The sequence below is a fragment of the Oryx dammah genome, unplaced genomic scaffold (assembly GCF_014754425.2).
Source record: "Oryx dammah isolate SB20612 unplaced genomic scaffold, SCBI_Odam_1.1 HiC_scaffold_13, whole genome shotgun sequence".
Taxonomy (NCBI): Eukaryota; Metazoa; Chordata; class Mammalia; order Artiodactyla; family Bovidae; genus Oryx; species Oryx dammah.
Genome location: NW_024070197.1, coordinates 19,152,823 through 19,218,332, shown reverse-complemented (window position 1 = coordinate 19,218,332; position 65,510 = coordinate 19,152,823). Strand labels below are relative to the sequence as shown.

The following is a 65,510-nucleotide window of genomic DNA, read 5'->3' as shown; positions in this document are numbered from 1 at the left end:
TATGCTTTAAGTAGGTGGATTGTATGGGCAATTAGAAAATGGGCAAAAGACCTAAAAAGATACTTCACCAAAGAGGATACACAAATGGCAAATAAGCCCATGAAAAGATGTTCAGCACCACTAGCCATTAGTGAAATGCAAATCAAGACTGTGCAAACCACGGCATACCAATGAAACAACTAAAATTAAAAATAATAATGATAGTAAATGCTGGTGAGGATGCAGTGAAACTGAATCATTCCTACATGGCTGGTGGGAATGTAAAATGGTACAGCCACTCTTGAAAAACTAATGAAATAATCCTACCATATGACTTGGCAATTGCACTTCTAGGCATTGATGCCCAATAAATAAAAATTCATATCTACACCAAAACCTGTACATGGTTGTTCAAAGCAGCCTTATTTGTAATAGCCCAAATTGGAAACAATCTACATGTGCCTCAATACTAAATGGTTCAACAATTGTGATACATCTATGTGCTACACAGTACAATGTACATAATACATTCCACTGCTACGTAGTACTCTGTGGATGTATCACAACTCCCTGGGATACAGCCAACAATTGTGATATATCCAGGAGTACTATGTAGCAAGTACTATGTAGCAATGGAATGAGATATGGGACAGACATCAACCTGGAAAATTCTGAAGGGCATTATACTGAGTTAAACAAACAAACAAACAAACAAAAAACAGTCGGTAAGACACTGTGCTCCCAATATAAGGAGCCCAGGTTCGGTCCCTGGTCAGGGAACTAGATCCCCACATGATGCAACTAAGAGTTGCCATGGTGCAACTAAAGATATCACATGCCCAAGCTAAGACCCAGTGCAGACAAAGAAATACATATTTAAAAAATCCTAACGGATCATGTACCATGTACTATGATCAAAATGACAAAATGGTAGAGATGGAGAACAGATTACTGGTTAGAGATAGTGGAGGAAAGGGAGGTGGATGTGACTACAAGGGTGATCTTGGCGATAACGGAATAATTCTGTATCTTGTCTACAATGGTTATGTACACCTAGGTTGTACTACACCTAATTATGTAAGAAGTAACCATAAGAAGAAACTCATCACAGGACACACCAGACTTTTCTATCTTTGTCACTTCCTTTGAGTCTATAATTATTTCAAAATAAAAAGTTCAAAAAAAAAAAAAAAAAAAAAACCCCAGTGATCTCATTGGGGGACTCCCAGGCCAGGGGACAAGATCCCAGTCTTCAATAGGGGACTGACTGGAGATGTATATTCTGGCTCACCAGCTAGGAGTGTCTGCTGGCATAGCTCCAGGCATTGCTGATGGTCACAGGAGGAAATCGGTCAGGGAGTTCAAGGGCATGCCTTGATTTCTGGAGGTCAAGGGCTGCACGGAGGAGGCAGGGCTAAGGAATCAGGACTCCTGAGAACGCAGCTCTGGTGCCTTCACATCTTTTCCTCCAAAGAGGTAGGTGGTCTCTGTTTTGGGGTGTCATCTGCCCTGAACAATGAGGACGACAGCACCTTTCTCACAGGGTTAAGTGAGGTCACACACACGCTGCACTCAGCTGCCTATGACATACGACATGTGATGAGCACCTGGTGAACAGACCTGGGTTCAAATCCCAGTCCTGCCACCTGTCAACTGTGAGCTGTCCCTCAGTTTCCCCTCTAAGGATGGTGCAGACATGGGTGGTTCTGACTTCCTGAGTGTGCTGTGAGCCATCAGGAGCATGCAAAGCACTTTGCACGGTGGTGGGCATGAAATGAGCATCACTGTAAAAGTGTGCTGTTGTTATTGCTGCTCTTCCCTTGCTCTGCCTGACAATCCATGGTGACATCACGTCACAGATACCTCTGGCTGCTCATCTCTAGCTTGATTTTGATAGAGAGGCTCTCTGAGACCAAATCGTGGTTCCCCGCCTGTGCCCCAGAGATGTTGTTCCAGGCAGACCAAGCTCTGGGGTAGGAGTGGGGTCTTTGGCTGTGTCCTGCCTGTGAGCTGGGGCTGTCACCTCACCTCCAGGGAGCACTGTTGACCAATTATGTTACAATGTATTAAGTGAGTAATAGTTACATAATCACAATAGTAAACGATGTTATCACTTTTCACAATCAGTAGCCAGACAAAAAAATAAAAGAAAATTACAATCTCAAGCCATAATGGGAACACGATTAACCTAACAGTATAAGATATACAAAGTGGAAGTGCATATGTGCATATCTTTTCATCTGCTCAGCCAGTCTTTGGACTAGTGCATTTAACCCATTTACATTCAAGGTAATTATCGACATGCATAATCCTATTACCATTTTCTTAATTGTTTTGGGCTTATATTCTGTAGGCAGGGCCTTTTATTCTCTTGTTTTCTACCTATCCTTTAGCATTTGTTGTAAAGTTGTTTGGTAGTGATGAATTCTTTTAACTTTCACTTGTCTGGAAAGCTTTCGATTTCTCCATCAAATCTGAAAGAGAGTCTTGCTGGGTAGAGTATTCTTGGCTGTAGGTTCTTCCCTTTCATCACTTTAAATGTGTCATGCCATTCCCTTTTGGTTTGTAGGGCTTCTGTTGAGAAATCAGCTGATAGCCTGATGGGAGTTCCCTTATATGTTGTTTGTCATTTTTCCCTTGTTGCTTTTAATCTTTTATCTCTGTCTTGAATTTTTCTCTCAGTTTGCTTACTGTATGCCTCAGCGTGTTCTCCTTTGGGTTTATCCTGCCTGGGACTCTGCACTTCCTCTACTTGGTGGATTATTTCCTTTCTCATGTTAGGGATGTTTTCTGTTATTATCTCTTCAAATATTTTCTCAGGTCCTTTCTCTCTCTCTTCTCCTTCTGGGACCCCTATAGTGCAAATGTTCATGCCTTTAATGTTGTCCCAGAGGTCCCTTAGGCTGTCTTCATTCCTTTTCAGTCTTTTCTCTATATTCCGTTCTGGGGCAGCGATTTCCACCCTCCTGTCCTCCAAGCCATTTATCCATGCTTCTGTCTCAGTTGTTCTGCTATGGATCCCTTCTAGTGTTTTATTCATCTGTTTGTTCTTTAGTTCTTCTAGGTCTTCGGTAAACAATTCTTACATCTTCTCAATCTTTGCCTCCATTCTTTTTCTTAGATCCTGAATCATATGCACTATCATTATTTTGAATTCTTTTTCTGGAATGTTGCCTGTCTCCACTTCATTTAGTTGTTTTTCTGGGGGTTAGCTTGTCCCTTCATCTGGGACATAAGTTTCTGCATTTTCATGCTGATTAATTTGTTGTAATGTGGTTTTGTTTTAGTTGCTGTGGGATTGTGGTTTTTCTTCCTCCTTCTGTCTACCCTCTCATGGAGGAGGCTAAGAGGCTTTTAAGAGGCAATGGCACCCCACTCCAGTACTCTTGCCTGGAAAATCCCATGGACGGAGGAGCCTGGTAGGCTGCAGTCCATGGGGTCGCTGAGAGTTGGACGCGACTCAGTGACTTCACTTTCACTTTTCATTTTCATGCGTTGGAGAAGGAAATGGCAACCCACTCCAGTGTTCTTGCCTGGAGAATCCCACGGACAGCGGAGACTGGTGGGCTGCCATCTATGGGATTGCACAGAGTCGGACACGACTGAAGCAACTTAACAAGAGGCTTTTATAAGCTTCCTGATGGGAGGGATTGGTGGTGGAGAAAACTGGGTCTTGCTCTGGTGAGCAGGGCCTTGCTCAGTAAAGCTTTAATCCAATTATCTGCTGATAATTGGATTAGGCCCCCTCCCTGGTAGTTTTCGGCCTAAGGTCATCCAGCCCTCCAACTTACCTTGGATCATCAATAAAGCAGTGCCAGAAAAACATATACTTCCGCTTTATTGATTACACCAAAGCCTTTGCCTGTGTAGATCACAACAATCTGTGCAAAATTCTCTGAGATGGGAATACCAGACCACCTGACCTGCCTCCTGAGAATCTGTATGCAGGTCAAGAGGCAACAGTTAGAACCAGACATGGAATAACAAAATGGTTCCAAACTGGGAAAGGAGTGCATCAAGGCTGTATACTGTCACCCTGCTTATTGAACTCATATTCAGAGTACATCATGTGAAATGCCAGGCTGGATGACGCACAAGCTAGAATCAAGATTGCCAGGACAAATATGAACAAACTCACATATGCAGGTGACATCACACTTATGCAGAAAGTGAAGAGGAACTCTTGAGTGAAGAGCCTCTTGATGAAAGTGAAAGAGGAGAGTGAAAAAGCTGGCTTAAAACTCAACATTCAAAAAACCAAGATCATGGCATCTGGTCCCATCACTTCATAACAAATAGATGGGGAGACAATCGAAACAGTGAGAGACTTTATTTTCTTGGGCTCCAAAATCACAGCAGATGGTGACTGCGGCCATGAAATTAAAAGATGCTTGCTCCTTGGAAGAAAAGCTTTGACCAATCTAGACAGCATACTAAAAAGCAGAGATGTTACTTTGCCAACAAAGGTCCATCTAGTCAAAGCTGTAGTTTTTCCAGTAGTCATGTATGGATGTGAGAGTTGGACTATAAAGAAAACTGAGTGCAGAAGAATTGATGCTTTTAAACATCAGTTTGGAGAAGACTCTTGAGAGTCCCTTGGACTGCAAGGAGATCCAACCAGTCCATAAGGGAAATCAATCCTGGGTGTTCATTGGAAGGACTGATGTTGAAGCTGAAACTCCAGTACTTTGGCCACTGATGTGAAAAGCTGCATCATTTGAAAAGACCCTGATGCTGGGAAAGATTGAGGGCAGGAGGAGAAGGGGATGACAGAGGATGAGATGGTTGGATAGCATCACTGACTCAATGGACATGAGTTTGGGTAAACTCCAGGAGTTGGTGATGGACAGGGAGGCCTGGCATGCTGCATTTCATGGGGTTGCAAAGAGTCAGACACTACTGAGTGACTGAACTGACCTGAACTGAACATCAAAGAATTGATGCTTTTGAACTGTGGTGTTGGAGAAGACTCTTGAGAGTCCCTTGGACTGCAAGGAAATCAAAACAGTCAACCCTAAAGGAAATCAGTCCTGAATATTTATTGGAAGGACTGATGCTGAAGCTGAAACTCCAATACTTTGGCCACCTGATGCAAAGAACTGACTCATTGAAAAAGACTCTGATGCTGGGAGGGATTGGGGGCAGGAGGAAAAGGGGATGACAGAGGATGAGATGGTTGGATGGCATCACCGACTCGATGGACATGAGTTTGAGCAAGCTGCGGGAGTTGGTGATGGACAGGGAAGCCTGGCATGCTGCAGTCCATGGGGTCACAAAGAGCTGGACACGACTGAGTGCCTAAACTGACCCAGCCCTGGGCTCTATGGTCTGATTAATGGCAAACTCCAAGAGACTTTACTTTAAAAGGGACCTTCCAAAACAGCTGCTGTCGGTCCCTCTGTCCCTGTGGTAAGCCCCTGCCAACCCAACCCAACCCACACCTCCACAGTAGACCTTCCAACACTTGCAGGCAGTTTTGGTTCAGTTTCCTGTGGAGTCACTGCTCCTTTCCTCTGAGTCTTTGTGTTTGCAAGGTTCTATTTGTGCCCTCCAAGACTGAAGTCTCTGTTTCCCCCAGTTCCATGGAAGTCTTGTAATCAAGTCCCACTGGCCTTTAAGGTCAGATCCCTGGAGGTTCCCAGTCCCTTTGTTAGGTCCCCAGGCTGGGAACCCTGACCTGGGGTTCTGAACCTTCAGAACAGTGGGGCAACTTCTTTGGTATTATTGTTCTCCAGTCTGTGGGTCACCCATCTAGGGGGTATGGGATTTGATTTAATCGTGATTGTGCCCCTCCTACTGTCTTGTGGTGTCTTGTCTTTGGACATGGGGTGTCCTTTTTCAGTAGGTTCAGCATCCTCCTGTTGACGGTTGTTCAACAGATAGTTGTGATTTTGGTGCTCTCGAAGAAGGAGATGAGCGTGTATTCTTCTCCATCCTCTGGAACTGGAAGCCCAAGAAATCTGGAATTGTACTTTAAATTTCAGTCTCTAAATATTCATTATTAATATAAAGAAATGTGATTAATTTTTGTGTTGATCTTGTATTCTGCAACCTTGCTGAATTCACTTATTAATTTTGGAATTTTTTTGTAGGTGCCTTGGGATTTTCTACACAGACCTTTATGTTATCTGTGAATAGATTTTATTGCTTCCTTTCAGATCTATATGCTTTTTATTGCCTTTCTTTATCTTCTTATGCTGTCTAGAACTTCCAGAACTATATTGAATAGGAGTAATTGAGAGTGAACATTCTTGCCTTGCTACCAAGCTTGAAGGAGAGAGTATTAACACTGTTAAGAATTAAGTATGTTTTGTAGGTTAGTTGTAGGTAATCAAGTTGAAATTTTTTTATTCTTAGTTTTCAGAGAGTTTTTATCATAAAAGGGTGATGAATTTTGCCAAATGCTTTTCCTTCAACAATTTATATGATCAGGTGAGTTTTCTTCTTTGTCCCATTAATGGGAGATTACATTGACTGATTTTCAAATATTGAACCAGACTTGCATCCCTGGAATAACCCCCACATGGTTATAGTTGAATAATTCTTTTGATATATTGCTGAATTCTATCTGCTAACATTTTGTTAAGGACTTTTGCATCCATTTTCATAAAGAATATTGGTCTGTAGTTTTCTTTTTCATACTATCTTTTCATACTATCAGTTCAGTTCAGTTGCTCAGTTGTGTCTGGCTCTTTGTGATCCCATGGACTGCAGCATACCAGTCTTCTTATCCATCACCAACTCCTGCAGCTTGTTCAAACTCATGTCCATTGAGTCAGTGATGCCATCCAACCATCTCATCTTCTGTCGTCCTCTTTTCCTTCTGCCTTCAATCTTTCCCAGCATCAGAGTCTTTTCCAATGAGTCAGTTCTTTGCATCAGGTGGCAAAAGTATTGGAGTTTCAGCTTCAGCATCAGTCCTCTCAATGAATATTCAGGACTGATTCCCTTTAGGGTTGACTGTTTTGATTTCCTTGCAGTCCAAGGGACTCTCAAGAGTCTTCTCCAACACCACAGCTCAAAAGCATCAATTCTTCAGTGCTCAGCTTTCTTTATCGTCCAACTCTCACATCCATACATGACTACTGGAAAAACCACAGCTTTGACTAGGTGGAAATTTGTTGGCAAAGTAATGTCTCTGCTTTTTAGTATGCTGTCTAGATTGGTCAAAGCTTTTTTTCCAAGGAACAAGCATCTTTTAATTTCATGGCCGCAGTCACCATCTGCAGTGATTTTGGAGCCCAAGAAAATAAAGTCTCTCACTGTTTCGATTGTTTCCCCATCTATTTGTCGTGAAGTGATGGGACCAGATGCCATGATCTTGGTTTTTTGAATGTTGAGTTTTAAGCCAGCTTTTTCACTCTCCTCTTTCACTTTCATCAAGAGGCTCTTCACTCAAGAGTTCCTCTTCACTTTCTGCCATAAGGGTGGTGTCATCTGCGTATCTGAGTTTGTTCATATTTGTCCTGGCAATCTTGATTCCAGCTTGTGCTTCATCCAGCCTGGCATCTCACATGATGTACTCTGAATATGAGTTCAATAAGCAGGGTGACAGTATACAGCCTTGATGCACTCCTTTCCCAGTTTGGAACCATTTTGTTATTCCATGTCCGATTCTAACTGTTGCTTCTTGACTTGCATACAGATTCTCAGGAGGCAGGTCAGGTGGTCTGGTATTCCCATCTCAGAGAATTTTGCACAGTTTGTTGTGATCTACATAGGCAAAGGCTTTTGTGTAATCAATAAAGCAGAAGTAGATGTTTTTCTGGAATTCTCTTGCTTTTTCTGTTATCCAGTGGATGTTGGCAATTTGATCTCTGGTTCCTCTGCCTTTTCTAAAACCAGCTTGAACATCTGGAAGTTCATGGTTCATGTATTATTGAAGCCTGACTTAGAGAATGTTGAGCATTGCTCTGCTAGCGTGTGAGATGAGTGCAATTGTGTGGTAGTTTGAACATTCTTTGTCATTGCCCTTCTCTGGGATTGGAATGAAAATTGACCTTTTCCAGGCCTGTGGAGTCCTCTGGGAGGGTCCCCGGAGTCTGTGAGGACCCCACAGAGTCCCGGGAGAGTCTCTGTGTTTTGTATTGTATTTGTCTTTTTTGTTTTTTGGTATCAGGGTAATATTGGCTTCATAAAATGAGTTGAAAAGCATTCTCTCTACCATTTTCTACAAAATAGATTATGTAGAATTGGTTTTAATTCTTCTTTAAATGATGGATAGAATTCTCCAGTAAAACCGTATTGACCTGAACGCTCATTTTGCACGTTTTAAATTACTTTAGTATTTATAGGGCTATTCAAATTATCTGATTAATATTGATTGAGTTGTGGTAACTTGTACTTTTTGAGGAATTGATCCATTTACTCTAAGTAGATAGAGTTTTTCATGATATTCTCTTATTATCTTTTTGACATCGGCAGGGTATGCAGAAATACTCTCTGTCTCACTTTCAATATTAATAATTTCTCTCTCTTTTTGTCAGTCTTGCTGGAGATCCGTCAATTTTCTTGATCTTTTCAGTGAACCAGGTATTTTATTTCCTCTATTATTTTTCTGTTTTCAATTTCATTGATTTCTGCTTTTATATTTATTATCTCTTTCCTTATGCCTGTTTTAGATTTGTTTTGCTCTTATTTGTCTAGTTTCTAGAGATGGAATCTTATGTTATTGATTTGAGGCTTACTTTTTTTTTTTTGGCTTGCAGGAACTTAATTCCCCAACCAGGAATTAAACCCTGGCTCTTTGCAGTGAAAGTACCAAGTCCTAACCACCAGACTACCAGGGAACTCTCAAGACTTACTTTTTTATTGAAAACATTCAGTGCCATAAATTTCTCCCTTGTGTTTTAGCTGTGTCCCACAAAGTTTGATAGGCTCTATTTTCATTTTCTTTCAGTTCAATGTATTATTAAATTTCCCCTGAGATATTCCCTTTGATCCATAGGTTATTTAGAAGTGTGCTGTTTGGTTTTCAGGTGTTTGGGGATGCTTCTGTTTTTTATTTCTAGTTTGATTCCATTGTGGTTAAAGCATATACTGAATGTGATTTCAATTATTTCAAATTTTTTGAGTCTTGTTTTATGGCCCTAAATTTGGTTGATCTTGGTATACATTCTATGCTCCCTTGAAAATAACATGTATTTTGTTGTTTTGGGGTGGAGTAGTAGTCTGTGAATGTCAGCTAGATACTGTTTGTTGATGATGTTGTTGGTTGCTGGCGTTGTCCTTTGCTGTTTTTTGTCTAGCTCTTCTATCAATTGTTGAGGATGAGTGTTGAAGTTTCCAACTATAATTGTGGATTGTCTATTCTTTCACTTCTATTGGATTTTGCTTCACACATTCTGCAGCTCTGCTGTTTGGTACTTACACATTTAGAGTGCTATGTTTTGGTGGATCAACCCTTTCCTAATTGCATAATATCCTTCTCTGTCTTGGATAATTTTCTTTGTTCTGAAATCTACTATGCTGTTGCTGCTTAGAAGGCTTCAGTTGTGTCCAACTCTGTGCGACCCTATGGACTACAACCCACCAGGTTCCTTGGTCCGTGGGATTCTCCAGGCAAGAATACTAGAGTGGGTAGTCATGCCCTCCTCCAGGGAATCTTCCTGACCCAGGCGTTGAACCTGGGCCTCCTGAACTGCAGGCAGATTCTTTACCACTGAGCCACCTATATTATAGCCACTCCTACTTGCTTTTTAAAATTGAGATATAATCAACATATAACATTATGTTAGTTTCAGGTGTAGAATGCAATGATTCAATATTTATATCTACTGCAAAACAATCACTACAATAAGTCTGGTTAACATTCATCAGCATAAATAGCTACAGTTTTTCTTCTTGTGATGAGAACTTTTAAGATTTACTCTCTTAGCAACTGTCAAATATACAATACAGCAAGAGTAAGTATAGTCACCACGCTATAACTTACATCCCTAGGATTTATTTATTTATTTTATAACCAGAAGTTTGTACCTTTAACCCACTTCTACCCCTTTTTCCCACCCCCTACTCCCTGCCTCTGGCAACCACCAAACTGTTCTTTGTATCTATGGGTTCATTTTCACTTTTTAAAGATTCCACCTGTAAGTGAGATCATACGGTATTTGTCTTTCTCTGACTTATTTCACTTAGCGTAATTCCCTCCAGTCCCATCCATGTGGTAGCAAATGGCAAGATACTCTTCTTTCATGGCTGAAAAATATTCCTTTGTGTACATATTCTTTATCCACACTTCCATTGATGGACACTTAGGTTGCTTCCATGTCTGCAGGGAACATTGAGGTGCCAATACCCTTTCGAGTTAGGGTTGTGTTTCCTTCAGAGAAATACCCAGAAGTGGCGTTGCTGTCACAGGGAGCCGGGGCCGGGGGCGTGGCCAAGAAGAGTGAAAATAGGTCACTGGCGACTCCGCTGTGCTTCCCCTTTCACTCTTAGATGCTGCCAGGGTCCCCGAAGAGGGAAGACACATGAGGAGGCAGGTAAAAACTATTTTGTTCTTCTTTGCATTAGACAAGCATGCATGGAGCAGCCGCTGAAAGCGGGCACAATTTCGGGGTCTGGGAGCACAGTGGGGACTCTCTTCCCTTCTGCCAGTGTGACAACAGGTAGTAGTCCCCTGTCTTTGAGCATCTTTCTGGCAAGTCATCTGAGTGCAGGAGGGTGCCCTGCCCTCACGGAGTGCCCAGGAGGGGACAGCGGACCCAGGGAGGCCAGCTCTGAGGTCCTGCGAGGCTCTACACCGGCTGGTGTTGAGCAGAGCACATGTCTGGAGCCTTTGCGCACAGGGCCGACTGTCCCCAGCCTCCCCGCACCATCCCACCTCAGCAGCCTTCCAATCGCACGCCTGGGGCCCACACCTTGTGCCCCAGAGACCGCCTGAAGCTCCATGGGGATAAGCATACAGCCCTGCTCTGAGAAGCGCCCCTCTCCCACTGGCCTGGTGTCCTCCAGCGGGTCCCCAATGAGGGTGTGACTGGTGGCTGCTGGCAGAGGGGCACCCTTGCCCAACCCCTGGAGGCTAGTCTTTGCCACGAGGAATGGACGCTGGCCCTGGCCATGGCCCTTGTGGAAACCCAAAGGGGGCCCAAAGTGCATCCCTTGGGATACTGACCCTGGGACTAACACGTGTAAAATAGCTCCCCTGGCTAAAGAAGTTGGGGTCTTGTGCTGTACTCTAAGCTCCATGCCGGGAAATGCACGAGGCATATACAGCTGGTTAGAGGGCCTGAAAAGGTCTATGCTAAAGAATCCCATTTCACATTTTTTAATCCAGCTTTTCTCAGATGGATATGACCTTAAAGACTTTTTTCTGTGTAATATGATTAACACCTGCAGAGCTGTATGGTCCCTGCATGGAGTGTCTACCCCATCCATGCCTGGGGCCAGACCAGCATGACTTCTGGGCCTGGGAACTGGCCTCCTTGTTACTTTCAGCCAGCAGCCTAGCTTTCCCCACGCTGGTTGTGGACACCCAACAGTCCTTAGCCTAAGCCACACAACCAGAGGAGATAAACAGCCGGAGCGGTCGGGGGCAGGGGTGCCGATGTGTGGGAACTGTTGCCTGGGCAGGGAGGGGGTGGGAAGGAGACGAAGGTCTGGGCTGAGACAGGAGACACACTCTGTTGGCCCGTCCTGATGACCCGCCCCCCCCAGGGACTGGCCTGAAGGGTGCAACCATGCAAATTGGGACTTAAATTTAACTCTATGTAAATGTAACTGTGTAAAAGTCTAGTGAGTTAGCTGTCCAGCTCATTGCATGTGTGCACACACAGACACACACAGGCAGTGGTTGCACATGGGTGGCCCTTGGACCACCTCTAGTCCACAGACAGCTTTTGTTTGACAAGCATGCTGTTTATTTGTTTTGTTTTGTTTTGTTTCAAAGCAAGACACGAAATTCTGGCTTCTTGCAGCTTTTAAAACAGTAGAAGATAGGGCAGTACTGGGCCCACATTCCCACCTGACTGGAACTGAGATAGGCATGGCCTTTACTCAAGGCCGGTGTCAACACCTGGTTGATTTGTTTCCTACCGAATCCAGGGTATGGGACAGGGGGGCGGTGCTCTGAATGGTCCCTTGGACCACATTCTCCTGAGTCCTCTCAGATCCATCTAAATGCTCTCCTGGCATCATGCTTAATGACTGGCTTTAGAGTTGTTGTTGTTGTTGTTGTTGTTGTTTCCTGGTCTTTAAAATCAGAGTTTGGCCCTGTCTCTTTCCTATGTGAAACCCTTCCCTGGTTGCCCCAAGGTAAGCTCCAATTCACCTAGGGCCTGACATTTGAGGTGCTCAGCAGTTTGGTGCCACTCAAAGCTTGAGAGCTAGCGAGCAAGTTTATAGAAGTTTGGATGGATGATTGATTGGATGGATGGATGGATGGTTGGAAGAAAGGAAGAAGTGCTAGTCCTACACGGTGTTGGGCTGATGGGAGAGGCATGGCATATCCCGAAAAGGCCCATGAGCTTCTGGAATTCCCTATCCTGCTGTGCAACCAGTCACTGTCCTCCGGGGATCAGGGAAAAGGGGTTGGCATATGTGTGGAAGAAGAGCTGTCTGGAAGATGTCAGCAACCAGGTGGCTCAAAGACAAACTCTTCCTGGCCCAGGCTCCTGCCTAGACACAGCACCATGCATCTCCTTGGTCCCTCGCTCCTGCTTCTCGGTAAGGATGGCAGTCTCGGTGGGTCCTTGGGTCTGGGCTGATGGTGGAAGCCGGAGGAGGAGGAAAGACAGGGGAAGAGAAGAGTAAATGTGGGGCAGGGTGGGGACAGGCAGTGTGTGTGTGTGTGTCTTATATATATATATATATATATCTGTGTGTGTGTGCTTGTGTTTGGGCTTCCAAGGTGGCGTTAGTGGTAAAGAACATGCTTGCCAAGGCAGGAGACATAAGAGTCGTGGGTTTGATCCCTGGGTTGGAATATCCCCTGGAGGAGGGCATGACAACTCACTCCAGTATTCTTGCCTGGAGGATCCCCATAGACAGCGGAGCCTGGCAGGCTACAGTCCATAGGGTCTCAAGGAGTCAGACACGACTGAAGCGACTTAGCACGCATGCACGTGCATATCCAGGGGATCTTCCCAACCTAGGGATTGAATCTGGGTCTCCCGCATCGCAGGCAGATTCTTTACCATCTGAGCCACCAGGGAAGCTCATATGTTTGTGTGTGTGTGTGTGTGTGTGTGTGTGTTTACACACACCTCTCCCTCTCCCTCCCTGTCTCTTCAGGGGAAATTCTTTATTCCTTTGAAAGTTCTCAGTGTCCCTCACTAATGTTTTCTGTTCACTTTGGTGGGTTCCAGAATACTTGGCTTTCTCTGACTCAACCTGGAAGTTTAAGCATCCTAAGACCCTTTATGCCTGGGATGGAGCCTGCATCTGGATCCCTTGCACATACAATTGGGTAAAAGGTGGTGGACACACCCTAGATAACCTGACTGTGTACCACAATTTTACGTATGACAAGGAGGCCAAGCACTACAAGGGGACCATCCTCTATAACAAGAACCTGAAGGCCAAGGAGCCTACCCCCAGTCAGGAAAGGGTACAGTTCCTGGGAAACAACAGAAACAACTGTACCCTCCTCATCAATCCTGTCAAAGTCAATGACAGCGGCCTTCTGGGGCTGAGGGTGACATCGGGGATTGACAAATGGATGGAGTCTCTAGACCTCAACATCTCTGGTAAGGCCCTGAGGATGGGTCCCTTTGTCTCAGCCAGGAGGAAGGTGGGGAAACATCTGACTCCTGGGGACGATCACAAACTGGCCTGCCTGCAGAGGCCAGACGAGGATGCCAGAGAGTGACCAGGGTGGCACAAGGACCCGTGTGGTAGGCATGGCAAACTGGAGCGTGGGCCTTCACCCCTCCTTGAGCAGACTGCCTGCCACTCAGCTCCTGTACATTCTAGAATCTGGCTTCTGGGTTGCCTGATTTTTCCAGAGAACATGGAGATCTGAATTTTCAAGGGAAACCTCCCAATGTGTTAATGTGAGGGATTAATTCTAATTAGCCCTATGCGGCTACCTGACACACGGATAGGGTATGAACAAAACACAGGTGTGGGGCCCCCACCCCAGGCGGCATGCTCACTCTGTTCCATAGCCTGTGGATTTGGTGGGTGGCTCTATGCAGCTCTATGTTTGGGGTGAGAGATGCCACAGTATGAGGGTGGCCCAGCCCCGGGGACAGCAGAGACTGGCTGCACAACAGGCCTCTCCACTAAAGGAGAGTCAACACTGTAGAAGGCAAACACCAGGGTGTGTGGCTGAAGCAAGCATAAACCATAAGACACAGTTCCTAAGGAGAGTCAGCTTTCATAAGGCCTTTCAGAGGGTATTTCGGCTGAGCAGAGAAAGGCAGGCCCAGAGAGAGAGGTGGACGGAGTGGCCGGGGATTCCTGATGGGTTACTTGGGGCAGGGTGTCTAAAGCGGGTCCATCTCTCAGGCTTCCAGCGTGGTCCCTGCTAGTTTTGTTTTCCTTTTTTTTTTAAAAAACAGTTTTATTGAGATAAGTCTAATACAACTCACCTACTAAAAGTGTTCAGTTCAATATTTGTTCATGTATTTATAGACATGTTCAACCATTACCACAGTCAATTCTGGAACATTTACATCAGCACAGAAAGAACTGCGGTGCCTTCACCCGTCACTCCTGTGACGGCTGATTTGTGTGTAGATATGGCTGGGGCCTCCCTGGTGGCTCAGACAGTAAAGCGTCTGCCTGTAATGAGGGAGACCCAGGTTCAGTCCCCGGGTTGGGAAGATTCCCTGGAGAAGGAAATGGCAACCCACTCCAGTATTCTTGCCTGGAGAATTCCGTGGATTGAGGAGCCTGGTGGGCTACAGTCCACGGGGTCGCAAAGAGTTGGACACGACTGAGCGTCTTCACTTCACAATGGCTGGGCTACAGTAGCCTGGAATGTGATCGAACGTTATTTTGGATTTTCTATGAAGATGTTTTTAGATAAGATTAATATTTATTTTATTTATTCTTTAAAATTTATTTGTTTAATTGGAGGATAACTACTTTACAATACTGTGATGGTTTTTGCCATACATCAGTATGAATCGGTCACAGGTATACAGGTGTCCCCTCCATCCTGAACCCCTCTCCCACCTGCCTCCCCACCCTATCCACCCAGGTTGTACAAAGAGCATTGCTGTGGGTGCCCTGCTTCACACACCAAACACACACTGGTTATCTATTTTACACATGGCAGTGTATATGTTTCAGCGCTACTCTCTCAAATCATCCCACCCTCTCTTTCTCCCACTGAGTCTCTGCTCTTTTGCAGAGAGGGCTCCTCAACCCCACATAGAGCTCCATCAGGAAATCTATGAGAACCAGGAAGTCACTGTCACCTGCTGGCTGAATTTCGCCTGCTATGATTACCAGATCCATTTGCAGTGGTCCCTGGAGGGGTCTGTGACCACCTCTACCATCCTCTCCCCTGACATGGTCGCCACCCAGAGCCGCCTCAGTTTCCAGTCCAAGTGGACTCATAATGGCAAGAACCTGACCTGCCAGCTCCGGGACCCCATGAAACAGCGGGTACTCTCGGAGAAAACGGTGTTGCTGGAAGTGAAGTGTGAGTCTCCCCGATGCTCCTATGGGAGGGACGAGGGTCCTGCCATCTCTTCACCCCCCCAGAGGGGCATGGGAGCTCAGAGAAGGAAGCGTGATGGGCCTGTGGGCACTCGCAGATGGGAATGGTCCAGGCAGAGCTTCGGCACCCGCTCGACCTTTCCCATCGTCAGCGCTGGTGTTTCAGGGCACGGATTCCTGTTAGCGTCTGCTTCCCAGGTGGCACTCATGGTGAAGCAGGAGACATAAGAGACGCAGGTTTGATCCCTGGGTCAGGAAGATCTCCTGCCGGAGGGCATGGCAGTCCACTCCAGAATTCTTACTTGAGAATCCCCCTGGACAGAGGAGCCTGACAGGCTGCAGTCCATGGGGTCACAAAGAGTTGTGCATGACGAAAGCTACTGAGCATGCACGCATGCCAGTCAAACAGAATAAAATAATTTAATCTATCCTCAAGCCATGACATGATTTGGGGAGCACCTGGCCAAGGGTTTTTTGTTCCCTTGGGGGGATGGGATGAAGAATTTTTTCACATCATTATTGGAGCCTCATTCATTCATTCAATAAATATTTATTGTGAACCTACTCGGCGCTAAGCCATATTATGGCTGCCAGGCATAGAGCAGTGAGCAAAGTTCTTGCCCACGTGGAACTAGCATTGCAGTGGGGGAAAGGAGAGCAAATAGATGATCAGGGGAATACAGAACATAATTTTAGGTGGTGCTAAGTGTAGTTAAGAAAAAATAGGGACTTCCTTGGTGATCCAGTGGTTAAGATTCTGCCTTGCAAAGCCGGGGGCACAGGTTCAGTTTCTAGTCAGGGAACTAAGATCCCACATGCTGGAGAGCAACTAAACTCATGTGCCAAAACTAGAAAGTCCATGTGCTGTAACTAGAGAGAGCCCGTGCTCCACAACTAGAGTCTGTGTGCTGCAACGGAAGATCCCACATGATGCAACGATGACCATGTCCTGCAGCTAAGTCCCAACTCAGCCAAACAAATAAATATTTAAAAAGAGAGAAAGTTAAAGGAAATCAGGGCTAGGACAGAGAGAGTGAGGGGTGGAGGCTTAACTCAAGCTGAGACTCAGTGAAGGGAGGGACTGAGGTGGGCACACAGTATCTCTGTGAGAAGAGCAATCCAGGGAGAGGGAAGAACAAGTCCAAGACCTTGAGGTAGGAACCTGGCATGTCTGCATCAGAGCAAGGGGCCCTTGACCTTGGCACTGTGTCCAAGGGGCCCAATGGTAGGAAAGGAAGGCTGAGAGGGACTGGGACACTAGACCTCAGGGGCTGCAGTGAGGGGTTTGGGTTTTTCTCTAAGTGTGAAATCCAGCGAACGGCTTCAAGCAGGGGAGTGGCAAGCTCTGATGGACCCTCCTGGGAATGCTGCTGGCTGCTGGCAGAGACCAGAGCTTCGGGGACTGGGCTTGGGGGGAGCAGAGAGATGAGTTGGGAGGCTGTGACAGTCCCCTGGTGCTTGGACCAGCCCACCTTTGTTGACAAGGGCAACAAGGAGTGGCTCCAGACTCTCGCCCCACTCTATGTAGGCTGCTACTTTATCAGAATTAAAGGGCTGCAAGTTCTCAGCACTTAACACCCTCGGAAAATTCCCTACCCCTTCTGCACTGTCCTCTGCTCCTCCAGACGCACCAAAGTTGGAGATCCAGGTCAGCCCCGAAGAAGCCACCGTCACAGAGGGAGAGTCTGTGACCATGAGGTGCCAGGTCACCAGCAACCCGCCACACGGGAGTGTGTCCTGGTTCAAGGACGGGACTCAACTGAAGGAGCAGGGGACAACACTCACTCTGCCGGAAGTGACCAGGAAGATGAGCGGGCAGTACACGTGCCAGGCCTCCAATGATGTGGGCTCAAGACAGTCGGATGCGGTGGATCTCCAGGTGCACTGTGAGCCTCCCGGGAGCTGCAAAAGGGGCAGGCTGGGAGTCAGCAGGGGCGCCACCCAGGCCTTCAGGAGGGGACCCACCCAGGCTCTCAGGAGGGGACCCACAGAGGCCTCTGCTCACCCCACCCCCCACCTCGGCCCCTTCTTCCAGATGCTCCAGAACCTTCCAGGGTTCAGCTCTCCCCCTCGTCAATTAAAGAAGGAGTTACAGTAGAGCTGACTTGTATATCAGCAGCCAATCCTCCTCCAGTGAATTACACCTGGTATTTCAATGAGCAAGAAATGCCTGGAAAGAACGGCAGGACCTTCCAGATCCCTCAAGTCCTCGTCAAGCATGCTGGGAGGTACTCCTGCTTGGCAGAAAATAGTCTTGGGCCTGGATCTGTTGGCCAGGAAGCTGACTTGGACGTCCAGTGTGAGTAGTCACAGAGGAAATAGAAGAGTCCGAGAAGGGACAGCAAGCAGAAACCAGGGGCTTCCGACAGATTAGCTTCCGGGAGGCGGGTGTTGTGCTATAGTTCACAGTCATGCCCTTAGCAACAAAACAGGGCCTGGCTCGTGGGAGGTGCTCAGTAGATGTTTGTTGACTGAATGAACAGCAAGCTACCAGGGTCCCATGAGGGACACAGAGACTTGGCATCGCTGTGCAGCGACTGAGTCCCTGGAGGGGTCCAAAGTTTTTGAGAACCGGGGCAAAATGCCTTGTTACCTCTCTGTAATCTGGCTCTGCTTAGCACCAGTGAGTCTTGTTACTGAGCAGAGCCCGGGACAAAGAGAGTCCCTATATTTGATCCTTGGACCCTGGGGTGTCACGTTAGTGTTAGTGTTAATCGCTCAGTCGTGCCCGACTCTTTGTGACCCCATGAACAACTGCAGCCCCCCAGGCTCCGCTGCAGCCCCCCAGGCTCCGCTGTACATGAGCTTTTCCAGGCCAAGGATACTGGAGTGGGTTGCCATTTCCTTCAAATACACTGGATACCCAAATCCTGGAATCTAGACAACGGATATGGTTTACACTAGTGGCAGTAATGTATTTACCACTTGCCATGGGGCTCTAATGGCCTCCTCTCACTCCGTCCTCACAATGGTTCCACAAGTTTAGCTACTCACAGGACCCCATTTGACAGATGAGTAAACTGAGGTCTGCAGCCTCCAAGTGGCAGGATCCAGCAGTCTGGCTCCAGAGCTATGCTTTTTCTTTTTTAAATGAACGCCCTTGCTGTATGACTAAGCCTTGACAGCCCCCAGACCCATGCAGAGATCCACAAACAGCAGCCCCTCCTTGCTCAGCTCCATACGTACGTACTCTGCCCAGAGCTGTTCTCTTAACCACTGCACCATCCTATCTCAAACCACAATCAGGCCAAATGGCCAGGGCAAGAGGGAAGCACAAGCCTTCCCTCAGCTAACTGACAAACTGTGTCAATGCAGGGCATGTGGAGAGCAGAGAGGAAGCCGGAAGGAACAGATACTGATATTAGAGGTAGCTATCTTTTTTTCATCCATCTCTCTGGTTTTCTCCCAGATCCCCCCAAGGGGGTCACCATGGTGATTCAAAACTCCACACCGATTCGAGAAGGAGACAGTGTGACCCTGACCTGCACCTTCAATTCCAGTAACCCCAGAGTTACTCGATATAACTGGAACAGCCCAGGCTCCCAGGACCAGACATCACAGAAGCTGACGATTCGAAAAGTCGCCTGGGACGCACAGCCAGTCAAATGCGAAGCCTGTAACCAGTGGTGTTCGTGGTCTCCCTCCATCAACCTGAACGTCCTCTGTGAGTGCCCCAGGCCCGCGGGAACTGGGGGGTGGCCCAGCCGGGATAATGGGGTTCCACGAGTGAGGAGCCCGAAGCCTGGACCACAGTCCTCACAGAGAACTGAGGGATGAGAGTCAGGCCTCGGGGCCAAGGAGAGAGGGAGTCTTGGGGACAGGAGGGAAAGGGACCTCAGAGATCAGCCTGAGGTCCTTGCTCTCCAGATGCCCCCAAGGACGTCAGAATCCAGATCAGCCCTCATACAGAGATTCAATCTGGAAAGCGGGTCCTCCTCCAGTGTGAGTTCTCAAGTAGCCGTCCCGCGGATGTCCACGTCTTCTGGAAGAAAGATGGAAGCCTTCTTCTGGAGGCAGAGAAGACACTTACCTTTGACACCATCTCTCCAGAAGATTCGGGAACCTACCACTGTTTGGTCAACAACTCCATAGGACAGACCTCATCTGAGGCCCGCGAGCTCCGAGTGCTGTGTGAGTGGCTGGAGCTGGAGGCAGACGGCAGAGATGGGCAGAGGACCAGTGACCTGAATCCTGACTTTGCTTGTCCTGCAGATGCTCCCAGGAGGCTGCGTGTGTCCATCAGCCCGAAAGACGGCGTGGTGGAGGGGAAGACGGCAGTCCTGACCTGCGAGAGTGACGCCAACCCTCCCACCTCCCACTACAACTGGTTTGATGGGAATAACCAAGACCTCCACCATTACGGCCAGATGCTGAGGTTGGAGCCGGTGAAGCTGCAGCATGCAGGCAGCTACTGGTGCCGGGGGACCAACCATCTGGGCCAGAGCCAGTCGCCCCCCACCACCCTCACTGTCTACTGTAAGGCCCCCTCCTTCTCTGGCCCTGGCCACTCCTGGGGCTTCCTCTTTGGCTGTGCTGCTGTGTGTTCAGATCACATCCCTGATCCTGCCCTGCGCACCCTCCTTCTCCTGCAGGGGGCGGACGGGGGCGTGGGGAACCCTGCGCTCAGAGGCCCCTGCTCCACACACAGCTCTTCTGTCTTCCTTTTCCCACTCAGTCTCTCCAGACTCAAGGAGGACTCCCTCTCTGCCTGCCTCCCTCCTTCCAGACACCCTGAGCTCCTCTTGGCTCCCTCTCTCTGCCTCTCCCTCTTTGTCTAACACTTGAAAGGCTGTTTGTTTCTATCTTTTGATTTTTTTTTAGCAGTTTTTTTTTTTTAAGACAATGTAAGTACATGGTAAAAAAAAAAACAAAAGAAAGAAAAGAAACAGCATGGAAGGATACATTGGGGAAGGACAGTCACTTCTTTCTTGCTCCCTGAGAACTCTGCCTCCTCTCCTCCCTCAAGGCTTTCACTGTTGGCTGGGTATGTCTCCTTGCAGAAATATTCGGTTCGTGCACAATAGGCCTCTAGAGACCTGGGTCCATATACCCTTTTTTGTTACTTAGACTTTGGAAGAGCTTACACATTGCCTTGAATTTTCCTTTCTTCACATAATGGGGGCTTCCCTAGTGGCTCAGATGGTAAAGAATCTGCCTACAATGCTGGAGACCAGGGTTTGATCCCTGGGTCGGGAAGACCCCTAGGAGAAGGGACTGGCAACCCACTCTAGTACTCCTGCCTGGAGGATTCCATGGACAGAGGAGCCTGGTAGGCTACAGTCTGTGGGGTTACAAAAAGTCAGACACGACTGAGCGGCTAACACTTTCACTTTCCATGTAATAACAGCACTTGGAGATTGTTCTAGATTTGTGCATAAACAGGTGTCTGAAGAGTCTGGAAACATAGGGGGGAATATTTACTTATTGTGTTTTTCTCAGATTAGTGATTGGAACCAGGACTTTAAACTTAGAGGATCATCACCATGAAACCTGGTGCTAAAGGGAGCCAACCTAAGTGTGTCATTCGGAAAAGTAACTTAACACCACGTTCCCTAGGTCTCCCCTCCACAGACACCCTGAGACCTGCCTCCTTTCCTCAGGGTGCAATGTTGCTAAACTATGTGCCCAGTGCCCTCCTCAAGGCTGGGCACAGTCTCCTGCTCCGGGCACACCCACAAGGACAATTGTAGGCTAGGTTCCTGCCTGGACTTGCTGGGTTGAAGGACAAGTGATTTTAAGTAAAGCCAAGTGGCCCTTGGGGCTCCCAGGTGGCGCTAGTGGTAAAGAACCCACCTGCCAATGCAGGGTCAGGAATATCCCCTGGGGGAGGGCATGGCAGCCCACTCCCGTGTTCTTGCCTGGAGAATCCCATGGACAGAGGAGCCTGGAGGGCTACAGTCCATGGGGTCGCAAAGAGTCAGACATAACTGAAGCGACTTAGCACACACTCACACTCAAGAGGCCTTCTGATGAGACAGTACCACTTATGAGGGTTGGGTGCTCTTTGTGTGCCTGAGTCTGTCACAAAGCAGGCACTCCTCTTGAAAACCGATTGCACTTCCCTCCTAATGAGATGTCCAGAGGGCAGGGCTGGCGTCTCCCTCTTATTGTGAGTCACATGCCTGGGGCATGGAGGAGTTTTGCAGGCTAGAAGGACAGTGGCCTCGCAGAGAGAAGCCGAGGATACCTCCCAGGCAAAGCGTGGAGCAGGCCTGCTCCCCAACTGAGGCTGTGTCATCAACTGACGTACCTCCCTTCTCCATCAGACAGTGCTGCCACCATCAGCAGGCGTGCGGCCTTGGGAGTGGGGTTCTGCCTGGCCATCTTCCTTCTGGCCATCTGGGGAGTCAAGCTTCAGCGGAAGTGAGTGCCTCCTACCACCTGCCTCCTTTGCTTTGCCTCCCCCACCCCAGTGAGTGGGTCTCTGGTCACACAGCCTTGCAGCCCCCAGCCTGCTGGGTCCTTAGGGCGCTCTCCCCAGGCCCTTCATCCTCCCTGATCACGTCTTTATTTCTCAGTTGGAAGAGGATTCAGAGACAGCAGGGCCTTCAGGAAAGTTCCAGTGGACAGAGCTTCTTTGTGAGGAATATAAAGGTAGGAGGGCAGAAAGAGGGAATGCAGGGCAGGTCTTGAAGTCAAGAAAGAAGCAAAGTGGAAAATCAACTATGTGTCAATTAAACAATAAAAAAGAACTTTCCTGACGGTCCAGTGGTTAAGACTTCGCCTTCCAATGCAGGGCATGTTGGGTTCCATCCTTGGTCGGGTAGCTAGGATTCCACGTGCCACAGGACCAACAAACCGAAACAGAAGACAAAAGCAATATTGTAACAAATTCAATAAAGGCTTAAAAAAAAATGGTCCACATAAAAAAAAAATCTTTAAAAAGAAACACAGTGGACATGGGTGATAGAGTACTGTGGGGGTGGGTGGGGGAGCTAGGATGGGGAGAGGAGTGATAAGAGCTGAAATTTTGTCTTTCTCTCAGGCTAGAAGGACCCCCCAAGCCGAACGCCCCCACTCCCTGGGGTGCTACAACCCGGTGATGGAAGATGCAGTCAGCTATGCTACCTTGAGCTTTCCTCTCGGCGAGACTGACACGCAGAGACTTAGGTACCAGGGGGTGACACCTGCGCCCTGGGAGGGACATGGGGGTAGGGCTCCCTTCCTGCCTTCCTCTTTGCTTCATCTTCTCATTCCAGCTCTGTAACGACCCCCTGGAGAATGGTCTAGGGAACTGGATCTATGCCTTTAAGCAAGGGCCAGTCTCCCTCACCAAGGTTGAGGCTTCATGAAACAGACACACATACGTTCACTCGGTGGACACCTGAGCTCCTGCTATGAACACTGGGCATCACACACAGGGGCTGAGAGCCTGGGGGTACACTTAGGGGCTGGGGGAATTGGAAAAAGGAGCAAATTGCATGCAAAAGTCTTCACCTGTGGTTATCTATCTGCCTTCCCTCTCAGAGATGCAGGGAGCTCAGAGATGCGGGAAATTCCCCCAAGCAGGGACGACAGGGTCACCTATGCTGTGGTGCAGAACAGTCAAGTGGTAAGAGGGCAGGGCTGTGGGAGGCGGGGGGAGGGGGAACCTGGCCTCGCCCCTGCGTCCCAGACGGGAAGGACCCGGTGGGCTCCGTGGTGGCAGAGGCTGGGCAGGGGGAGGGCTGCCCAGCCCCGGCATGGTCAGAGCCTGGGCAGGCGCCTCCTAGTTAGAGAGGTCAACTGCATCCAGTTTCCAGACAAGAGGGCTTCGTCCTGGGCCCTGGGGACCCTGGGGTGGGGGTAGGGGGAGCCAGGAGGGAAGGGACAGTGGGAGTGGATAGTGGGAAGCTGCTCACCACACTGTGGCTTCCTCAGGCCGACTATGAGAACGTGGCTCCGGAGGTCCTAGACGATGAGGGCATTCATTACTCGGAGCTGGTCCATTTTGGGAATGGGAAGCGGGCCCTGGCCCAGGAAGGAGTGGAATACGTGACCCTCAAGCACTGATGGGCCAAAACCTTCTCAGCCCCTGCTGCTCTGCTGGGGCGTTACACACGTGCACGCACGCATGCGCGGTTACTGCAGCCCAGCTGGTGCAGAGAACTTCGTACGCGGCCCAGACACAGTCTCCCTTCTTAGCACTGGTAACCTGCCGAAGGGTTCGTTCCTGGTCCTTTCCTCTCAGCGGCTCATCTACATACCTACCCTGAACTGTACAAATCTTCCCCCTGGCCCTCCCAGCCATCTGTCACCACCTGTGTGTGTGTGGTCTGTTAGTCGCTCAGTCGAGTCCAACCCTTTGTGACCCCGTGGACTGTAGCCTGCCAGACTCCTCTGTCCATGGGATTCTCCGGGCAACAGTACTGGAGTGGGTTGCCATGCCCTGCTCCAGGGGATCTTCCCGAACCAGGGATTGAACCTGGGTCTGCTGCATTGCAGGCCAAACCTTTACCGTCTGAGCCACCATCTGCCCCCTCCCAAACCCCGTCCCCTAGATGGCTGTGTCCCCGCTGGGATCAGCTGGTCATTATTTTTATTTCTCTCTCATCCCATTCCTTTGACAAGCAACCCCTGCTCTGATAACTTCACTCACTAATATAATGCCTAATTTTTGCCTCCGGGACAAAGCCCAGGAAATGAGGAACATAAACGAGGTAGAGAGAGGCACTGCCCTGGGCCAGTTCCTCCTCTAGGAGGCATTCCACAGAGAGGATTATGCTGCTGCGGCCCCTGTCCTTGGAGGTCTCGGGGTCTGAGACGTACACCGATGTGGATACACGTGTAACAGACACAGAGCTGCACAATAAACCTGACTCAGATATGGCATCAAGCAGCCAGTGAGTGATTTCCAGTCTGCAGAGTGTGAGTGGGGACAGGGAGATGGGGCAGGCATCCTGGGGCTTGGGAAGAAGGGAAAGGTCATGATCAAATCACCAGACTGGAGAGCCCATCTTCTGGTTGCTGAGAGTCCACTGGCATCACAAGACAGAGTCTGGGTCTCGACTCTTCCACTTGACCAGCCAAGTGAGCTTGGGCAGAGTTCACCAGCTTCTCTAAGCCTCAGTTTCTTCATTTGTTAAAAAGAAGATGCAGGTGGTTCGAGATAGGAAATGAGCTATACTCTTATGTCATATTATAAGAAGGCTAACACAGCAGCCAAAAGTCCCTAAGAATCAAATTTCTATCTGATTTGCATCTCTTGAAGACTGTGAAAAGGGGAAGCCAACTCATTGCTCACAGCACTTCTCAAAAAGTGGCCCTGCTGAGTTCTTTCACAACCCACAGCTGCATGGCTTTTCGAAGACCTGGAGGGACCTCTCACCCTTTCTACCTTCGTTTACCCCCACTCGTTTTCTAGTATGTTTCCTGGCTGACTTGCCCTCTGCTTCTCCATCTGTTCTCTCTCTACCGGTTCCACTTCTCCCAAGGGGCCAAAGCCCATTCTCCTTTGGGGCAGGAAGGCGTGGTTCATCAATCAGCAAGATGCCCAGCAAATTCCTGGCCTGTGATGGGTGTTTTGAAGATATCACCTTCCTTTCCTGCCCCCAACATTCCCCACTGCCCAACACCAGATACTCTCTGCAAGGTTGTCCTTGGGATACCCGAGGAGTGGGGCGCTGATTTCCCCATCAAACTTCTTATCCCTAATTTGACTTCTTCCTCTTTTTTCTTTCTTTTTTGGGCACACCATGTGGCTTGGGCCATCTCAGTTCTGGGGCCCTCACAGTGAAAGTGCTGAGTCTTAACCACTGGATTTCCAGGGAACTTCCTGTTAACTTCTTGTGAGCACCATATGCTTTTTTAGAGAAGGCTTTGAGGACTGTTGAAATGAGAGGAGAAGGGCTTGGGAACCAGAATCACTGAACCCATTCAACCATTTACCACAGAACCAGTTATTGGGATACCAAAAAAAAGATAGAGCACAGTCCTAACTTAGGGGTCTCTGGTCTAGCTGCCCAGAGGGTTTTAGAGGCCCAAGGGGCTGGAGGCAGCCTGAGGAGGCCTGGCACGGGGTTCCCTGGCAACCGGCAGGTGACTTCCATCCTGTCCCCATGCCTGGCTGCTGATATCAACCTACTTCATGACCAGTTGCCCAAGAGATGTCGCTGTCATCAGGCCCCACTGAGATGTGCACAGCAGAGAATGGGCAGCCCTGGGGCCAAAACACATGCAGCCCCACATCCAGCCCCAGACCTCACCATCTTCCCGGAGCCCAGACAATAGACCATTCATCCGACTCAGTGAGTCCCTGCTGTGTATGCAACAAGCAGTGGACAGAGCAGACAGCTAGCTTCGCTCTCACTGGCCAACATTCTAGCAGTTGTGGCTGTTTAGTCGCTAAGCCATGTCTGACTCTTTTGGGACCCCATGAACTATAGCTCGCCAGGCTCCTCTGTCCATGGGATTCTCCAGGCAAGAATACTAGAGTGGGTTGCCATTTCCTTCTCCAGGAGATCTTCCTGACCCAGGGATGGAACCAGCATCTCCTGCATTGGCAGGAAGATTCTTTGCCACTGAGCCACCAGGGAAGCTGTACATTTTAGCAGAGGAGTTGGCAAATCTGATGTCGCAGAGTTTCAGGTGCTCAGAATAAACAACACAAAATGACAGCAGAAGGGCTGGAGCAGAGGCGGAGCCCATAGGATGCAGGGACCAAGGGATTCTCTGTGATGCTTGGCAGACACCTGAACTGCAAGGTGGGAGAGCCAGCGGAGAAGAGCTTGAAAACCCGCTGTCTCCCTTGGCACCCAGCTTTGTTCATCTCCCAAACACTCATCACGACAGGTAAAATGGCACTTTCATCGAGTTTTTTTTCCCCAGCCCTGTCCATTTCTGAGTGTTTCCAAAAGACAAAACCCTAAAGAGCAGGTGGGGAGTTCTTCTGTATCCCAGGGGAGGTGCTGGATGACACATGCGGGACTTGGAAGGGAGGTGACGGAGAACCTGAGATTCAAAGGGAGATACGACCATTTCTTTGGAGGGAGCTGTGGATCCGCTGAGACTCTCATGCTGCCCGCACTTGAAGCCTGATGGGAAGCACTTCCAGGGAGCCACTCGGAGAAGCTTATTCTGGGTGACGTGAAATTCGGGGAGGACATAGTGGCCTGGTGACTGACACACACGCCCAAGAAAGCTGAAGTCCAGAGAGGCCGTACTGTCAGTCTCACGCAGGAGAGAGACAGATGGATAGACAGACACCTGTTTAGTCAGAGACAGAGAGACAGGACCACAGAGACAGCCTGGGGCCATTTAAATCTCACTTAGGGAGGATGGGGCTTCCCAGGTGGCTCAGTGGGTAAAAGAGCCCATCTGCAAAGCAGGAGATGCAGTGAGATGCGAGTCTGATCCCCAGGTCAGGAAGTTCCCCACTCCAGTATTCTTGCCTGGAGAATCCATAGACAGAGGAACCTGGCGGGCTACAGTCCATGGGGTTGTGAAGAGTCGGACACGACTGAAATGACTAAGCAGGCACGTAGGGAGGATGACAACAACAAGGAGGTGAACGACCGAGTTCCCAGAGGCTGAGACGAAAGGTAAGCAGCCAGATGGAGGCATGCGCCACCCAGCATCCCTACAAGTGCCCCCAGGAGGGGTCCCCTCTGCCATCAGTGCAGCTCAGAGAGGGGCAGGGCAGACCACCGCCTGGGTACTTCAGTGCCGTCCATCTCAACTGTGCCTGTTCCTGTTCTCTCCTCCTCCTATTCCTGCTGACACGGGGAGGGTCAGTAACCACTGTCGGGGAATTCCCTGGTGGTCCAGTGGCTAAGACTCCATGCTCCCAATGCAGGGGACCCAGGTTCAAACCCTGGTCAGGGAACTAGATCCCGCATGCTGCAACTAAACTCTAGCACAGCCAAATAAATTTAGAAAAAATAAATATAAATATGAAAAAAACCAATCACAGTCATCAGGCCAGAGGGGAGAGGAGAAGGAGGATGGGGGAGCCCAAGGCCTGTTATCAGGTACGGGGAGAGCGGAAGCTCCAACTAGGCATGATAATCTCATTACCCCACATTGCCCCACCTTCTGCATGCCAAGTGGAGGTACTATGGTGACCAGAAGGACTTTTTTAGTCTCTGAGAGTGAGCCTGGCCCTGCCCACGAGCCCGTGCAAGAGTAGGGAAGACTTAGCCCCCAGGGCAGGTTTGAACAGACTGTTGGGGGTGGGGCGGAATAAAACTGTGTTCTGGTTGTACCCCACCCACCTTGCTCTTTAAAGGTGCTGGCCAGGCACACCTCCCTCCACCCAACGAAAGCCCACACCTCAAACCTCTCCCCTTCCTGTGTTTGCATCACCTTGGACCCTCACCTCCTTCAGAGATGGTCCATTAGCTGCTCATCCAGGCTGTGAGTGCTTCAGGCTAATGGCCCTGCCACCCCACCCTTCCCTCCCTTCCGGCTCACTGCCCATCCTGGCCACCCTCCCTCGGGGGACTCCTGAGCCTCAGACATCTGGCAGCACCAGGAGGTGAGTCCCTCTTTCTATGGCTTCTCTCCCCATAAGAATGATTCCCCAGATCCCTGCAAGAATGACTGTCCAGAACCCCAGATGTCCCCGCTCAGGGGGAACCCCTGAAGTTGGCCAAAGTCATTCCCCTACACCGAGGGGACTCGGCTTACCGCTGGACTCTCCTCAGGCGACCCTCTTCTCCTGCCCATGGCCACAGTCTTCACCTTCCCCATACCCCGACTTCTCCTTCCCTCAGCTGGGAGTTGCCACCTGACCCACACTGCCTGCTAGAGGGGAGCAGGGCCCTCTCTTTCCAGGGAATTGGGAAAGGGGCATGAACACAGGAGTCTAGATTCCTCTCTTGAGAAAAACATCCTCTCGGGCTTAACTCTGGTTCTGAACTCTCTCCACCCTTTGTTTTCCCAGAGGCTCAGGAATCAGGAGGTCTTGCCTCTCCTGGGACCTGCTCACCTGTGTTCCATCTCCCCCCTGTTACCAGCGATCGCTCGCTCCATTTTAAGGGGGCACATGGTGGAGAGAAAGCAGAGGGCTGACAGCGAGTGGTCCCTGCTCGAATCCAGGCTAGACTGCTAAAGAGCTGCCACCTCCCTCTACGGGGCGTCCATCTCTCCACCAATCTCACTAGACGGCTTCTAGTGCCCTGAGCAGTGCTGAGACCAGTCTGTGACTCCAGGAGCCCCCATTCCCTGGTCCTGGGAGATCTGAGATCAGGGAGTGAGTGGGGCGCACAAGGGGTCCCATGGACCTGCCCCCACAGCTCTCCTTTGCCCTCTATGTGGCTGCCTTCGTGCTGGGCTTTCCACTCAACACCCTGGCCATCGCGGGCGCCGTGTCGCATGCCCGGCTGCGCCTCACCCCCAGCCTGGTCTATGCCCTCCACCTGGGCTGCTCTGATCTCCTGCTGGCGACCTCTCTGCCCCTGAAGGCAGTAGAGGCCCTGGCTGGGGGCGCCTGGCCCCTGCCAGCCCCCCTCTGTCCTGCCTTTGCCCTGGTCCACTTTGCTCCGCTCTATGCGGGTGGGGGCTTCCTGGCTGCCCTGAGTGTCGGCCGCTACCTCGGAGCTGCCTTCCCCTTGGGCTACCAAGCTACCCGGAGGCCGCTCTACTCCTGGGGTGTGTGTGTGGCCATATGGGCCATCGTCCTCTGTCACCTGGGGCTGGTCTTTGGGCTGGAGGCCCCGGGGGGCTGGCTGGACAATTCCACCAGCTCCCTGGGCATCAGCACGCCAGTCAACGGCTCTCCGATCTGCCTGGAGGCCTGGGACCCGGCCTCGGCAGGCCCTGCTCGCTTCAGCCTCTCGCTTCTGCTCTTCTTTCTGCCACTGGTGATCACGGCCTTCTGCTACGTGGGCTGCCTCCGGGCACTGGCCGGCTCGGGCCTGAGCCACAGACGGAAGCTAAAGGCGGCCTGGGTGGCTGGCGGGGCCCTGCTCACGCTGCTGCTCTGCTTAGGACCCTACAACGCCTCCAACGTGGCTGGCTTCCTGCACCCCAATATTGGAGGCCAGTGGCGGCAGCTGGGGCTCATCACAGGTGCTTGGAGCGTGGTGCTCAACCCTTTGGTGACCGGCTACTTGGGAGGGCGCCCTGGCCGGGGGACAGTCTGTGTGGCAAAAACAAAAACAGGGGCATCCCAGAAATAGCAGCTGCTGCTGGGGAAAAGGGGCAGAGAGCAGGAGAGCCTGGCTGCTTCTCCAGGCTCCTGGCGGGGCCACTTTCAAGGAACGGCGGGACGGCCTCACCTGCGAGCATCCCTGGAGCCATTTGTGGGGAGAACTGAGCCTAGAAGAAGAGAGTATTGCAGTCAGAGAGAAGGATGGAGGCCTGGAGCCGGATGGCAAGAGGAAGGTAAGCTGCCCTGGGCACATAGGACTGCCCACCTCCCCTGTCTCTCGTCTCCTCGAATCCTGACTGCCCCGACTGCCAGCATGCCATGTGGAGGAGGAGGAAGGACGTTTGCTTCTAAGCCAGAGGCACTGCCACTCTGATGGTACGCTTGGGGAGATGTTACTCCAAAATCATTTCCTAGGAATGTACATTTAAATTTCTCAAGAAGAAGCAGGAGGCAAGACCATGACACTGTGATGCCTTATAGGGTTCACAAGGGGGCAGCATTAGAACTGTGAACAGGAAGCTGGTAGGCAACAGATGCTTGGGCAGGGGGAAGGGAAAATACCAGCAGCACCAGAAATAGTCGCAAACAAATATACATGACAGTCACCATGTCAAGAGTTTTGCAAGCGCTGTCTCATTTCATCCTCCCACAGTCCTTTGATTTAGCTGTGCTGCTGCTGTACAGATGAGCAGGCAGCTCACTGCACAAGAGAGTCAGGCAAAGGGGCAAACGCTGACTGAGTTCTAGACTGCGCTTTGCTCACCAAGCCATGTGCCTGGTGTGGGGATGCTCCCACCCAGGAGAAGGAGTGACTTACTCTAATTTGAACAAAGACACTACCCACTTTGTCGGGCAGTGCACGCTCTCTGGTGCAGGGCTGTGCTCTGCAGGGAGTGCCTTTTCCTAATTTGCACTAAGGCGCTGCAGGAGTTTGCTCTGGTCCTGGAACCAGGTATGATCATCATCTTCATTTCTTGGGATTAAGAAATTTGCCCAAGGCCTTACAGCAATGGAGCGGTGGACATAAAAAGTGATGTTTTGAGGAGGACCCCAAAAGGTCAGGGTGCATCTGGAAAACTTAGGGGTATCAGGGTATGCCTCTTTTTGTGGTCCCTTTTGTGAAGGTGAGTGGTAACACCCTGAACCCAAGAGAGAGTGGGCAGAGGACAGCGGCAGAGAGAGACACACTCGTGGGTGTCTGCTCTGAGACGAGGTGTAGGGAGCAGACTTATTCCTCTAATGATGACAAAGATGTGAACACATAGAAGCAAAAAAGCTGGTAGCTACGTTCCTGACTTGCATTTGTGGTTTACACAAGTTATCTTTTCATGCTTAAATGTCTACAAGGGGGAACTTCCCTAATGGTCCAGAGGTTAAGGTTCTGTGCTTCCACTACAAGAGGAATGCGTTGGATTCCCTGGTCAGGGAACTAAGATCTTGTATGCTTCATGGTGTCACCAAGAAAAACAAATGTCTACAAGGGCAAGAATTCTTGTTTCATTTGCTGATATAACCCCAGCAATCAGAAGAGAGCCAAGCACATAGTAGGCTTGCAGTAAATATTTGCTGAGTGAGTGAATGCTTGTAACAGCCCTCCAAAGACAGTTTTATTACCCCTGTTTATAAAGATGGAGGGCTTTCCTGGTGGCCCCGTGGTAAAGAATCTGCATGCCAAAGCAGGAGACACAGGTACAATCCCTGGGTCGGGAAAACCCCATGGAGGAGGCAATGGCAGCCCACTCCCGTATTCCTGCCTGGACAATCCCATGGACAGAGCAGCCTAGTGGGCTACAGACCATGAGGTTGCAAAGAGTTCAGCATGACTTAGCGACTAAACAACAGCAATAACAAACAAATACGGAAACAGGCCAGAGAAGGGAAGTCACTGGCCAGAGGCTCCACTGAGGCCAGAGACAAGTTTGCTCTCTGTGCAGTGGGGACACCAGAGAATCTTGGTCAAAGCCTGAACTCCAGCACAGGTGACCCCTCCCATAAAGTGACAGCTACGCTCCCTCCCACTGCACCAGAGCACCTGCTGTGCGGGGCCACCTCTTCCGCTTACTTGTACCTCTTCCACTTAGGGGAGATTTCAGCTCCTCCCTGCAGCCCCGCAGAGCCCGCCCCCAGCATCCTCTGGTTACCCTCGCCCCTTGTGCCGTGAACCTGCTACCAGTGGCCCCGGAAGGCCCACCTGTGCACCCCTATTCCCTGTGCTTGCACTGTTTCCTCTGGGGGCTCTCGGCCTCTGTATTATTTGTGTCTTTATTATTGTCCCCCGACTCAGTCCCTCTCAAGGACACCCCCTCCCACCAAATGTAAGCCCTACAACAGCAAAAACTTTGTTCGGTTCTCTGCCTGATTTCTAACAGCCTATTTGAGATAAAATTTACATATCATAAAATGCACCCATTTTAAGTGTACCATCCTGTGATTTTTAGTACATTTACCAAGGGGTGAAACTATCACTATCAAGCAATCTAGGACATTTTTTGATAAAGATGGAATAACTCTCATGCTCACTTACAGTTAACCCACTTCCACTCTCAGTCTCCAGGCAACCAGTCATCTACTTTCTGTCTCTACAGATCTGCCTCCTCTGGGCATTTCATAAAAATGGAAACATACATGGTCTTCTATGTCTGGCTTGTTTCACCAAGCACAACGTTTTTAGGTGCATCCATGCTACAGCAAGCATGGATATTTCACTCCTTTTTGTTGCCAAATAGTATTCCACTGTCTGGCTATGCCACATGGTTTATCCATTCACTAGCTGATGGACACCAGGTAATGTTTCCACTTTTTGGTTATTATGACTAATATTCTTATGAACATTTATGAGCAAGTCTCTGTGTGGATATATGCTTTCATTTCTCTTAAGTCAATAGTTAGTGTCAGTCACTCAGCTGTGTCCGACTATTGGCGACCCCATGCACTGTGGCCCACCAGGCTCCTCTGTCCATGGGGATTCTCCAGGCAAGAATACTGGAGTGGGCCGCCATTCCCTTCTCCAGGGGATCTTCCCCGCTCAGGGATCAAACCTGCATCTCCTGCTTGGCAGGCGGATTCTTCACCACTGAGCCACCAGGGAAGCCCCTGCTATGGATTATATGGCCCCTAAAAGGTAGTTGTTTCCATCATAGCCACCAACATTAATATTACTATCAGCCCAGAGACAAGCCCACTGCAGGAAGTGGGGTGAGGGCGACTGACATCTGTTCAGTGCTCACCACACTTAACTTAGCCTTTGACAGGTTATCAACTAACACTTTACACAATAAGCCTGTGAGACTGGTATTCTGATGATCCTGTTCTATATGGATGAGAAAGCAGAGGCACAGAGGGCTTAAGTCACTGGCGCCAAATCATGAAGCTAGCAAGTGACAGGGCTAGCATTGAACCCCAGCCTGGATCCAGAGCCCAGGCTCTGCATGACTGTGTCACACTTCCTGCCCTTACAAGGCAAACTGGAGGAGTGTCATTCTAGAGGAGCAGATAAAATTCAAGTGGAGGATCAGGGAGAAGACAAAGTCTGCACATCCCCTGTGAGGCCACGGAGGAGCAAGGCATGCAGGCAGTCGTGGAATTTGCTCCTCATTTTGCATACTGGCCCGGCGGCGCTGCTAACGGAGCTAAAGGCATCTTTTGTGCCGTTGCTCTCCAGCGAGTGACGTCATGGGCACTGCCAGGTTTTTATCACTTCTGCCAGATAATAGCTCACCGGACTTGATCTGGAGGAGCCGGCAAGGTGTTGAGCGGCAGAGCCCTCGGGGTCTCAAAGCAGCAGGTGAGCATGGGGTCCTTAGGGGCTCTGTGGAGGGCACCTTGGTGCTCAGGGAGAGGGAACAGGAGACAGGAGGCGACCAGGAAGAGAGGGACAGGGAAGGGGCAGGAGACCGGGTGTGACCAGGAAGAGAGGCAGGCGGCCCCTGCTGCGGAAAGCGTGAGGGATTGGGGGTGGGGGTGTTCCCGGCGACAGCTGGGAAGCAGATGGTGCTAGACCCCCACCTGGGCTGCCATCTCTGTCTCTGTCTCTCTCTCTCTCTCGCTAGTGGCCATGACCAGCCCAGACCGCTCCTTCTTCCTCGGCAATCACTGGCTCTTCTTCTCCGTGTACCTCTTCACCTTCCTCGTGGGGCTCCCCCTCAACCTGATGGCCCTGGCGATCTTCGTGGGCAAGCTGCGGCGCCGCCCGGTGGCCGTGGACGTGCTCTTGCTAAACCTCACCCTCTCGGACCTGGTCCTGTTGCTCTTCCTGCCGTTCCGCATGGTGGAGGCGGCCAGTGCCATGCACTGGTCCCTGCCCTTCGTCTTCTGCCCCTTCTCCAGGTTCCTCTTCTTCACCACCATCTATCTCACGTCCCTCTTCCTGGCCGCCGTGAGCACAGAGCGCTTCCTGAGCGTGGCCTACCCGCTTTGGTACAAGACTCGGCCGAGGCCGGGGCAGGCTGGCCTGGTCAGCGGGGCCTGCTGGCTCCTGGCCGCTGCTCACTGCAGCGTGGTCTACGTCATCGAATTCTCAGGGGACTCCACCCCCAGCCAGGGTATCAACGGGACCTGCTACCTGGAGTTCCGGGAGGATCAGCTGGCCCTTCTCCTGCCTGTCCGGCTAGAGATGGCAGTGGTCCTCTTTGGGGTGCCCCTGTTTATCAGCAGCTACTGCTACAGCCGCCTGGTCTGCATACTCGGGAGGGGAGCGAGCCATCGCCGTCGGAAGAGGGTGGCAGGGCTGGCGGCCGCCACGTTGCTCAACTTCCTCGTCTGCTTTGGGCCCTACAACGTGTCCCACATCGTGGGCTACATCCAGGGTGAAAGCCCCACGTGGAGAAGTTACGTGCTGCTCCTCAGCACCCTGAATTCCTGCTTCGACCCCCTCGTCTACTATTTCTCATCATCTGGGTTCCAAGCCGACTTCCAGGGATTGCTGGGGCGGCTGACTGGGTCCTGGGGCCCTTGGCGGCAGGAGAATGGTGTGACCTCGAAGAAGAGCGAGGGAGAGGGGCCACCGCAGGAGCTGTTCAATATAGAGGCCAGCTAGTGGACTCTAGGCGGGCGCTCTGGAGCTGGTGGCAGATGGACTGGGCTGCAAGGGGGATCATCCCCGGGGCAGTTCCAAGCTCAAGTCAGGCAGGACCCTGGAGAGGCAGACCGGGGACTGGCACCGTCTGAGGCAGAGCAGGCACCCCCCTTCCTCAGGATGTGCCCAAGCCCAACTCTTGATCTCACCACACACTGCCCTCCCTTCCCATCCCCTGACGTGCCCAGGAAGTGGTCAAGGTGAGGAAGAGCTATGGAGAAAAAAGGAGCTTCCCATGGCAGCAGGCCAGCTCCCGAACTTTGCTGAAGGTAAGAAGAGGAGCTGAGAGCAGTGTTCAGGGGCCCAGGGAGCTGCCCAGTCACTTGGGACAGAAGACACAAAGAATATGTCCTTCAGAACTGCTGACGAAGCTGGTGGGGGTAGGGACACAGGACTCCAGGTGGGAGGGAGCACCCTGCTGCCACACGTGGATTTCCCAGAAAGTGTCCACTGTTCAATAATTTCAGAACTTCAGGGACATTTATGAAAAATGGCAAAGGAACATTACCTTAATAAATTTGGCGGCAAGCAAAAGAGAATTTTTTTTTTCTTAACCTGTTTTTTTTTTTTTTTAATGGTCCATGTGATTGGTATATGTGAGTGTATCTTAGGTGGAATTGATGGATGGAACGATAAAACACCTAGACTCTGAAAGAAAAAGGATGGACAAGAAGATGCTTAGATGCTGAGAGAGGACTGGAGCTGGAAGAATAAGAACAATAACTAACCTATCTTAAGAGCTTGGCCTGACACTGTCTTCTTCAATCTTCTCCGTCGCTGTGAGGCAGGTACTATTACTCTTCCCATTTTACAGGTGAGAGACTGGGCCCAGAGAGGTGAAGTCTCTTACCCGAGACCCCATAGCCCACAAGCGGTTGAAGCAGGACTGGAAGCTGAAATTAGCTGACTCCGAAACCCAGGTCCCTGAGCCACTCTGCCACTAGCTGTGTGTCATTGGTAAGCAGGCCCAGTCAGACTTCCAGAGTCAGCCAAGGCAGACTGACTGGGACAAATGTAAACAGATCATGAGGAGAAACAGAACTGGATGCAAAGCAGATGGCTATCTGTGAGCATACATCCTCTTCCCAGTAAAGAAACCTCCTTGAAAAAAATAAGAGGATTAGTCAGCACGTTGGCTTCAGGTTACCGAAAAGACAAATGTGTGTTCTTAAGAGCTACTTTTATCAAACTGTGATCAGGTAGTAAATTTTTGTTTTCCACAGAGGGGAGGGTGATACCTGAGAAAGAGCTGATCAGGGCCTCCCCCACTGCCCTGCAAAGCAACCAGAGAAATGCTGGCACTGTTGACACTCAGTCAGATTGAGCTCAAAATTATTTATTGTGCCCGTATTGCGTGTAAATGGGTGGGCTCAGAACTTTAGGGATTTCAGTACTACTGTCTTTGTTGTTGTTTAGCTGCTAAATCGTGTCCCACTCTTTTGAGACCCCATGGACTGTAGCCTGCCAGGCTCCTCTGTCCATGGGATTTCCCAGCAGGAATACTGGAGTGGGTTGCCATTTCCTTTTCCAGGGGATCTTCTGGACCCAGGGATCGAACCCACGCCTCTTGCATTGGCAGGCAGGTTCTTTACTACTGAGCCACCTGAGAAGCCCTTTACTAATGTCTTTAGCATCTACTTTCTTCCAAGGTCACTGGGGAATGAGGACTGGCTGTGGGTGGGGATTGAGTCTCGGGTGAAAGGAGACATCATCTCTGTGCAGAGATGAAGGCATGAGCTGTCCTTCTGTCCCATGGTTCATCTGTCTGTCCCAAGGCACTCAGACCTTCATGGAAACATGGGTATACATGCTTCGGAAAGGGCACAAAGGTGCCGTGGAATCCCTCAACTCCAGGGGTGGTAGCGACGACCCAAGTCTGAGGACAAAGAGGAGTTGGAAACCCAGCATTCCAGAGAGAACCGTGGAGAACAGGAATCTGACTCCTCCCTCAGAGTTTACACTGAGGAAGAAGAGGCAGCTTAGCTGGCCGAGCATCACCCAGCACCACCCCCACTCCAGTCTGTATAAACCAAAGACTGAGGGGCGGGGAGGACGAAGAGTCATCAGAGACTGGGTGGTGGTGAAGGTAGAGTGAAAGTGTTTCCACGTCTCTTGGAAGTCGAGGGAGAGGGGTGCTCAGGCAGTAGAGGGTGGGTTTGGGGCTGCTGTCCTGTGCCCTTCAAAGCAGGGGAGAGAGGCGGGTGGAGAGATGGCGTGGGCGCGTGCGTGTGTGTGACGGCGCATCACGGACCCTCGCCACTCGGCACAGCCAGCAGGTGTGAGGCTCCGGTGGGTGAGGACATGGCAGGCACGTGGGCGGGGAGGGGGCAGTTCTCCGGGTGCTGCAAGAGGTCAAAGACAGAGCTCAGAGAACTCAATTCCAGTTGCAAAAGAGAGCCACTGGCAACCTGACTCACAGCAAGCACCCAAAGCTAGTCAGTATCAGCTGCTGCTGCTAAGTCGCTTCAGTCGTGTCCGACTCTGTGCGACCCCATAGACGGCAGCCCACCAGGCTCCCCCGTCCCTGGGATTCTCCAGGCAAGAACACTGGAGTGGCTTGCCATTTCCTTCTCCAATGCATGAAAGCTAAAGTACTGTTTCTCAAACTTCTGTACCACTGTTCCCTCAAGGGATTTTTCTGGGTATTTTCCTCCTACTCAGTACCTTCCCTTCCCTGCCCATGAATTCTTATGATTATTTTTTAGAATTTTTACAATTTATTTGGCTGCCTCGGGTCTCAGATGTGGCACATGGAATCTTTGGTGGGTTGCGTGGCCTCAGCAGTTCTGGTGTGTGGGCTTAGCTGCCTCGCAACATGTAGGATCTTAGCTTCCTGATCCGGGTCGAACCCACTTACCCTACCTTGCAAGGGGGATTTTATACCACTGGATCACCAGGGAAGTCCCCCCCCCAACACACCATGGCATTTTAATACAACAGACGTACTCTGTATCTGTCTATGTGTGTAGCCCTTTGGAAGACCATAAACTACTATAAGACTTTTTGGTTCCCCCAGAACCACATTTTTCACATCTTTGGGAACCATTGTTGCCCCTGTGGAGAACGCATGAGCTGGAGCACAGGTCTCATCACTCACAGAGTGAGAAAGCCTGTCTCATGCATCAGCCCAGCAAAGTTGGGTTCATTATCTTGCTGGAGCAAAGGAGACCACACACAGTCCAGAGGAAGCATGGGGCATCTCACAGATGAAGAGACTGGGTTCTTAGAGGTTTGGGATGAGGGTGACTTTTAGGTGATGTTTCGATGACACCATATTTGATAGGCTCAAAGCACAGCAGGCCTGGATGGAAAGAGGTCAATTTCAGGGCTGTGCCAAGAAGCAGACCCAGGGTCTTATTTCTCTGGAAAACACAAAATAAAGATAAAGGTGGAATTTTGTGTCTGAAAACTCACGTGACGCTCTGGAGGCTGAAAAGCCAGGCTGCTTCTCTGTGTCACAGGCTCCTGCCCAGTGCCTCTAGGCAGCAGTGGAATGTTCCATTCTCACTGAGGGGATTTCAAACAGCCATGTGTCTGACAGTCTGTGATTTTAATTTTATTATATATATATATATATATATATATATTTTTTTTTTTTTTGGCCATGCCACACTGTTTGCTGGATCTTAGTTCCCTGACCAGGGATTGAACCTGGGCCCCGGTCCACTGGACTGCCAGTGAATTCCCAGTCTGTGATTTTAAGAATTAGATTTCTTAGCAGTAAAATTTTGTTAGTTAACAAAACAAGTTTTTAAAGGCTTACAAAAGGGAGTCACTGATGGCCATAAGGGTAGGAAACTTTCCTTCCTAGAAGGAAAGGTCACCCTCCCCCTAACCCCAGAAAAACCTGGGGCAGTGCAACCCAGAAGGATGAAAGGAAGAAGAGGCTTGACTCATCTCAGTCATAGGTTCCCAAGTGTCAGCTCAGAGGGCAATGGGAGGAGGCTGGGAGCTTTAAATTGCCAAGTGTGACCAGAAATCTAGGGAAGCCACCGAAGAAGTCATTAGGAAACTGGCCAAGATGGTTCACTGCGGCCTGACTGAAGGCAGCGAGTGGTGAAACCACTGCAGCTCAGACTGTCCATGAACCTGTGTCAGTCAGAGGAGGGCAGAGGGCCAGACAGGGAGCAGGGAGGAAGCTAGGCCTTTTGCTGAGTTGAATACATCACCTGTGACCAGAGCCTGTGGACAGTTTAGCAAGTAGCCTCCCACTGTGTGTCTGTGCCCGGTGGGACCAGGGAAGCTGTGATGCAAAGCAGGAGAGGTAAGTCTGCTTCACCTGAACCCTGGGATGGGGCAAAAACTAGACCAGATTGTGTTTGGGGGAGCAGGGAGGTGGGAGGTGAAGAGCAGATTGGGGAGGGAGAGTAGGAGTAAGAAGCCTGGGAGTCTGTAGAATTAGTTGCAAGAATCATCCAAAAGGAGGAAGCAGAGCAGCAATAAAAAGTAGCAAGTGACATGGAAGAAGAGTCAGGCCATTGGTTCTGGGAGAGGAGAATCAGAGGTGGAAGACAGAGTCTTGGGTGAGGGAACAAATAGAGTGAAATAATGTGAGAGAGTGCTCAATTTTTCCCTTCCTATCTCTGACATGATACCTCAGGTTAAAAAAAAAAAAAAAAAAGGCCCAAGAAATACAGGTAGTTGTGGCCCCTAAAACTGCAAAGAGAACTGGGAAACCTTCTGACTTCCCTTTAAGGCCCGTTCTGAAAAACCATATGGAGGGAGATCAAGGTATCGAGATGGCGGTCCATGTTCTGGGAAAAGGATGGTGAGGTCACACACCAGAAAAAGAATGGGCTAGAAGGAATGAAATCTGACAAATACTGTTGGAAGTGGGAAGGGCCATGGAGTTGACTCCCATGGAGGCGTGGAACTAGGGGAGAGGAGATGTTACAAAACAGGAAACGGGGTAGTAGAAATATTTTTGGAAAAGAGTGATTTCACTGAATTCAGACTAATGAGAGAACGAAATTAATTATCTCCTGTTGCAGATCTGCCAGCCCCAGAGGGTGATTCGCAACTGAAACTAGTCACGACAATCTTGTTCCCCTTTATGGGTGACTGGTCTCAGGATGGACACATGACCCATTTTGAGCCAAAAAATGGTAAGAAGTCTGCTGAAGGTCTCTGGGAAAGACTTTCCTCCTTATTAAAGGAGATAGATGTGTGAGGAACAGCCCTCTCCTCACAGCAGCCCTTTGGGGGCCATGAGACCACATACTTGAAGAACAAATGTAATAAGTTAAAGGTGGCAGAGAAGAAGGATGGAACAAGCCTGGGTCCTCGCTGAGCTTGTTGAGCTGGGATCATCACCTCCAAACACCCTATGGTTGACTTGCTATAGGCAAGATATTTTCTAACTTGCAGCCAAATGTATCTTAACTCTAATGGATAAGCCTGTACCCCAAAGCATCCTGTATCCTATTGGAACCTATCCAGTGACGTCTTCTCTTATTTTAAATTATTTTATGATCCTGGAATTTCTAAACTCTGTTTGCTTTGTAGGAGCTATGAAATCTTAGTGTTTATTCTACCTATTACAAGTGGACTCAGGGGAGATTTCTTATGGTTCCAGTCAGTAGCTCTGGCATCAAGATATTGGGATCCCCCTTGTTTAGAAAGGGGCTTTTGAGAGCTGACTGGGGCTGCATGGACCCAGCACTATAAGACAAAGAGCAAAACTTTGACAAAGATGGATACTTTCTAAGGTTGAATATCATCTGAGTGACAGTCTCAACTGCAAGCTCTCCTCCTTTTACTGATGAAATTTCCCAAACTTATTATGGGATTTAAAAAATACATATATTGGAATATAGTTGATATACTAACAATGCTGTGTTGCTTTCTACTGTACAACACAGTGAATCAGTTACACATAAATATATATCAACTAATAATGTGTTAGTTTCTGCTGTACAACAAAGTGAATCAGTTATACATACACATGTATCAACTCTTTTTAAAGATTCTTTCCCTATGTAGGTCATTACAGAGTATTAAGTAGAGTTCCCTGTGCTATACAGTAGGTTCTTATTAGTTATCTATTTTTGTATATCTGTTGTTATTGTTTAGTTGCTAAGTCATGTCTGAGTCTTTTGCGACCCCATGGACTATAGCCCTCCAGGCTTCACTGTCCATGGGATTTCCCAGGCAAGAATGCCTGAATGTGTTGCTATTTCCCTCTCCAGGGGATCTTCCCAACCAGGGATAGAACCCATGTCTCCTGCTTGACAGAAGGATTCTTTACCACTGAGACACCTGGAAAGCCCATTTTATAGTAGTGTGTATATGTCCATCCCAATTTCCCAGTTTGTCCCTATCTCTTAACTACAGTAACCATAAGTTTGTTTTGTACATCTGTAACTCCATTTGCTTTGTAGATAAGTGCATTTGTGCTTTTTTTTTTTTTAGATTTCACATATAAGTGATGTCATGCAATATTTCTCCTTCTCTATCTGACTCACTTCACTCAGTATGACAATCTCTAGGTCTATCCATGTTGCTGCAAAAGGCATTATTTCATTCTTTTTCATGGCTGAGTAATATTCTATTTATATATGTGCCACATCATCGTTATCCATCCCTCTGTCAAGGGACATTTGGGTTGCTTCCATATCTCGGCTATTGTAAATAGTGCCACGATGAGTATTGGGGTTCATGTACCCTTTCAAACCATGTTTTTCTCTGGATATATATCCAGGAGTGGAATTGCTGGATTAAAATGGTAGCTCTATTTTTAGTTTCTTAAGGAACCTCCAAACTGTTCTCCAATATGGAATCTTGGTTGCAGTGAAAACAAGACAGTGTTGAATGAGCAGGGTGGAGATCATGATGGATGCTGGTCTTGTGTGTGTTCTTGGAAACAGGAGAGCTACGCAGTCTTTGTGTCCATAAAGTCACCATCACACATACTCTGCCCATATGAAGATGAGGATATGTGTTCCTGGATGCATAATTTACTTGTAATTGATATGCAATCATGGGCTTGCGGTTCACTGACTCCCTTGTCCCCTCCCCCTTTCTAATAATTGTTTTCTAGTGGTTCTCTTTGCTTAGAGCACAACCCTCTCTTCCTAACACCCTAGAAGCCTCCACTGAAATAACTCCTTGTTTGCTTATCCTTTGGAAAACAATCAGATTATTTGCTGTAAATTAAGAGGTCAGCCAGAAAAAAGATGTAAGCAGAAAAGCTCACTGCAGAGTGAGCCGAACAAACAGGCCAGCAAGCTCCTGCTGCTGCATGCAGATGGCAAGCCAACCAACCCAGCGAGGAATCGCCCAGCTCCATGAGACGAGAAGCACAGGAGGGCTTCGGAGGCAAGACTTCTGAGGTTATGAGTAGCGGTGTCCTCCCAGCTATTACTCGAGAAGATGAGAGCATCCTGTCCAAACAAAGACTGCATGCAAATATTCAGGGCAACTTTAATTTATAATAGCCCCAAATTGGACGTGGCCCACCATCAAAAGAGAATGGATTTTAAAACTGTGATGTAGCCATGCAATGAAACACTACTTGGCAGTAAAAAGTAACAAACTGGTCACATGGCTAACAAGATAACCTCTGACTGTGACACTGTGATTTATAATGAATACATATTTGGTCTTCATCCCCATTTCTGGCACAGAATTCTTAAAATCCTTAGAATTTCCTAAGTGATGAGAGCAATAAAGCTATCTTTTGTTATGCTAATAAGGTGACTTTCTAAGGATGAGGGCTGACTGTGCGTGGAACCAACTATGTGATTGGGGGAGTGAAACTTTCAGTTCTACCTACCCGTGCTGACCTCCAGGGACTAGAGGGAGGCTGGGGGTTGAGTCAGTCACCTATGGCCAAAGATTTAATCAATCATGCCTATGGAAGCCTCCATAAAAACCCAAAGGGATAGACTTTGGAGAGCTTCTCGGTTGGTGAACATATGGAGACTTGGGCAAAGTGGTGTGCTGGGAGTGGGTGTGCAAGTGACCCACTACCTCTGGGTAGAAGAGGTCAGAATTGAGTTGAATTGTAGGACACTCAGCAGGTATTGGGAGAGTAGCTTGGTGGTGCAGAGGAAATGACACCCTAGCTTGGAATTGGTACCAGAACCACTTTAAGTGGCAAAAAACATATCAGTGGTTGTCAGGGACTGGGGATGGGACTGGGAGGGGACTGGCTGAGAGGACACCAGAGGGACATGTTATGGTGTTGGAAATGCTTTATAACTTGATTTGGATGGGAGTTACACAGATCTATCAAAACTTAGTGAACTCTTTGATTAAAGTGATTGCTGGGACTTCCCTAGTGCTCCAGTGGTTAGGAACCCACCTTGCAATGCAGGGAACTTAGGTTGGATCCCTGGTTGGGATCTGAGATCTCACATACTGAGGAGTAACTAAGCCTGCACACGGTAACTACTGAGCCAGTGTGCTCCGGAGCCAGGGCGCCACAACTAGAGTCCATGGGCTGCAACAAAAGATCACATGTGATGCAACAAAGATGCCATGTGCCACAACTAAGAGCCAATGCAGACAAATAAATGGATCTTTTTAGAAATGGCTAATTTGCAAATTAAGCTTCAGTCAAAAACAGTTGACTAAAAAAGGCACCTCAGGTGCCTTTGATTGGTTGTACATACCATTGTGTGGCTCAGCTGGTAAAGAATCTGCCTGCAATGCAGGAGATCTGGGTTCAGTCCCTGGGTTGGGAAGGTGCCCTGGAGAAAGGAAAGGCTACCCACTTAAGTATTCTGACCTGGAGAATCCCCCGGACTACAGTCCCTGGGGTTGCAAAGAGTCGGACACAACTGAGCGACTTTCACTTTCACTTTCACCATTGTCGAGAAAATCCTCCCAAGTTTCAATAATCCAAGCAAGTCTCTGCTTTTGCTGGACCACTCTGAAGAAATTGGGACAGCTGTGGAACCACCGAAGTTACACGAAAGGGCAGAAACCATAGCTCAAAACAATGATAAATAGCAACCAGCTCTTGGTACTGGACATTCGTAGGGAGTGTTGTTCAGTTGCTCAGTTGTGTCCGATTCTTTCTAACCCCATGGACTGCAGCACGCCAGACTTCCCTGCCCTTCACTATCTCCTGGAGTTTGCTCAAACTCATGTCCATTGAGTTGATGATGCCACCCAACCATCTCATTCTCTCTCCCCCTTCTCCTCCTGCCCTCAATCTTTCCCAACATCAGGGTCTTTCCTAGTGAGTCAGCTCGTCACATCAGGTGGCCAAAGTATTGGCCCCTGTAGGGAGTAGTAGGGACTATGGCTGAGTGGAGAGTGCACGGCTCATCTGAACTCCATTCCTGTCTAGCTATCATGCAGGGCAGTGGGCTCCATGCTGCCATACCTTCTAATTTTTCAAGTTGGAAATGCAGCTATTTAAATTGCTGTTTTGAGGGCTTCCCTGGTGGTCCAGTGGTTAAGATCCACCTTGCAGTGCAGGAGATATGGGGTCGATCCCTGGTTGGGGAATTAAGATCCCACATGACTTGGAGCAACTAAGTCTGCCCACCACAACTAGAAAGACTGTGATCTCAAGTGCTGCAACTAAGACCCAACATAGCCAAATTAAAAAAAAAAATTGCTATTTCCAAAATTTTATATTCTTTTAAGCTGACAACCAATTCAAAATGTGAAAGAACTGTGTGTGGTGAAAACAAAACAGATCTGAGGGTGGTGGCCTGGCTCCTGGGCCTCCAGTCGGTGGCCTCTGTTGCAGAGAATGTTGGGGATGGACAGGTAGGGAGGAAAGCAGGAGGAAGCAATGCTCAGAGAGAATTTTTGCCTAGATCTGAGGGCAGAACACCACAAAGACCACCACTGACTTTCTGAAATCATTCTTACCAGTCCCTCGTTCTCATTTAGAAGTTCCTGTTCACAGCACCAGCCCTCCTCCCAGGGAAGGCCCCTGGAGGACACAGTCGGGCAGAGGAGATGCGATCCGAATACCCCACCATTCCCCAATCCCTCCATCTCGACCCTGGCTCCTCTTCTTGCCCTCACTCTCCCAAAACCATTGTTCTGGAAGGCTCTCCCCCTTTGCCCTTGTTCTATACCCTCTTCCCAGGTGTTCTAGTTCATCACCGCGTTAATCATTGCTGACTCCCAAATCTCCAGCCCCAGACTCCTGTGTACCCAACTGTGCCCAGGGAGCATCCCCACTTCATAAGTCCAAAACTGAACTCTTCACTTCCTCCCCCAGATCTGGCCCCACCACCCAGCCTATCCCACCTCTGTAAATGATAAACTCTACTTTTCGGCTCATGCCAGACACCCAGGCATCATTTTTTAAAGAAACAATTTGATTTTTTTCTTTTAAAAAATAAATCATACTATAAAAAGGAATTCTTTTCAGGGAGAGATGTACATACAGTTCTGTGAATTTTAACACACACGGTTTCCTCTAACTACCACCACGATCAAGATAAAGAGCAGTCAGAGTCACATCTTCCCCTCAGCCCTAACTGATGACATCTGCAGACCTGCTCCCTGTCATCAGTGTCACCTTTCTGGACTGTCACACCAATGACACCCTATAGGTTATAGTTTTTAACCTTTTGAGACTGGCTTTTTCCCTCAGCATAAGGCCTTTGACACTCATCTCATTTGATACTATCATGGTTTGTTTCCTTTTATTGCTGAGTACTCTGTTCCACTGTATGACTACACCGCAACCTGCTTATTCGTACACCCCATGAAGGACATTGAGTTGTTTCAGCTTAGGGCAGTTACGACTGCAGTGGTTTGGTGAGTCCAGGACCTGACAGAGGAGGACAGGAGGCTGGCGACTCAGGATGAACTCGGTGTTCGAGTCCAGAGGCCGTCTGCTGGAAAACTAGGAAGAGCTATGGAGCAGATGAAGTCTGGTGGAGAATTCCCTCTTGCTGAGGGGAGGTCAACCTTCTGTTCTATTCAGGTCTTCAACTGATTGGAAGAGGCCCACCCACATTAACAAAAGGACAGTTGCTTTACTTAAAGTCTATCAATTTAAACCTAAATATCACCCCAAAACATCCTCCTAGAAACATCTAGAACAATGTTTGATCAAATATATATAGGAGCACTGTGGTCCAGAAAAGTGGAACATAAAATTAAACATCATAATCAGTACTATTTTAATTTTTTGGATGAAAATTGAGGTAGAGAATAGTATATTATATACAGTAATTTGTTTTTTATCTACCTATACTTGTTTTTTTCTTATTTGATTTGTAGAAGCTCTTTGAATACTAGTAAATAAACCCTTTTTACATATGTAGAAAGATAGTCTTGTTAACGATATTTTTTCCCACAGCTTAATAGTTTTATGTGCTCATATTTGTCATTTCGTTGATGACTTCTGTGTTTATATCACACTAGGAAAAAGTCATCTCATTTACAAAGCTTAAAAATTGTAGGGTTTCCCTGGTGGTCCAGTGGTTAAGAATCCGTCTGCCAGTGCAGGGAACATGGGTTTGATCACTTCTCCCAGAATATTCCACATGCCTCTGGGCAACTAAGTCCCAAGTGCCACAACTGCTGAGCCTGTGTACCTACAGCCTATGCTCTAAACAAGAAAAGCCACTTCAGTGAGAAGCCCAAAGCACTGCAAGAAGGAGGAGCCCCCACTCACCACAACTAGAGAAAGCTTGCAGGCAACAAGGAAAACCCAGTGCAGCCAGTAAATAAATAAATTTAAAAATGATATAATATCTATGCAACTTCTCTATAATATTTGCAAAAGAAAAAAACCCCACAAAACTCTCCACACCATGTTATTTCAACCTTTATCCAAAAATGTAAAAAATGTGTAGTTCTAAGTATCCAATACTGACCTCCAACCTCATAAGCAAGTGGAGACAGAGGGTCAGGATAGAAGGTTAGAGCTCGTCCCCTTCCTGGAACAAAGGGAAGCTAAGGGTGTGGCACAGGAGGAGAACACCAGGGCCCGATGGAGAATGGGACCCTCTTTCTCCTGTCACCAGACTAAGACCTCGCCCACTCCACTCCACAGCTATCAATCCTCTTCAACAGAGAACACACAAAATTATCGAAACTTGTACAGGAACGTTGAACACGGTGCAGGAGGCAAGCAGCTAGCTGACCAGGAGGACTAGAGCTTATCCCCCTGCTTCTTGGCAGGCAGGATGGTGAACAGCTCAGCTTCCTCCTCCTCACTCCCCTCTCCTATGCTCTCTTCCTCAGAAACATCATTGCTTATAATAACAGTCTGGTGCCACCCAGTATCCGCACAGAGCTAGAACTCGACAAGAGGTGGAAGGTTACAGGTGGTTAGAGCTGGAAGTCATCCAAACAGCATAGGTTGGCAGGACAACTTGAGGCTGGCCACAGGTACTGTGATCTCCTGGTGATCATGGTTCCAGGCCATGACTTATACAATCTTACACTCTTCTTTGCGCCCTGCCCACCCCCAACCTGGTGAGGCAGAACATGGTCAAAACTAAAATGTGCTCTGCATCATCCTCTTCCTCTACCTTGAAGATGAAAGAGCAGATGTGGCTTGGGAGCTCACAGATGAAAAAAAACTGTCCATAGTAATGGAGCCAGCACCCCTTCCCCCACCTCCCGGCCTGGCTCCACTCTTCTAACTCAAGAAACGCCAAGATGGCAGCACCACCAGCCATGTGGCAAAGGCCATCAGCCACATTTCTGTATTTTTGAAAAATATATTTGATCTTTAAAACACTGGAAGTTACTTTTGCCCTCTAATGGCAACTCTTCCAAATAGGCAGTCAACCAATCCAACATTACTTACTAAATACCCCATCCTTTCCCATAGTTATCGGAAATGAACTTGGATCACTTTAGTTTACCCATGCTATAAGCAAAAATGTTAAAGATTCAAAAAATCCAGCATTGGAGAAGGTGTATGAAAATAGGTACTCTCATACACTGTTGGTGGAAATGTACATTACTAAACATTTTCAGAAAGGTAATATGAAAATATCTACCCAAAATTTGAAAGTGCATCTCTTTGACCCAGGAATTATATCAACTACATTTCTAAAAAAAATAGATCTAAGCAAAATACTCACACAGGTCTAGGCAGACAGATAGATTGTTATTCAGCAAAGCACTGTTTGTTATGACAAAGGAACAGAAAAGTGAAAATGGGCCCTAAATGACTGCATACATTAGAGGACGGTCCTAAAAACCATACCACGCAGCTATTGGGGAGAATACAGTAAGTCTTCCCTGGTGACTCAGTGGTAAAGACTTTGTCTGCCAGTGCAGGAGACATGGGTTTGATCCCCAGTCCGGGAAGATTGCACATGCCTCAGAGCAACTAAGTGCGTGCAATTATTGAGCACATGTGCCATAACCACTGAAGCCAGTGCCCCAGAGCGCATGCTCCATAACGAGAGAAAGCCTCGCTCACCACAGCTAGAGAAAAGCCCTCAGTGGGTCCAAAGCAGAGTTAACATGCAGGAAAGCAGACGAGACAAGGTGGGGTGAAGAAAGAGAAACCAGTGTCCCACCCTCCTCTGCAGGCTGTGAGCCCAAGGCAAGGAAGACCCAGCCCAGTCAAAAATAAAAACAAATAAATAAACAAATATTTTTAGAAAAGAATACAGTAGCTCTATGTGTATTAACATGGAAAGATCACCAAGGCAGATTTTATGGTAAAAAATGAAACATTTCAGAATATTATATACAGTATGATTCCATTTACCCATTCTTAAATTATATATTTATATATGTACATATATGGGTATAAACAAAAGAGATGTTTACTAGGAAGGGAGATATGTCAGGGAGAAGGGAAGTTGCCTTTCACATTTGACTTCTGTATTGTTGGATGCTTTTACAATAAGAATATACTCATGTATTGGGTGGGCCCAAAAGTTCAAATGGAAAAATGAAAAATGGAAAAACCCAAATGAACTTTTTGGCCAACCCAACCTGATTATGCAATTGTTTAAAATACAGAAATAATAATGGAAGAACACTCATCACTTTGATCTGACCAAGCTAGATCAGAGAACAGGGCACAGAGATTCAAGCTGCCTGAACACTCGCACAGGCCACTGTGAGGTCAGCTGAGACTGGGGATGAATCACACCACCCACTCAGGACTCCAAGGGGCCACCCCTAGAGCTGGGGAGGGGTGAGATGGCTACACTGCCATCAAACCTAAAGCAGGGAAGGCAGGAGCTTCTTTAAGAAAAATGGGGGTGGCAAGCAGGGAGGGTCATCAAATAATGAGCACCAGGGTGAATGCACAGGAAATGTGTGTTGGGAGCATCATTACCTCTTATGCGGGGGGCCGGTCCATGCATGCCCTTGGACGCCGCCATTTCTCCCAGTGATACAGAAAATGCAACCTACATGGGAAGGAAAATCCAAAACAGAAGGAATATATGGATCTGTATAGCTGATTCACTCTGCTATACAGTAGAAAGTAACACAACATTGTAAAGCAACTATACTCCAATAAAAAAAATTTTTTTTAAAGATTACAAGGGCAAAGTTCTAGGAAAAATACAACTCAATAAAACTGACTTTAAAAGAAAAAAAATGCACCCACAGGGTATCAGGAGAATCACACCCAGACAGAACACTGTCTGCTTGTCTCCAGGGAACCAGTCACAGGAAATCATCAGAAATGAGTTCAAAAGGCAGTCAGATTTCTGGCATGCGCTCTCGATCTCTTCCCAGACTGGTCTCCAGGTTCCCTCAAAGAGCAGGCATGAGATTTCCCCCAAATTAAAGGGCTCCCATGAATGACTTGAGATGCATGGCAACTGCCTGTGAGGTACAGTGTCATACTTTGTAGGGAGGAGGGTCCTATCACAACAGCTAGAAAGTGGAATTTTCAAAGTTACTTAGGGAAAAAAAAAATGCAGAGCCAAAGCTGGCCTTTGGTGGCAAGACTCTGGCTCACAAACATTTTTCAGTGAGGGGGAAGAGGTGAAGGTATAACTGATACACTTGAGATTGCTCAAAACTGTACTTCCTGAAGGCAGGTGTTACATACACATGGGGTGGGGAGGGGTATCATTCCTCCTGCATAGTGTGGCCAAAAAGAAGGGAGACCATTGTCTTAGCCCATGAGGTTGTCTGCCAAAGAAGCACAGCAGCAGAGCTGGTGGAGAGCTTGACAGTTGGGTAAAGCTGTTCCCCAGGGATGATCTAACTTGTAAAATAATTCTGAGGGGTTGGCATCATTCCGCTTTCTTGACAGACGACAGAACAGAGGATCAGGTCTGTGGAATGGACACAGGGCATTAAAATCAAACAACAGATACGAAGTACAACTGCAACATGATGGTGCTAGATCTTTGATGCAGGCTCTGCAGACTCTGGTACAACCACAAAGTGATGGTGTTGGATCTTTGATGCAGACTCTGGAAACTGGCTTTGTGAACGTAAGCTCAAGACTCACCTCTGGCCAAATCCAAGAAGCTGGCAAGTGGAAGAGGCAGGCAGGGAGGAGCTGTGAGTGTGCTGTGTTCTGATCCCAGTGGGAAGAAGCAAGGGAGCTTCCTGCTCACCAATGAGATAACCCTAGAGGGATGTCAAGACAGCTGCTGGCAGAACTGAACCTACCCCTGAAGTTTAGGGAAGCAAGGGCTGGTGCCAGATGCTAGTTGGGAGAAATAAAAACTGAAGAGCTTGCTGGGACTGGCAGGCAAAAATGGGAGAGAAGCTACACTGGAGTGAGCTGCTGTTCCACCAACAATGGGACAAAGGTATGAGGCTCCCTTGAACCTAAAAAGGGCACTTTGCTGAGAAGCCAGCCTAAAGGCATTTTATAAATGATGCCATTCAAGGGGGCAGCCTAGAGGAGCCATGCAGACCTACAGAGGGGATGCCCAGGGGTTGAGGATGGATCAAAAGTAGCCAAGGGGAGGAGGTATTCCACATCCAAGGGAAAGGTGCCAACCAGGGAGGTCCAAGGATCAGTGAAAGGTCCCCATGGGAGAATGAGTTGGCACTAGATGTCTGTCCCATTCAGAGGGCACTGGCTCCAGGCTGTAAATGCACCAGGCCAGCCTGATATCCACTGCCCATTCTGCCTCCTCTCTGTTCACAGGGTGGGACCCTCAATGGATCCAAAATGAAATTAACGTGCAGGAGAGGAGATGAGACAAAGTGGAGCAAAGAAAGAGAAACCGGACAGTGTCCCACCCTCTTCTCCAGGCTGTGAGCACTGCAGAGCTTCGGGGAGAAGTTCTACTTAGAATAGAATTAGGAATTTTGATGTTATACTGGCCTGGAGCTATGTGATTATTTAACTGGACTGGACTTTTTATTGTCTGAGTGTCTGAAGAAGCCCTGGCACCCAAGGAGCCATGCAAGCTGTAGGAAAAAGAGGTGCAGGGGAAAATAAAGTTAAGGTTTACTTGAACCTGCCCAGCCCAGTCCACTGAATAACATGGTTATATTCGTTTTAGGGGCTTCACAGGTGGCTTGGTGGTAAAGAATCCGCTTGGAATGCAGGAGTCCCAGGAGACACGGGTTCAATTCCTGGGTGGGGAAGATCCCCTGGAGAAGGGAATGGTAACCCCTCAAGTATTCTTGCCTGGAGAATCCCATGGACAGAGGAGCCTGACAAAATACAGTCCATGGGGTTGCAAAGAGTTGAACACAACTGAAGCAACTGATCATGAATGCATTCATTTCAGATGGCCTCAGGGTGCAGTAATATCCTCTGTGGTATATGGCATCTACACATCCAGGGCAGCTCTTGGCTGAGGCCAGCTGGACCAGACTGCCCGTGCAGGGAGGGGCTGCTGTCCGGGAGCAGACCCTGGACCATCTGCCCACACCAGGGCCCGTGAAAGCGCCGGCCTGGAAGGCAATTGGCCCAGGGCTCAGCATCACTCTTCTGATGTAAACACTTAATAAGGTTAAATATAAAGTTACAGGACTATCTTGACACGACCTGACTTTGAACCTGTGGCCCATTTCCAGCTCTACCTCTGTAAAGAAGTCCATCAAAAAAAACAAATTCTAAAACTGTTTTGTGAGTCATTGTTGCTGTTCAGTCACTCATTGTGTCTGACTATTTTTGACCCCCTGGACTGCAGCACACCAGCGTTCTCTGTCCCTCATTATCTCCCGGGTTTGCTCAAACCCATGTCCATTGAGGTGGGGATGCCATCCAACCATCTCGTCCTCTGCCGTCCCCTTCTCCTGCCCTCCATCCTTCCCAGAATCAGGTCTTTTCCAATGAGTTGGTTCTTTGCAGCAGGTGGCCAAAGTACCGGAGCTTCAGCTTCAGTCCTTCCAATGAATATTCAGGGTTGATTTCCTTTAGGATTGACTGGTTTGAATTTGCTGTCCAAGAGACTCTCAAGAGTCTTCTCCAACACCACAGTTCGAAAGCATCAATTCTTCAGCACTCAACCTTCTTTATGGTCCGATTCTATTTCTTTCTTGTTAGGAATGCCACCCCACTATTAAATCTCTTTTGGGCATTTCATCACTTGTTTTTTCATATACTGGGAACCTCAAAATATGGCAATGATCTGGACTGTCCTGACCTTTGAGAGACCCCACTGTGGGCCTCTGGTCACCCTTCGGTTGCCTAGCATTTGAAACCCTTCCTGTGTTGAAGAAACTGCCCACATGTGAACTTTGAATCTTGGTGAGAAGCAGAGCCCTGCTCCCGCTGGAGAAGCTGATAGTTGTAGGTCCTGATGTGAGCCTACACCAGGGCCTACATCAGCCTATTTTCTGAGCAGCCCTCTTAGGTTTGGCCCATCAAGTGCACCTGCCCTAATTCTGAATGTGAGGCTGCAGGGTGGTACAGAGGAGGGAAGTCATGGTGAGAAGGAATGTGGCTCTGGGGCCCAAGGTTCAGTGTAGTGTGTGTGTGGCAGTGGGGGCGGGGGTGTGTGTGTGTGTGTGTGAGGGAAGGGCTACTGAATCCTCACTGGGTTGGATCTGAGGCATGATTTTATGGTGGTCCTGTCTACATGTGAAAGTGAAGCAAAGTGAAGTTATTCAGTCGTGTCCGACTCTTTGTGACCCCATGGACTTGTAGCCTACCAGGCTCCTCTGTCCATGGGATTTTCCAGGCAATAGTCCTGGAGTGGATTGCCATTTCCTTCTCCAGGGGGTCTTCCCAACCCAGGAGTCGAACCCAGGTCTACCGCATGGTAGACAGACGCTTTCTGTAAGCCTGGTTCTCCAGCCTTGCTGCCAAGTCTCTAAGCTATCCAACATCTTATTAGATAATCCGTAAATTAGCCAGAGTTGACCTCTGTTGCTTCAATTAAGAGCCATCACTTAGACACTGGGTGGCATAATGATTATGGGCTGAAAAAGCCTGCGTTCTCTTGAGAACTGCTCAACCTATTCTTAATCAGAAAAATAGAGCTGCATTAAAGCAGCAACGAGACACTGCTGGAAATCCATTCAACTGGCAAAAAACAAAAAAACACAGAAACTGGATAAAGCCGAGTCTGGCTGGGGATATGGTTCAGAGATCCAATGTTTGTTAGCTCTGCCCTTTTTGTTTTTTATGTCTACTTTGGGTTTATCCCCTCTCCCACCTGGAACAGCACAACTGAAGAAAAGGCTGTGGCTGGGTGGTGTGGACCACACAACTGGCCACTTACATGGACTGTCTCAGCTCAATTAAGCCTAAGGGCTCACTGTGACAAGCAGTATAGCTCATAATACATGCCCAACAAATGTTAGCTATGAATTTTTTCTCTTGCTTTTATTTTTTTGAGTAAGCTTAAACACACGCACTCAGAAAAAAGATTTTTTTTTTTTACAGTACAAAAGATACATGGAGATTGGTAACTTTCCCTTCTACCCCCATACCCCTCCAATACCCAGTTTCCCTTCCCAGAGACACACCACTGTGAACAGTTCCATGGGCATCCCTTCCTGCAATCTGCTCCTCACCCAGCAGCTTTCAGAGGGATCCTTTGGAAATGTGGACCAAATTACCTCACACCTCTGCCCATCAGACCTCAGATGTCACTCTACATCCCGACCTCAGACACAGGGCCCCACACACTCTGGGCCCTGCCTACTGCCCTGACCTTATTGCCACAACTCTCCCTCAGCCCTCTTGCAGCAGCTCTGGCCTCCCTGGCCTCCTTGGACATACTGTGGCTCATCTCGGGGATGGCCATGCTCTGCCTGGACCAACCCCCGACAGTCTCACCCTCATGCTCTTCTCTCTTGCAGCGTATGGTGTTAGTCGCTCAGTCATGTCTGACTCTTTGCAACGCTGTGGACTAGTGGCCCGCCAGGCTCCTCTGTACATGGAATTTCCCAGGCAAGAATACTGGAGTGGGTTGCCATGCCCTTCTCCAGGGAATCTTCCCAACCCAGGGATTGAACCTAGGTCTGCTGCATTGCAGGCAGAGTTTTTACCATCTAAGCCACCAGGGAAGCCCTTTTTTCTTGCAGGGCTTTGCTCAAATATCACCTCCTCTGAAAGCCCTTCTTGGACTGCCCTAGCTCTCTGCCCCTTTACTCTGCTCTTCCAACCTCCATCTTCCTTCTTAGCACCAGCCTGGCCCCCAACTTGAGGTTATGTATCTGCTTATTGGAAAAGACTTTGATGCTGGGAGGGATTGGGGGCAGGAGGAGAAGGGGACTACAGAGGATGAGATGGCTGGATGGCATCACTGACTCGATGGACGTGAGTCTGAGTGAACTCTGGGAGATGGTGATGGACAGGGAGGCCTGGTGTGCTGCAATTCATGGGGTCGCAAAGAGTCGGACACTACTGAGCAACTGAACTGAACTAAACTGATCAATCTAATTCTTGTCTTATCACAATGGAACATCTGCTCCGGGAGGCAAGGTTGGTTCACCGCTGATTCCCCAGTGACAGCCAGTGCTGTTACCTAGGGGCTCTCAGAGAGAACTCATTGGGTGAATATGAGGGTGTAGGTCTGTTCTCTCTTACAACTCACTAGTCTCACAACTTGCTTTTTCTCATCTAACAATAAGCCTCAGAGTCTGATCTACCCTGACGTATGTAGATCTGCCTCATTATTTGTAACAGATGCTCAGTATTTCAACTGATTGGATGCCCCATGGTTTTTATTTAACCAGACCCTTTGCTGATGGACAGAGGTTGTCACTAGTCTTTTATTCTCAGAGAACCAACAAACAAAAAACACTGTGATGAATACACTTCTTTGTGCACACGAGAAAGTATATCCACACAATAAACTCATGAATATCAACTTGTTGGGTCAGATGATATCAAATTTTTAAGTTTGAGAGATGTCATCAAGTTGCACCCAATGGAAACGTGTCCCAAGTAACAAGGGGAGAGAGAGGCAGAGCAGATGAGGTCAGAGTGTGACAGGGGCAGGAAGCCAAAACAGTTGAACTTGGAAGCCATTGTAAGGAATGGACTAGGCCTTTGATGAGTAAGATAGGAAGACCATGGAATTTTGAGCAGAGGAGAGACAGACTTACTCATGTTTTAAATGATCATTCTGGCTATTGCGTGGAGGACAGACTGAAGGGGACAGCAGATGTAAAGGGGCCAGACAGGAGAAAACAAAGGAACATAGGTGAGAGATGGCGATGCCAGCCTGACCAGGTGGCACAGGAGATGTGGTGAGAAGGGATTGGATTGGGGATATATTCTGAAGATAGTGTGGAGAGGATTTGCTGATGGAGTAGTCAGATCCTGGGAGATATTTTCAGAGTCAAAGGGATCTCTCAGGATTTTGATCTGTCCAGCCAGAAGGATGGGGTGGCAAGGTCCATGTCCCTGGAGTCCATTCTTGAGGTGCTGGACATGAGGGTGTGGACAGGCAGCAGCTGGAGTGAGGGTGGGGGAGGCATCTGGTGAACCTCAACTTCCTAACAGATAAGGTTTCCTGATCTTAGACTGTGTGGTTTCAAAGGGGTTTCACGGAAATGCAGTGAGGTAAGCTGTCAGGGCCCCAGCTTGAATGAGGTTAGTGGCTAACTTGAGCCTAGCTCCCGGGTCAGGCCCACGTTCTTCCTTTCTGTTTACTTCTGTTGTTGGTACGTGCTGGGCTGCACAGCAGACGGGACTTCCCTAGCAGGCCAGAGGTTAAGGCCCTGCGCTCCCAGTGCAAGGGGCTTGAGCTGATCCCTAGTCAGGGAACTAGATCCAAAAACTAAAATAAAAAGTACAGCAGAAATGAACACAACATTGTAAAGCAACTAGACTCCAATAAAAGTTACTTTGAAGCAAAAAATAAAAGAATTGCATCATCAAAAAAAAAATCCATTTCCAAGTCACTCCATTTTTTTTGCAACCCTACCTCTGATCATCACCCCACCTGTTGTCGCTGGAAGTTGAAGAGGACAGTGGTGGCTCTGTGTTGTCAAGAGGTCAGGAAGACACTGAACCAGAAGGAAGCTATCAGATTCTGACTGGCCACAGAGTTTTACCAAGGACATATCTAATCCTCAGAGAGGAAGATCAGATCAACAAATGAGACACTGTCATCCAAGGTCAAACGATTCCAGATGAACCAACACACCCAGGCTCACCCCGTGTGCTCATGGGGCCCAGAGGCTGTACGGCCCAGCATATCTTGCAGGCCCAGCCACACTGGCCTTCTTTCAATTCCCCTGATACTGCGGGCTTGTTCCTGGTGCAGAGCTTTGGATTTTGCCATCCCCTCTACCTGAAACGATGCTGGGAAAGACTGAAGGCAGGAGGAGGAGGAGCAACAGAGGATGAGAAGGCTGGATGGCATCATCAACTTGATGGTCACGAGTTTGAGCAAACTCTGGGAGATAGTGAAGAACAGGGAAGCCTGGCATGGTGCTGTCCATGGGGTTGCAGAGTCAGATACAACTGACCGAGTGACTGAACAACTACCTGGAATGCCCTTCATATGGCTGGCTCCTTCTCAGCAGTTCAAATACCCCTCTTCAGCGCAGGCCTGTACTGACAGCCTTACCTAAAGAAAGCCCTATGCCAGACTCTCTTTAGATTTGCTTCCTTCCTTCGCTTGAAATCACCTGCTTTGTGTGTTTACCTGTTTACCCTGTGTCTTGCTCACTCGTGTCCCCAGCATCCAGAACCACACCTTGCACAGGGCCTTTGATGGCTGGGAAGCAGGGTGCTGCTGACAGGTGTGGCATGGTGGGGAGCAGTGTGACTCACTCCAAGGTAAACTTAGTTGAGTTGGACTGGAGATGCTGCACTGCCCACTCCCATGATGCCACTGGGTGGGGTCACTGAAGCTCTGTGATTTAGCTAACAACTTAGTCTAAATGCCCATAAGGCTGGGGTCTTAGGGACACCAAGGACGTCCCAATACTGGTGACTTGGAGAACAGAATGGAGATTTTAAAAAGAAGGTAAAAAGCACAGGTTCTGACTCACTCTGCTAGTATCATCAGCTAATAAGCTCTTACAGGCATATCCAACTCCAATCCTTTTACTCCCAGCCACAAGTAATCAAGTGCCTGGACTTCCCTGGTGGCTCAGCGGAGATGCAGGTTCAATCCCTGGGTCAGGAAGATCTCCTGGAGGGGGAAATGGCCACCCACTCCAGTATCCCTGCCTGGGAAATCTCATGGACAGAGAAGCCTAGGGGCCTACAGTCCATGGGGCCGCAAAATGCTTGAACCTGACTTAGCCACTAAACAACAACGATCAAGTGCCTATCATAATCAAGAAACTGTGCTAGCTTTTTTTTCCCTAAGGACAGGCTTCAAAATAGTCATTTCCAGAAGAACCAACCTTACCTAGACTCTCTTCATGAAGCACTGCCATTTTCCAAGCCAAAAGGGGGTTTCCTAAGAGATTCCTAAGGCTTCGGAAATGGCTTAGGGTCCTGGCACCTGCTAGAAGAGAGGGTTCTGCAGGTCTGCATGGCTGGGGGATAAGGATGGAGAAAAGAGGTCCCTCTGTTAGCATTTTAAGCTAATGAAAGCAGCCTTATCCTTATCCAGCAATCTTCACCTTTCCAGTAAGTTTCTGTTGCTCAATCACATGCAGACAGTAAAATAGCACGAAATACCTTGGTAGAGAATGAAAGATAATTATGTTGCCTTCGTCTCCTGTGTATCAAGCATCAAAAGCGCTTCCTAGGTGCCCATTCTAGGATACACTCCATGTGGGTTACAAAGGTGCATAAATGTAGAGAGACCACGTGAGTACCAAGGTGGGGAGTGATGAGCTAGGTGAGAAGAGATCCTTTCTGGAGGAGAAACGGCTGAGGGTCATGTTTCCTGGGTCATGGGAAGAGAACCAGAGCCTCTGTTGGGAGCGTCGGGCAGCCAGTGGACAGACAAGCACGTTTCCTGAGGAAAGACAAGCATCTTGCATGTCTGCCTTGAGATGCTAGCAGGGAGCAATGTGGGTCCTACATAGGCTGATGAGAGAACAGTGAGAAGACAGGGTGGTCCAAGCAGGACCGAGATCATGGTGGGAGGGGAATGACTCCAGAAGGGAGAAGAAGGGAGAGGAGAAGAGCCAGAAACAGGCTGCCTGGCAGCAACATGGACTGAGTCCATGTTACGTGTTACATGGATAGTTTGAGTCCAAGGAAGAAAGTATCTGTTAAGAAGGGACCTAATGGGCCAGAGGAAGTCAGGCAATGCTCAAGATGCTAACCAGATTCTGCCAGAGCTGCCTGGAAAGAGAACAGGAAATTGATCGGGTCAGTGGCCTTGAGAGAAAAGATGGGGCCCAGGGGGACAGGTGAGGAAAGAGCAGAGGGAGCAGGAAGTGGATGCGTGTGCAAAATTGTTTGGAATAATGGCCCACAGAAAGGAGAGAGAAGCGATTACTTGGAATGCAGAAGGAAGAGAAAGCTCGAAAGAACAATAACGATCTGGGTTCTGGAAGAAATATGTTTGGTGGGGCAGAATTTGGTGGCGGATCCAGGTTGAGTTGCCTTGGCAAGAGCTCAACTATTGATCTTCCTCTTTTTGACCACGTGACTCCTCTAGGTATAAAAAAAAAAAAAAAACTGTTGTTTTTTGGGGGAGGTGGAAAGGTGGCCCAGTTAGACAAGGTTCCACTTGCTTCTGAGACCTGACATATTTTCAAAGCCATCCATCCGCTTCCAGGAAAAGGCAAGGCTCCTGACTTTGCCTGGGCTCAGGGAAGAGGCTGTTGGGATCACAACTGTAGGTGGAAAGGGGATGGAAGGAGTTTGGGTAGATAAACTTAGGAAGAGGAAGCAGAGTATGGGCTTGACTCTAGAAGGAGGGGAGGGAAGAAGGTCATGGAAATGAAAGGGGGCCAGGATAAGTCAAGGGAGAGAGGGTGCTGGTGAGGGCCAGGGCACAGGTAAGCACAGGAGGAACAGAAAAGGTGAGCTCAACAAGTTGGGTCATCTCCCTTTTCACAGGTCCCTCTACTTCTGAGATTTTTCCAATTTAGAAGAGAGATACACGGGTGGGCCACCAGTAATATGTTACCAGTAACAGGTTAAGGACTCAAGTTTAATTTTAAATGTACACTTGTTAATGATGAATGAAAGGAGATTAAATGTTACTCTTTTTTTAACTTTTATTTTATATTGGAATATAGCCAATTAACAATGTTGTGATAGTTTCAAGTGAACAGCAAAGGGACTCAGCCATACATATACGTGTATCCATTCTCCCCTAAACTCCCCTCCAGTCCAGGTTTCTGCCTAACATTGAGCAGAGTTCCCTGTGCTATGCAAAGTCCCTAGGACTTTGTTGGCTATCCATCTCAGATACAGCAGTGTGTTGTTGTTGTCGTTTAGTTGCTAAGTAGTGTCTGACTCTTTTCCTATCCCATGGGACTGCAGACCACCAGGCTCCTTGGTCCATGGAATTCTCCAGGCAAGAATACTGGAGTGGGTTGCCATTTCCTTCTCCAGGGGATCTTCCAGGCTCAGAGATCCAATCTGCATTGGCAGGCAGATTCTTTACCACTGAGCCAGCTATGAAGCACATAATAGTGTGTACAAGGAGATTAAAGGTTATTCTTGATTGACATACATCTCACGTATATGCTTTCTTCAAGGGGGAGAAGGGTGAACTGGCTGGCAGCCTATGGGAACTGTGGTGGTTCTGGTGAAATCACTGGTTATATGTAAACCAGAAGGAAACAAGCTGATGCTGGGAGGACTTAGAATGATTCCCAGAGTCACATGACTAATCCACGGCATGGCCTGGACCGGAATCCTGGGCCCAGTCAGGCCTCTCTGTTATCCTACCCGGAACCTACAGGTTGTCTTTGAATGGCTCTGCATAGAACTGAGAAGCGGGGCATCTGAGGCTCACCTCGGGCTTGAGCCGCTTTCCCCTCAAGCTCAACCAAACTCCCATTTTCAGAGAGGAAGCTGAGAATCTTGTGTTCAAGCCCTGTGACTTGGGGAGAGAAAAGAAAAAGAAAAGAGGTCAAAGATTAGGAGAGGAAAAAACCACAAGCAGGTCAAGTAGAATTTGGAAATATTCAGAGATAGTCTTGGGGTTACCCAGTCTTTGAGAAAAACCACAGTTCATACAGCCATTCATTGACTGACAGAAGTTGATTCAGCCCCTGCTATGTGTCGGGCACAGTTCTAGGTACTTAAGACAGAGGACCGCACAGCCCTCACACAATGTCCTTTCTTTAAAAAAAAAAATTTTTTTTTTTGTTTATTTGTTTTTGGCTGCTCTGGGTCTTTGTCGCTGTGCGGGGACTTTCTCTAGTTGCAGCGAGTGGGGGCGATCGACTCTTCATTGTGGTGACTTCTTTTGTTGTGGAGCACGGGCTCTAGAGTGTGCAGGCTCAGTAGTTGGGGCATATAGGCTTGGTTACCTGGAGACAGGTGAATCTTCCCAGACCGGGGACCGAACTCATGTCCCTTGTATTGGCAGGCAGATTCTTAACCACTGGAACACCAGGGAAGTCCCCCTTTCTATTGGGGACTTGGAGACCTCAGAACTTTTCCTGTGGGAGCTTCTGAGACATCAAAATTCTTAAGACTCTCTCTCTCTCTCAATTTGCAGGACAGAAATGGAGAAGAGGAAGATTCTAAAGAAGCAATTTTCTTGGGTAATTCTGTTGTGTAGATTCTAAAGAAGTAATTTTGTTGTGAAGCAAAAAAGCACAATTTTGTTGTGAAGAAGGACAAGTTCTTTCTCCCTGACACACAGGAAGAAGAATAGTGTTCTGTCTGCAGGGTAGGCAATAATCCCTTAGTGAAACACAGAGGCGAGATGCAGAGTCTGATTCACCTTGGTTTGGGGCTAGGAAACTCAGCGAAAATTCTGACAGCATCTTTTGTCTCTTCAGGAAGGATGGCCCCAAGTCCCCAAAACCTGGGACTTCTTGTCTGCTTTCTATCTTTCCTCTTCAGTCTCCCTGCCAACTCCTGGCGCTGCGGGCCTTTGTGGGGCGCATGCGCCAGCCCCACCCCACACCCATCCACATCCTCCTGCTTAGCCTGACGCCGGCCGACGTCCTGCTGCTGCTGCTGCTGCTGCTGCTGCCCTTCAAGAAGGCTGAGGCTGCGCATGATTTCACCTGGCCCCTGGGGAACACGCTCTGTGCCCTCACAGGTTTCGGCTTCTACTGTGGCATCTCCTGCAGCACGCGGCTGCTGGTGGGCATCAGCGTGGAGCGCTACCGCAGTGTGGCTTTCCCCGTGCAGTACAAGCTTAACCGCCGGCCCGTGTACGGAGTGATCGCTGCCGTGGCCATCTGGCTCTTGTCCTTCGGACACTAGCATTGTGATCATTGTCCAGTACTTACCAACCAACTCGTCGCGGGAGGCCAACAGCCGCCCGGTCTGCTATGACAGCTTCACCCAAGAGCAGCTGCGCGTGCTGCTTCCGGCGCGGCTGGAACTGTGTCTCCTCTTTTTCATCGCCATAGGGGTCACCATCTTCTGTTACTGGCGTTTGGTGCGAATCGTTCTCTCCCAGCCGCAAGTGGCGACCCGGAAGCGCTGGAGAGCCGTGGCGCTGGTTGTTGCGACGCTGTTCAATTTCCTGGTCTGTTTTGGGCCCTACGATGTGTCTCACGTGGTGGGGTTCTTCCGTAAGACCAGCGAAAGGTGGCGGGCCTGTGCTGTGATGCTCAGCGCTCTCAGTGCCTGCATCGACCCTTTGATTTTCTATTTCTCCTCTCAGCTGTGCGCAGAGCCTTTGATAAAAGGCTACAGAGGCTGCAGAGCGGGGGCACCTCCCTGGCAGGGTACTGGAGGAGGCGAGCTGGACAGCCAGCTGCGGAGAGAAAAAATGGGAGCTTAGGTGCGGCCATATAAGACTAGATTTGCCAGCCTGGGTTACGGTGTTTTGGGGAGAAGCGGGCTCAAAAAGGGGAACAATGAAACAGAACCAGGGCAAGTTCTCCTGTGCCGAGCTTAAGGGGCAAAGAAGAGTAGTGGGTCTCTTAAATCCAACTCATCCACAGGGTGAGGGTTTTCATTTTGTTCCCTGTGGTTTATGACATTTCCTCATTCGTGGCTAGTACTGCTTGTGGTAAGCTATAAGCCCTTTTATCCTGGGATATCAGAGCCGTGGAATTCCTTGCCTTCCCTACCCAGTGTCTGTAAGATGGCAGAGTTCAGTAATAGGCACACCTCCTTATATTGTACTTCCAAGATACTGTGGTTTCCACCATTTGAAGGTTTGTGGCAACTTTATATGGCCAACAAAGTATTTCTAAGAGCAATACTTTGCAAAGAGCAACAAAGTATTTCTAAATTTTAAAAGTGGTTTTTTTTTGGGGGGGGTGTAATGTTATTGTACAGTTTACAGTCTAAAGTACGGTATAAGCTTTTGCATGCATCTGTGTGTGTGTGTGTGTGTGCTCAGCTGTGTCCAACTCTTTGCGACCCTGTGAACTGTAGCCTGCCAGGCTCCTCTGTCCTTGGAATTTTTCAGGCAAGAAATACTGGAGTGGGTTGCCATTTTCCTACTCCAGGAGATCTTCCAGACCTAGGAATTGAACCCACATCTCTTGCCTTCCCTGCATTGGCAGATGGATTCTTTACCACTGAGCCACCATGCACTGAAAACCAAAATATTCATGACTCGCTTGATTGCAACATTGACTTTATTGCAGCGGTCTGGAAACTAACCTGCCATATTGTCAAGGTATGCTGTATTTACTACAGAATTCTTTAGCTTTATCTTTTGCCCTGAATCAAAAGTGGGTGATTTCCACATGTTGGGTCTAAACATCCAGCACAGGCAGAGGTCTACAGAGCAAGATAAGATGCTGCCTGTGAGCCCTGACTAAAGCAATTGAGGGCTCACGTCTATAATGAACAAGAAAAAAAGTCCTTGAGAGAAAGTCAGTGGTGGTGTGAAGAAACTTGGGTCAGGATACTTCTTAGTAGTTATGTCTTATTTTCAATCCCCGAACGGTGTATTTATATGCTATTTTTCCTTGATCAGTCTTGCCAGAGGTCTATTAATTTGTCTTTTCCAAAAACCCAGCTTTTCTCTGGCATTTATCTCTGTATTCTATTTCATTAATGTCTTAGTTTTATCTTTATTGTTTCCTTCCTTCTGCTTTATTGAGTCTTTTCAGTTGTTCCTTTTCTTACTTTTTAAGGTTGGACACTCATTTATTTCAGCCTTTGTCCTTTGCTAATGTAAGTATATAAGGCTATTGCTTGCATGTGTGCTAAATCGCTTCAGTTGTGTCTGACTCTTTGTGACCCTGTGGACTTGGACTGTAGTCTGCCAAGAATACTGGAGTGGATTGCCATGCCCTCCCCCAGGGGATCTTCCCGACCCAGTGATCAAACCCGCGTCTCTCATGTCTCCTGCTTTGGCAGGCAGGTTCTTTACCACTAGTGCCACCTGGGAAGCCCCATATAAGGTTATTAATTTCCCTCAATGAAGGAGCCTCAGATGTGTGTTCAATCCCTGAGTCAGAAAGATTCCCTGGAGAGAGGAATGGCAACCCACTCCAGTATACTTGCCTGGAGAATCCCATGGACAGAGGAGCCTGGTGGACTACAGTCCAAGAGTCGGACACGAATGAAGCAACTTAGCAGGCACATAAGAGCACTTTTAGGGAGATGCCACAATTCTGATTTGCAAAATTTTCATTATTTTGAGTTATAAATAAGCTCTAATTTCCACCTAATTTTCTTTTCTTTGACTCCTAGGTTTAGAAATGATTTGATCTGTAAAATAACTGGGATGAATTCCCATGTACACCTGTGTAAATAGATTTGTTAACTGAAATGTACTTTAAGCAAAGAGGAAAATCTGTAAATAAACTGATTTGTAAATTAAAAAAAAAAAAGAAATGATTCTTAATTTTCAAGCATATAAATTTTAATTGACCCTATTATTATTATTATTATTGTTACTCATTGCTAAGTACATCACACTGCCATCAGAGAATACTGTTTTAATAGTACCAGTTCCTTGAAATTTGTTGAGAATTGTTTTTTGGTCTAGAATATAGTCTATCTCATGTTCCATTTGTGAAAAGAATAAAGGTTCTGAAATTGTTGATGAGTTCTCTCTATACACTTTAGATCAAACTTGTTAATTTGGAATGTTCAGATCTTTATAACGTTTATTTACTTTTGTCTGATCTATCAGTTGCATGGAAAGGTGGCTTACAGATTCCTTCTATGACAGTGAATTTGTCTATTTCTCCCTGTAGTTCAGTCTTCTGAGAATGTTGAATGTCTTTCAACATTAATTTGCCTTAAAATCTATTTTGTCTGATATGAATACAGCCACACCAATATGCGTTTTTTCTTAGTAGTATTTGCCTAGTACATTTTTACTCATCCTTTTCTTTTCAAACTCTCAATATCCTGATGTTTTAAATGTGTCCTTTATAAGCAACACATACAGTAGTTGGATTTTCTGTAATCCAGTCCTATGATTCAAAAGTATTTGTCTTTTAACTATATCCTTTCATTCATTTATATTTATATCATAATTAATTTCCAATATATTTGGATTTACTTCTGCCATCTTATTTTTAAACACTTTCATTGAAGTATACATACTTACTGAAACATACGTGCATATCATGCATGGCCTGATAATAAGTGTACTGGCCAGATGAATTGTCACCATGAACATATTCAAACAAAAAAAAACACCTACCGTCTTATTTTGTGCTTTCTCTTTTCCTCGTATTTTAATATTTCTTTTTTATCTTCTCTTGCCTTCCTCTGGGATTAAGTTGGGTTTTTTCCTTTTATTTCCTTTCATTTCTCATATCATTCTCATATTGATTTCTCACATTACTGATTTGAAATTATATGCTCTGTCTTTATTATTGTACTGATTATTTCAGATATTTTAATATGTTAGGAGTGCCTTAGGGTAGGGAGAGACTGCCCACTCTAGTATTCTTGCCTGGAGAATGCCACAGAGGAGCCTGGCAGGCTACAGTCCATGGGGTCGCAAAGAGCTGGACACAACTGAGTGACTTTCACTTTCACTATGTTGATCTAAACTATAGATAAGATTTCTGATTCGAGAAGATGTATTAACTGGAGGAAGGGAAGGCTCAATACTAATTCTATTTGCCGGTGTCATCCTGAAAAAAAACTGTACATTTGATTTTTTTTTTTTTTTTTTTGGTCAGCAAAGATTAAAGAAAGCTCATCAGGGTAAAAGTCATGAACACACTTAGTGTCCTTTATTTGGGGGGGGGTTTCACAGAGCCCCAGTTAGAGCCCCAATTTTGCAGTTAGAGTACTCAACAACATCCAGTTCATATAATCTAGTTCAATGCAACAACCGTTGCACCTGCTGATAAATAATTCCTGGAGCATTGTGTTAAGGGAAAGGTTTGAAGAGACCATTAGCAATACCGTATCTCAGCCCTTTCCGATTTTCAGGTTAATGGTGGGGAGGGTGTGCTTCCACAGGAAAGGAAATCAGGTCACTTGGTTTATGTAAA

At 48.2% G+C, this 65,510-nt stretch overlaps 3 protein-coding genes and 1 pseudogene across 5 annotated transcripts; all 4 read left to right on the top strand.

Moving 5' to 3' along the window:
- The first annotated feature begins 10,414 nt into the window (after positions 1-10,414).
- Positions 10,415-24,406, top strand: CD22 (CD22 molecule). 3 transcript variants are annotated; one of them, XM_040252907.1, is made up of 14 exons: positions 10,415-10,463; positions 12,590-12,645; positions 13,287-13,667; positions 15,281-15,574; positions 17,217-17,477; positions 17,627-17,890; positions 19,001-19,255; positions 19,459-19,722; positions 19,804-20,067; positions 21,858-21,954; positions 22,110-22,185; positions 22,577-22,701; positions 23,059-23,143; positions 23,452-24,406. In XM_040252907.1, exons 2-14 carry the CDS (start codon positions 12,612-12,614, stop codon positions 23,581-23,583), a joined length of 2,532 nt encoding a protein of 843 aa, XP_040108841.1. In that variant the 5' UTR covers positions 10,415-10,463; positions 12,590-12,611; the 3' UTR covers positions 23,584-24,406. The 3 variants fall into 3 exon arrangements, with proteins under 3 accessions (XP_040108841.1, XP_040108839.1, XP_040108842.1); XM_040252905.1 differs by lacking the exon at positions 10,415-10,463 and having other exon boundaries at positions 11,598-12,645; XM_040252908.1 differs by lacking the exons at positions 10,415-10,463; positions 17,217-17,477; positions 17,627-17,890 and having other exon boundaries at positions 11,598-12,645.
- Positions 24,407-28,787: 4,381 nt separating this feature from the next.
- Positions 28,788-29,852, top strand: FFAR1 (free fatty acid receptor 1). The gene has a single exon (XM_040253047.1). The coding sequence runs from the start codon at positions 28,788-28,790 to the stop codon at positions 29,688-29,690; it is 903 nt and encodes a 300-aa protein (XP_040108981.1). The 3' UTR covers positions 29,691-29,852.
- A 3,308-nt stretch (positions 29,853-33,160) lies between these two features.
- On the top strand, positions 33,161-35,270 carry FFAR3 (free fatty acid receptor 3). The gene is made up of 2 exons (XM_040253033.1): positions 33,161-33,446; positions 33,712-35,270. Exons 1-2 carry the CDS (start codon positions 33,335-33,337, stop codon positions 34,695-34,697), a joined length of 1,098 nt encoding a protein of 365 aa, XP_040108967.1. The 5' UTR covers positions 33,161-33,334; the 3' UTR covers positions 34,698-35,270.
- Positions 35,271-60,913: 25,643 nt separating this feature from the next.
- On the top strand, positions 60,914-61,881 carry LOC120873302 (annotated as a pseudogene).
- Positions 61,882-65,510: the final 3,629 nt, after the last annotated feature.

What these genes read in the sequence shown, in the direction of transcription:
- CD22 (XM_040252905.1), top strand. Translation starts at nt 12,357, where the DNA reads ATGGATGGTTGGAAGAAAGGAAGAAGTGCTAGTCCTACACGGTGTTGG. An exon ending in TCTAGACCTCAACATCTCTG is followed by an intron (nt 13,668 to 15,280) that starts GTAAGGCCCTGA and finishes GCTCTTTTGCAG; the next exon opens with AGAGGGCTCCTCAACCCCAC. An exon ending in CCGCGAGCTCCGAGTGCTGT is followed by an intron (nt 19,723 to 19,803) that starts GTGAGTGGCTGG and finishes CTTGTCCTGCAG; the next exon opens with ATGCTCCCAGGAGGCTGCGT.
- FFAR3 (XM_040253033.1), top strand. Translation starts at nt 33,335, where the DNA reads ATGGGCACTGCCAGGTTTTTATCACTTCTGCCAGATAATAGCTCACCG. An exon ending in TCGGGGTCTCAAAGCAGCAG is followed by an intron (nt 33,447 to 33,711) that starts GTGAGCATGGGG and finishes CTCTCTCGCTAG; the next exon opens with TGGCCATGACCAGCCCAGAC.
- FFAR1 (XM_040253047.1), top strand. Translation starts at nt 28,788, where the DNA reads ATGGACCTGCCCCCACAGCTCTCCTTTGCCCTCTATGTGGCTGCCTTC.